Source organism: Emydura macquarii, unplaced genomic scaffold (assembly GCF_026122565.2).
Source record: "Emydura macquarii macquarii isolate MOO-44397 ecotype Brisbane River unplaced genomic scaffold, CSIRO-AGI_Emac_v2 contig_2924, whole genome shotgun sequence".
NCBI lineage: Eukaryota > Metazoa > Chordata > Testudines > Chelidae > Emydura > Emydura macquarii.
Genome location: NW_027133061.1, coordinates 5,364,002 through 5,424,949, shown reverse-complemented (window position 1 = coordinate 5,424,949; position 60,948 = coordinate 5,364,002). Strand labels below are relative to the sequence as shown.

Sequence of the window (60,948 nt, the reverse complement as noted above, 5' to 3'; positions counted from 1 at the left end):
TAAAAGAGTTAATGAAGCAGTTATAAGAGAAATCTGTCTTCCCAACACTGGATGACATCCTCCCCCAGTTGAAAGGAGCTACGGTATTCTCCAAGCTGGATGCCTCGAGCGGATTCTGGCAAATGTCTTTAGCCAAAGAGCGCTAAATGGACTACATTTATCACACCCTTTGGGAGATTTTCCTTTTGAAGATTATCTTTTGGGATTCCCAGTGCATCTGGAATTTTCCAAGGAAAGATGGCAAAATTGTTAACGGACACAAATGGAGTTGTAGTTTGCATGGACAATATCCTGATATATGGATCTTTGATGGAAGAACACAACAAAACCCACAGTTAAGTCCTAAGCCTAATCAGTCAGTCAGGACTCAAGCTAAACAAAGAAAAATACATTTTCCGCTTACCCCAAATCAAGTTTCTGGGACTGATAATAAACAAAGATGGAATCAGTCCTAGCCCTGAGAAAGTAAAAGGAATTTGAGAATTGAATGTACCAGAACTGAGATGTATACTAGGGATGGTAAATTATCTTGGTTGATACTTAAAAGACCTTTCTACAGTGACAAAACCACCGAATGAACCGTTACAGTCCAACGCAGCTTGACTATGGCGGCCAAATCAAGAAATGGCTTTACAAAAGGTCTAGAACCCGCTGATCGTGTTCACGTCACATTGGATGGAGAAATATGATGGCCAACTTCAGCTGTCATGAAGAAAAAGAATTCAGTGCCCGGATCACATGTGGTCGAGACCATCGACATCGACGCTTGGTTCCGCAGAAAGAACAATCAACAGAGCAAACTCTACAGAGAGCAGATGCGGAACGCGAAGACGACGTGTGGATTCCAAACCGACCACAGCCAGTGGCGGTAACGAACGGACAGCCAGAGGGCCGAGTCGTTACGTGGTTGGGTCGTGTAATTAGAAAACCAGCATGACACTCAACGGCCGGATCCGTACTGAACTTCGAAGGCAGCGTGACAGCGTAATTGCTGTAGATCTTAAAGGGGGAGATGTAATGGAGCGTTAAACTGTATTTTACAGTTCAGCCACTACGTAGCGCTGCGCATCCGACACTGAGCTAAAGGGGCCTCAGCTGTACCCGGCAGGGCAGTGAAAGAGCCGACTCTGAGCACAGCCGGGGCTGGGCAGCTCTGCGGCCAGGCCAGCTCCGGTACCGAGGAACACGACACGCTCGTGCAGCCCTCGAGGGCAGGGGCTGGGTGTGCTCCCTGTTAGCCCAGAGGCAGGAGCGATGGAGCCAGAGGCTAATCCCATGGTCTAGTCCCTGCTCCCCAAGGAGACTTGTGACTGGCGGGGTGCAAAGCTGAAGGAATGCCGAGGCAGGAAGGGGTTAAATTATTTTTATTGCACATCTTCGACATACCAGGAAGCTGCTTCTGAGGGCTCCCCCCCAGCAGTGACCAAACTCACTGCCCCCTCCCCCCCCCCCCGGGGAAGTGACCAGACCCCCCTGCCCCAGCAAACAACCCCTCAGCACCAGTGTCATGTGGGGGCTGGGGATCTGCTTGCAGCCGTGGGGAGCCCCTACATGCCAGGCCGGGGGGGGGGGCGCTTTTCACCCTCACACCAGGGGCCCTAGGCTGCCCCCCACATGCTCAGACTCCCTCTTTCTCTGGCCAGGGACTCACCAGAGCGGGGCCAAGCCAGACTCCTAGGCCCAGCCCAGCCCCACCCATTACGACGGAGCCCGCTTGGCTCCCCTTTCTCCCCCACAGGCCCTCCCAGGGTCTCTGTGTCTAAATTAAGCCATCCCCCTGCCCCCCTCCCATCATCCCCTCCCCACATGGAAATCAGCAGGGGCCCACGGGGTCAGGCCTGCTCCACCTACCTCCCCGCCTAAACAGCGGGTCCACGGGGCAGCTGGGGCAGGGATCCGGGGTCTCGTTCCCTCGTCCCAGCAGGGTTAGTGCCTACGCATTAGATCTACACAGGACAGCGTGTGTTGCTGATCTCCCCCCCCCCCAGCGTGTGTTGCTGATCTCCCCCCACCCCCCCATTTTGCTCTATGGTTTGTGGTGGTGCCGGGTGAGCAGCATTCCCCGCCCCCTTCCCGGGGCGACGTGGAGAGGGGATCTGCCCAGCCGGCCCAGGCCTGGGCTCAGTAATACGTCTCCTTCTCCACCCAGCCTGGGAAAAGAAGGGAAGAGAGGCTCATCAGTGCCTGGAAACTGGGGAGCCGCATGGCTCGGGGGTGCCGGCGCTGGGTTAGGGCAAGAGGTACAGCGGGTCAGACGTGGGCCTGGGCTGGGGGGAAGGGAGGGGACATGATGTCCATTCCCTCCTTAGCACGGACTCCCTCCAGAGCAGTGCCCGGGGGGAGCCGAGTGTCTCTGTCAGCTGGCAGCTCACGGGCCCCGATCCAAACCCAGGGCAGCAGGGCCCGTTGATTGACTTTCCCTCCCGGGCATCAGGTCAAACCCTGGCCCAGAGCGGCAGGGATTGGGGGAGCTGGGGAGCCCCGTGGCAGAGCGTGGCGGGGAGGGAGGGGGGGACCGTGGCACTGCATGGGCGGGAGCTCACCGCCAGGATAGCGCCGCAGAATCAGCTTGCGCACTTCATCGTACACGAAGATCAGGAGGCTGTAGGGGAAGGCGCAGAACCACCAGGTGACCCTGCGCGGGGGGAGAGAAGCGTTAGGACTTTGCAGGGGGCGGAGGACCACGAAGTGAATGTTAGAGACCACGCCACCAGCGGGACCCTGGGCAGGGGGGCCGGATCTCGATTGCACCACTCGGTGACTGGGCTGGGGAAGGGGAGCCAGGCCCAGGCCCATCGCCACGCGAGGGGGGCAGCAGCTCCCTGCCGTTTGTGCCCTCGGGGGCCCCTGCACGTGACTCACTTGAGCGGGTACATCCGCAGCGCCACCCCCATGCCGGGGCAGTAGGACAGGAAGGCAGCCAAGGCCGTCTCTTCGAGGAGACCGAAAATCAGAATTTTGTTCCTGGAGGGGAGATGAACACGACACAGGAAATTGGGGGTGGATGGACAGCGACCTGATCCCACCCCCCTGCACCCCCCAACCCAGTGCCCACCGCAGCCCACGGAGCCCGGGGAGGTGCCAGGAGTCCCAGGGACACAGGGCTTCGGGTGGGGCAAATCAGGGGGGGCTGGGCAAAGCCAGCTGGGACCCAGACTTCGCCCACCCAGGAGGCGGGAGCAGAACTGCAGGCGTAACATGTGAGCGATGGACCAGCCAGCAGCGCAGCGCCCCCTAGTGCCTCGCTGGGGCCAGCAGCGCCTTAGAGCAGAGAGCCCCCAACTCCACACCTGCAACGCAGCGCCCCCTAGCACCGCACCGGGGCAGTGTCATCAGCACCGGCTTAGAGGGGGCAATCCCCGCTGCAGCCCAGCTCCCTCTGGGGCACTGCTCCCAGTGCTGGCTCAGAGGGGAGAGCGCCCCCTACTGAGCCCCCCACCCTGCTGGCTTCAGCGGCATGGCCAAGGCCTTCCCTCCCTCCCGCCCCCCAACATCACCTGGGGACAGAAGTCCTGCAGGTCCTGCGTGAGCAGGAAGGGGCAGGGACAAGGGGTTGGCAACTCACTTCATGCCCTGCTGGAAGACGGAGTTCCTCCGGGTCTTGCAGATGATGAGGTCGGCCCACTGCACCACCACGATGCTGGCGAAGAAGGCCGTGTGGCACGTGAACTCCACCACCTTGCGCTGCTCGTAGGTCTGCAGGGACAGGGACGGGACGCTGGGCACGAGGGAGGGCAAGACCCTCCATGCCACGTGGGCGGCCCCTCAGTCGGTAGCCTGCTTTCCCGAGGGGGGTGAGTGCCCCCCACCCCAGCTGGGAGAGGTGCTCCTGGGAGCTCTGCAAATGCCAGAGAATGGGGTCCTGCCAGTCTCTCCCATGCCCCCAGTTTCCCGGGGCCGCACTCACCCACTCCTGCCCGTAGCTGTCCTCCAGGTCGTTTTTGGAGCGGTCGTCCCAGTCCAGGCGGATGCCCAGCAGGGTGGACGGCAGGAACCCGTTCTCCGCCAAGATCACAAAGTAGGTGAAAAACCCGCCCAGGGCCTGGATCATGCCTGGGGGAGGGATGGTGGGCGAGCAGGGGCAGTGGGGCAGAGGGGAGAGGGAGAGAAGCAAAGACCCGTAAATGCTCCTTCCCTCCTGGTTGCTCAGTACCAGCCTGGAACCGCGAAGGAGTCAGTCACTCCCCATGGACCCGCCCAGCACCCCAGCCGCTCGGCACGGCCGCGGGAGCCCCCTGAGCTGCAGTTACCCCAGGGGGGAGTGGGGCACCTCCAGCAACACAGCGCCCCCTACAGCCACGCTGGGGTACTGGTCTGTACCAACCCCCTCTCCCCCTGCAGCACAGTGCCTCCTGTAGCCACACTGGGGTACTGGTCCATACCAACCCCCACTGCCTCCTGCAGCACAGCGCCCCCTACAGCCACACTGGGGTACTGGTCCGTACCAACCCCCACTGCCCCCTGCAGCACAGCGCCCCCTGCAGCCACGCTGGGGTACTGGGCTCAGCACACACTCAGGGGAGTGTACCCCCCATTGAACCACTAGCATGGCTTCCTGCAGCCCCTGGGCTGGGGCTTTCAGTTGAGGGGCGCAGCCCGGGCTGAGCAGACAGTGCCCACGGCCCCACTCACCGATCTGCCCATAGGCCATGCTGATGAGCCGCTCATTCACCAGCTTGTCCGTCTTGGGGTTCCGCGGCTGCCTCTTCATGATGTCGCTTTCTGCGGCTTCGTAGGCCAGGGAGATAGCGGGGACCTGGTGGGGCAGGAGGGGTCGCGAGTGAATGGGGCTGGGCTGCAGGGACGCCTGCTCAACGGAGCTAGCAAACCCCTTCCTCCCTGTGGCATCTGGAGGGAGGGACCCAAGGTGCAGGTCTCAGATCCAGGCCTGAACTCCTTGCAGGGCTCCGCGGTCCGGCTCTCTGGGGATGGAGAACCTTCAGTAGGCCCATCCCCCGGGGCAGGACTGGTTTTAGTGGTACAGCGAGGGTGATCTCCGGCCCCGTTTGAACTGTCCAACAACGATGCTGCCAGGGGGGAAATGAGGCCACGGCCCTCCGTCTTCCTAGGCTTCCTTGTCCTCTTGGCACCTGCCCCCCTCCACTCTACCAGCTCGGGGTCAGCAGCCCTTCTCCGACAGCGGCAGACCATGATCTAGAGATCATCCCTCCCTCCATCTATGCACTGACCCGCTGACACCGAGCACAAACTACAGTGCAGCCAGTCTGGGATGGGTGTGACCAGCTCAAACCACCCCGTACCGCCATGGTGCCGTGGGCTGGGACGCAGGGAGCATGGCTGAACCGGCCAGGTCACTGCCCGGAGTCCAAGGAGGGCAGAAAGGAAGCCAGGCTTCAATCCTCGCTGCTTCCGTCCCCGTGCAAGGAGGAGAAGGAGCCGTGGGTGTCACTGCCTGCAGGGCCCAATCCCCGGACCCAGCCGGGGTGGGGTGAGGTAGGCGGGTCCCCCTGCGGACCTGGCAGCTTGTTGCACCCACCTTGCCATGGGCAGGTAAAGGGGCGCCCTCGGGGCTCAGCGGCGGCTCCACACGCTGCCACACGACCAAGGCTAAGGGCAACTCCTGTTAGTACCACCCTCTGTCCCAGAGCTCTGCCTCCCCCCCCGTTCTCATTCACCTCCTGCCCCATTTCTGATTTCATCCCCCTCCCTCCCCCGCCCCACCACATCCCTGCTCCCTCCCCTGCCAGGCAGGGCCCCCCACGCACCATGTCGGTGCCCAGGTCGATGCAGAGGATGGTGACGGTGCCCAGGGGCAGCGGGATGTTGATGATGATGAAGAGCAGGAAGGGGGTGATCTCGGGGATGTTACTGGTCAGCGTGTAGGCGATGGATTTCTTGAGGTTATCGAAGATCAGGCGGCCTGGCAGGAGTGAGCACAGGGAGGGCGAGAGTCCCGGGGCCGAGGGTTGTGGGGAGCGGGGGGCTGGGCCGGGAGGAGCAAAGGACCAAGACGGCGCCGTGTGTGGGTGAGAGGGGATCAGAGGGGGCAGGGGAGGCCATGTTGCTGCCTCTGGCTAAGCCTGGCACTGTCAGGGCAGTGCCAACATCAGCTTCCTCCACACTCAGCCTGCCTGGTTCCAGCCTGACCCAGGGGCAGCGACACCAGGCCAGGCTCCGATCCCACCATGGCCAGCCCACTCCGGCACGGCTTAAGGCACATTCTTGCTCCAGAACATCAGCGGGAGCAGGAGCCAGCCCAGAGAGCTTTGGGCATCGATCGGGGTTCTCTCATTGGAGAACAGGGCAGGCCGTGGCCAACGCTCCCCACGGCCAGGCAGCAGGGGGCTGATCTGGGCTGGGCGACCCATTCACAGGCCCATGTTCTCAGGTGCCATGGACCCTGGTGCCCGCCTGCTGCTTGGCTGACATCCGGGTCACAAACCGGCTGGGTTTGAGGTAGGGCTGGATTAATGCAGGGGCTTTAGGGGCTGCAGCCCAGGGCCTCGGGCTAAGGGGGGCCCCACAAAAATAAATCCGGCCCCAGAGCACCTCCGGCCCGAATGCCCTGGGTCCACAGGGGAGTTAATCCAGCCCTGGTTTGAGGGAGCAGGGAGAGGGATGTGGGGGAGAAGGGCGGGGGTGCTGCCCACCTCCCCTCCCCCGCACCAGCCCGGGCACCCACCTTCCTCCACCCCCGTCACGATGGAGGCGAAGTTGTCGTCCAGCAGGATCATGTCGGCCGCCTGCTTGGAGACGTCAGAGCCGGCGATGCCCATGGCGATGCCGATGTCCGCCTTCTTCAGGGCGGGCGAGTCGTTCACACCGTCCCCGGTCACGGCCACGATGGCCCCCTACGGAGGGAGAGGCAGGATTAGCACCGGGAGGGGGCCGGGCAGCGTGGGAGACCCCCCAGGGGCGGGCGCGGGTGGGTGACTGAGCAGCACCCCCATGCTGTAGAGGGCACGGTGGAGCTGGAGGGGACGTACGCGCCCAATCCTGACCAGGGTCCCTCGTGCCCGGATGGCACTGGCGGTTGGGCCAAACCTGGGCCAGGTCATTGCGTTTGCCCTGGGACTGTCACCCCGCTACACACCGCAGGGCTCGGGGCTGGGCAGGAAGGGCTCCCGCCTTCTCCCACCCGCCCAGAGATGGGGATGGTGCGTGAGTCCTTGAACCACAGGGGTGAAAGACGGGCCAGAGGGAACAGGACTCCTGGGTTCTAAAGGGGATCGGCAGGTACCGGTCACAGCGGAGAGGCCTAGGTGTCAGGACTCCTGGGTTTCATTTCTCACTCCGGATGGGGAGTGCGGTCTAGCGGTTACAGCAGTGGGGGCTGAGAGCCAGGGCTCCTGGGTCCTAGTGCTGGCAGCGACGAGGAGTGCAGTCCAGTGGTTAGAGCAGCGTGGTTGGGCGTCAGGACTCCTGGGTTCAATTCACACTCTGGGAAGGGGCTGGGGTCTAGTGGTTACAGCAATTATTCCCCTCCTGTGCCCTTGGGGTCCTGCGCTAGGGGGAGGGGGTGGGAGTGACCCCAGTGGGTCTGGCTCTAAGCTCGCAGGCCAGGAATGTGGCCGTGAGCTGGAACGCACAGTGGCTGCCTGCAGGAGAGCAGAGCCGCCTGGCGCTCCATGGCACCAAGCCTTTGCGCTAGCCGGGCTCGGCCCGACCCGTGGACACATGAGTGCTGTTGTATCTGTGGCGACTCCCCCGTGGGTGCCTGTCCCACAGTGCCCAGCTGTGCCAGAAGCAGGGCATGGTGACAGGGTTCGGAAGGGCAAGACCTCTGCCCACCAGGCTGCCTCCATGCTGGCTGGCCAGCTGTTCAGAGTGATGCAGGCTGAGAGCTGTCCCCCTGGGGGGTGGTATGTGGGTCAGGCTGGCCAGTAGGGGGCAGGCTGGGTGCTCAGGGATTCCCCCACCTGCCTCTGGCAGCCCTCCACGATGATGAGTTTCTGCTGGGGGGACGTGCGGGCGAAGACGATCTCCGTGTGGTTCTTGAGGATCTCGTCCAGCTGCTCCGCCGTCATGTCCTTGAGGTCAGAGCCGTGCACCACGCAGGCCTTGGCTTCCCTGCGGGGCAAGAGCAGCATCAGGGCTGGCCAGCTCCCCACAGACTAGCCGGGGGCCCTGGGAGCGAGGGCCAGCCTACCTGGGGTTGACCTGGCTGACGGGGATGTTGAGCCGGGCCGCGATGTCCTCCACCGTCTCGTTGCCCTCGGAGATGATGCCCACACCCTTGGCAATGGCCTTGGCAGTGATGGGGTGGTCGCCAGTCACCATGATCACCTAGGGGTGGAGCACACAGCGGTCAGGGTATGGACACTGGTGGGCAGGGCCCAGTGCTGTTGGAATGGAGCTGGGTGCCAGGACTCCCAGGTTCTGTTCCCAGCTCCGCAAGGAGCAGGGTCTAGTGGTTAGAGCAGGGCAGCTGGGCATCAGGACTCCTGGGTTCTATCCCTCCCCCCAGAGCACGGGCTGGGCTGGGCTGGCCTGGCCTGGTGGTGAGATCTCAGCCTTGGGGTCTTACCTTAATCCCTGCGCTCCGGCACTTGCCCACCGCATCAGGCACAGCCGCCCGGGGCGGGTCGATCATGGACATGAGCCCCACAAAGCACAGGTTGGTGGTGGGGAAGTTGATCTCGTCCACATCAAACTTAAACCCGCGGGGAAACTTCTCTTGGGGCAGGTAGAGGTGGCAGAAGCCTGGGAGAGCCAAGAACGCCAGCGTGAGCCAGAGCCAGACACAACCCCCCTCCCACGCACCATCATCCCTGCCTGTCACTCACGACTCCCCCCTGCACGCACAGGCACGCACGGCGTTCACAACCCCTCCCTCCCGCCAGGGCCCGGGCCCCCTCACCCAGCACTCGCTCCCCCAGCCCGCCCAGCTCCAGGTAGGCGTTCTGGAAGGCGTCTCTCATCTCCTCGTCCAGGGGCAGCTCCTGGCCCTGCGCCAGGATGGTGGAGCAGCGGTCGAGGATGCGCTCCGGCGCGCCCTTCATCACCAGCACGTAGCCCTGGGGGTCGTCCTCGCACTCATGGATGGAGAGCTGGAAGGGAAAGGGGAGCTGGCTAGGGGGAGCCACCCTGGGAGGACGGGGCTCGACGCCCGGGTGCGCTGCACCCCGCCAAGGGCCGAGTCGCCTGCCGCTCCCCCTGCAGGGCCAGCCGGGGCATTAACGCCAGTGGGTGAGGTCTGTGCGGTCGGTGCCCAGGGGCTGGGGGTGAACTCTGGGCTTCCCCCGGGGCCTCTTCCGCTGTCTCTCCAGCCCCTCCCATCCTATCGCCCCCCAACCACCTGCTCTCCTCCCCGTCCCATTCCAGGGCCTCTCCTGATCTCTCGCTCCCCACCCTCTGCCCGCTCTCCCGGCACACAGCCTGAGCCCACCTTGGGCTCCCTGGCTCCCTCCAGCTCCTCCTGGCCCCCCGGCTGGGGGTCCAGCAAGCTGCGGGTGGGAGCCGGTCGCCGGCAGGAGTGCAACCTCCCAGCTATGGCCATCGATGACGGACGGGGATTGAATCTGCTGAATGAATGTTGGCAAGCTGGGGGAAGGGGATGCTGTGGGGCTGGGAGCCGAATGGCCAGCGCCCATCCACCCATAGGGCACGACTTTCCCTTAGCCCCATGGCATGTCCCCACGCTTATCCCTGGTGCCATCTCCAAGCCACGGCCGGGTTCTCTCCTTGCCGCAGCCTGACCGCCCAGCTCCACCTCTGTTCCTGATCTGTGGCCACGTCCACCCAGTTCGTGCCCATCCTGAGCCCTGCCCCCCCGGCCCAGGCCCAGGCTCCTGCCCCTGCCCCACCTGGTACTTGTTGGTGGAATTGAAGGGAATCTCTGTCACTTTGGGGTTCTTGTCTCGCATCTTCTTGACGGAGCCGCAGGACAGCTGGATGCACTTGAGCAGGGCCGACTCGGAGGCGTCGCCTGCCGTGTCCCGCTGGCGAGGGGAGAGGGGCCGTCAGTGCAGGACGGGGGCAGCCCGGAAGGGGCACTGCTGGGCAGCCTGGGGGGGAAGAGGAGGTGCCGCTGGGGGGTGGGGGAAAAGCGTGGTGGGAATAGGGGGGCCCTGGCCAATGGGATTGGAGGTGTGGCTGAGTGATGGCCAATAGGAAGAGGGGTGCGGCTGGGGCCATGGTCACCGGAGACACTGGTCTAGATGAGCTCTGAAGCTGGGCGGCAGAGCCAGGGACATGGGCACACACGGGCACGGCTGGCGGATGGGCTATGGGGCTCGCTGGCCATTGCTCTGAGTCTGACAATCTTGCTGAGGCAGGGAGCAAGCCAGCTCCGGGATCCGGCCCTAGGAGATCATGCTCCCGTGGGCTGCTCGCTCCCCAGGCTGGCCCCGCAGCCGAGGGGAGCTGCATGGGTCTGTGTGCTCTGGGGCCAGCTCCCCGGCGGGGAATGTGGGCAGGACAGAGCTCTGGCAGCATCACAGAGGCCGTGGGCCATCCAGGCGCTCTGGGCCATCTCAGTGCAGCTCCTCACGGCCCCGGGCGGGGATCAGAGCAGCGTGAATGAGGCAGGGGACAGGGGGCCCCTGCAGAGCCCGTATTCCCTGGGCAGTCTGCTGCGCTCAGCACTGGGGCTGATCTCCCTCCAGAGCCTGCGGGGGCCGTGCAGGGAGCCCGGGAACGAGGGATGGGGCCCGGGAACCCAGCCTGCCTTGGAGATGGAGACGTTCTCTTGGCCTGGCTTGAAGACGGCGCGATTGCACAGGCCGGCGATGCGGGCCAGGGCCGCCCAGGTGGGCGAGCGCTTATCGAAGGTCGCACCTGAAAGGAGACACGCCCGTCAGACGTGACCCTGCCCTGACCCCCAACCATGGGGCTGGAGCAGCGAGCAGGGCGTCGACAGCGCCCCCTGATGGGAGAGGCTGGGACTGAAGTAGCTGGGAGCTCCCCCCATAGCCAGGGCTTCTGCCCCCTACAACGTCCCTTTGCTGGGAGAGGTCAGGATGGAGTAGCCAGGATTTCTCCTCCAACCTCTGAGCCAGCAGCGCTCCAGCCACAGCTTGCTCTTGGGAGGTGCCCAGGTCTCCGAGCCAGAGCCTCCCAGGGTCGGGGTTTCCCATCAACAGGAGCCCAGCGCATCCCATGGGATAAAACTCAGACAGAGGCAAACCAGGGCAAGGAATTCAGGAGAGGAGCATGGAAGGCGGGTGCTGAGTGCAAGAGCTTGCCACATCCATCCACCCTGCAGGGCGCTGCCACACTACCCTCTGCCCAGTTCACACTCTGGGGCGCAGCTCAGCTGGCCACAAGTGCCTCCCTGCAGCCCCACCTCAGCCCTGCCCTGAAGCAGCACCGAGGGGTTAGGCAGAGGCGGGTGGGGGGAAGATGGCTGGAGTGGGGGTGGATGCACAAGATGCTGAGTTAGGGGTGACTGGGTGGTGCGGGTAGCCGGGGTGGAGGCAGCGGCAGGGGGCATGGACAGGGGTGGCGGGAGGCACGAAGGAATGAGTGGCAGTGATGTCGGGCACAGGCAGCCACAGCACATGGCTGAGGATGACAGGGGGCGAGGGCGCAGGTGAAGGGGACAGTGATGGGGGGTGAGGTCATGGGTGGAGATGGAGGGGTGCAGCCAGTGGTTGGGAGTGGGGGAGACATGGACGGAGATGGGGGGAAGGGCATACAGTGGGGTGGCGGGGTGCGAGAGCATGGGTGGCATTGGCATGGGGCCTGGGTGGGGAGGGCGCAGTGGGGGAGTGTGATGAAGTGGGACTATTTTGTAACATTTGTATGAGGCCTGTTTGTGCCTCAGTTTCCCCTATATGCTGCTTTGTTACCCACCAGTGTGTGGAGGCGACTTTGCTCTCAGGGAGGGCACCCAGAAGTCCTGATTTTATAGGGACAGTCCCAATATTTGGAGCTTTTTCTTATATAGGCACCTATTACCCCTCACCCCCCTCCCGATTTTTCACACTTGCTATCTGGTCGCCCTACTTCCAGGGCAGGCTAAAAGGCAGAGATTTGGGTGTCGCCCAGTGGTCTGGAGTGGCAGGGGGTGCGGGCGGCGGTGGTATGGGAGCTGGTGTTGATAGTGACAGGGTTGTGAGTGGTGGCGTGAGAAGCATGGGGGGTGGTGGTGGTGGTAGGAGGGGGCAGGCGCCAATGGTGTGGGGGCCTAGGCGGGGACACCGGGGTGGTGATGGCACAGGCAGAGGGGAAGAGGCCGAGGGGTGGCGATGGCACAGATGGCAGGGGGCACAGGTGGCACGGCCAGTGGTGGGCGGGGAGCGGGCGGCAGGGCGTGGCGACAGCCCCTCACCGGACTGGTCCTCGGTGGTGTCAGCCTCGTGGATCTGGTTGTCGAACCACATGTGGGCGACTGTCATGCGGTTCTGGGTCAGGGTGCCCGTCTTGTCGGAGCAGATGGTGGAGGTGGAGCCCAGCGTCTCCACTGCCTCCAGGTTCTTCACCAGGCAGTTCTTGCGCGCCATGCGCTTGGCGGTCAGGGTCAGGCACACCTGCGGGCCGGAGAGGGAGGGGCTCAGAGCGGGCGAGATTCGCACCCAGATCGCCGGGCCCAGATCGCGGCTCGGGGCCGGCGGTGGGGGGGCTGGCTGCGCACCCAGCCCCGCCGCTGGGCAGAGCAGAAGCCCTGGGCTGAGCGAGACCCCGTTACCGTGACCGTGGCCAGGAGCCCCTCCGGGACATTGGCGACGATGATGCCGATGAGGAAGATGACGGCCTCCAGCCAGGTGTAGCCGAGGATGAGGGAGAGGATGAAGAAGGAGAGGCCCAGGAAGACGGCCACCCCGGTGATGAGCTGGATGAAGTGCTCGATCTCCATGGCGATGGGGGTGCGGCCCACCTCCAGCCCGGAAGCCAGGGAGGCGATGCGGCCCATCACCGTGCGGTCCCCGGTCGAGATCACGATGCCCCGGGCGGTGCCTAGTGCAGGGGTGGGGAAGGGGAGACAGGGATTTGGAGTACTCCTGCGCAGGCGACTGGAACTGGTGGGGTGGGACTGGGAGGGGGCTCAGGAGCAGCTCCCGTAAAGGACGGATTGAGGGACCCCCAGCAATCTAGCAGCTCCCCCATGTACAGTCTGTCTGGGCCCTGGGCATCCTCTCAGCCCTGGACTGGAAGCCTCTGTCCATGGGAGCCAGCGCAGGCTGCTAGTCACTGCCAGGTGGCCATGACGTGCAATGAGTTCGGGGGGATCTCAGCCTATCCCGCCAGGCGGCCCCTTCTTGGCAGCATCAGGAGTGGAGCAGGCCCCTCACGGCTAGCAGGCAAGCGCGTGCCACCCATTGGGCGGGCGATGGGCCTGCCGGGGGTTGATCAATCAGGCCTGGCTCGGCTCTGGGGTTGGGCCCATCTCTGAGCAATGGGGACCCCCAGCCTCCAGGGCTCTCCGTCCAGCACCGCATTGCCTGGGGCCCGTCTCTCAGCACAGCACTCAGTGTGCCACGGCCAGGCCTTCCTGGCATCACGGCCCAGTTGCCTGCCCGGGCACCCTCACTGCAGTGGGCATGCTGGCATCGCCCCTGCAATTCTGGGGTCAGGCTGCTTTTGGGGTAACAACCCTTCTCATTGGCCCCCAGCCCTGCCATTTCAATTCCCCTTTGCTCAGGTCCCTCCTCTCTTCCCCCCCCTTCACCTTCCACGCAGTTGGTGGAGAAGAAGCAGATGTTGCGGGTCTCCAGGGGGTTCTCGTGGGTGAACTCGGGGGAGCGGGTCTGTGGCTCTGACTCGCCCGTCAGCGAGGAGTTATCCACCTGCCGAGGCAAAGGGAGGCCGGTCAGGGGCCTCGGAGACAGCGGGACGGGCCCAGGAGAGACAGATGAGAGGAATAGATAGACAGACAGATAGACAGAGCGCAGGTGTTGTCTGCCTCAGTTATCGTCCATCCCTTGCCCCTGTCATTGACGTCAGTCCATAAGCCCCGACGCTGTCCCAATAGACAGACAGGCAGATGGACAGACCCTCCGGCTTTCAGGCTCCCATGTCCCACCCTTCAAGTACCCCCCACCCCAGCACTAGTTCACATGGGGCCCTGTGCACAGAGCATGGGGCTCCTGGCAGGCCCCCTTATCCTACGCAGTTCATCACCAGCGCCTGGCAGCTGCCCCGTCAGACTGGGGAGCAGGGGGGCACGGCAGGGTGTGGACACCCGGGCTTGGGGATGGATGGAGGGGTTGGATCCAGGGTGTTTATCAGGGGAGGGGTTAGTGCCCGTATCAGGGAGGACTGGGGGGTTTCTGTGGGGTGCCAGGGGTTGGGCTGGCAGTGCCACCCCCACAAGGGTCTGGTCAGGCTGCAGCTGGGCACACGGGGACAGCGCAGCCTTTTCACTCCCTCCCTGCAGGGGAACCCTGGGTTCACAGAGGACATGGACCCTGCAACCTCCCCCCAGGCTGTCCTGACGCAGCCCATTGCCCATGGGGATCGGACAGGAGGCATGACCCACCTCACTGGGGAAATAAACTATGGGGGTCCCTACAGAGCCCGAGGGGTGTGCCTCAACGGCCCCGCCCACAAGGCAGACACTGGTATCACCCTCTATGGCCCTGTGGGTAGATCTCACAGAGCCACGGCACCAGACCAGCAAGGCCTCAGGAGGCCTTTTCTTGTATGATGGACAAAGCAGAGCTCCCATCGCCCCCAGGAGCCAGCTGGCCAGTCCGTACGTCCACACGGAGCAGCGCTCGCCACCCTCTAGCCGGGCGTGCCTCCCTCTCCTCCAGCCTATGCCAGCCTGCGTCACGGCCCCGCCAGCCTCACCTTGCAGCCGTGGGAAGAGATGATGCGCAGGTCGGCCGGGACCCGGTCTCCCCCTTTCACCTCCACCAGGTCTCCCACCACCACGTTCTCTGCGTTGATCTGGATCTTCTCGCCCTCCCGGATCACCAGGGCTTGCTGATCAAAGCAACCAGAAGGAGGGGGAAAGGCACAAGCACTGCACCCAGCTCCCCCACCCTTGGAGCCCCCAGTAACACCCCCCCTCCCCGACCTGACGGGTCCCAGCCCCTCGTGGGGAAGCCCTGCCAGTGACAAGAGCAGGAAGCTGTGAGCAAAGCCGCACGTGCGTATGATTTGCCTTGTGCCAGCGTGTCCTGAGCCCACCCCACCCCTCCCCAGAGGTTGGCCAGCTGCTGGGCTTGAGTGAAACCCCCCCTGAGTTCTGCCTGAGCAAGGACTCACGGGGGGGGGGGGGGGTGGAGGGGTCACAGCTGCACCCCCCTTCCAGCTGGCAGAGGGAAGCACTGCCCACCCACCACTGCCGCTGCTCCTCTGTCCCCGCCACCCTTGGCACTCAGCACTCAAGTCAGATGCTGCATTGCTGCATCTCTCTCGGGGCTGGGAACGGCTGCCCCATGGGCTCTCCTGCTGCCGGCCAGGCTGGGCGTGCCACGGGCCTGCTTCTGATCTCATTCACACCCGAGCCCTTTCAACTTCAGCAGGGTGTCTCCTGATTTCTACCAGCATGAGCGGGGAGATCCCAGCCCCTCAATGCAGCATGGCAGAGACTGGCTGGAAGGAGGAAACACGGAGGCCGCAGAGGCTGGGATAAAATCAAGTCTCCCAACTCAGAAATGGCCCCGTGTCTGGGCTGCCGGCTCGGGGCGGAGAGGAATTCACCCGGGGGGATCAGGAACCCCTGGTGCGCCCCAGCTCTGTATCCTCTTCTCCCATCGCTCAGCGACGGTCAGGGATATTTCGGAAACAGCCCTCGCAATGCCATGCCCCTGGGCTGGTTGTTGGCAGCAGGGACTGAATCTGGGCACTCTGGATCTAAAGACACCAGCCACTATAGAGCGAAGACGGCCTTTCCCTGTGCCTGTCGCAGACTTGTCAACGTCTATTTGTGGCCCGGTCACCGCTAGAGGGAGCCAGGGAACCACACTGGCTGGGTCGCCCGGTGCAAGGGGCTGGCTGAAATCTTAACACCCTGCAAGCGGACTTGGACTCACATTTCCCAAATGGGCCAAAACCCCAGAGCAGACCCTGCCCCGAGCCTTTACAAGGGTCCTGCAATCCAGATCCCACTTGTGCTGCTTGGGTCTGTCTCTCCTGTCAAGGAGGTTTAGGATCAACAGGGAGGCTTAGCGGGGAAAATTCTTCCCTCTGTTGGACGGAATTAGAACTGCTTGGCTGTGTGTCATAGGCCCTGTAGTGCTAGCAGTCAGTGAGGATCCTCCCCTAGCTCAGGAGGCTGGGCCTTCGGACTAGGAAGACCCAAGATCTATCCCCCATGAAGTGGGCAGTCCTGGGTAACTGTGGGTTTGCTGCAATCAATGTTTTGTAGCTTGGCCGTGACTCTTCAAACCTGAGCTGCCTTTATTCAGGTGGCCAATCTCTTCCCTTTGTTGGGGCTCCCTTCCCGTGCCACTGGGGCCCACAGGGGGCGGAGGATGGGAGAGGGGTGCTCCTACCTGCGGCACCATGTTTTTGAAGGAGTCCATAATCTTGGAGCTCTTGGCCTCCTGGTAGTAGGAGAAGCAGCCGGTGACAATGACCACAGCAGCTAACACCACGCCCAGGTACAGCTGCGGAGAAAAGGGGGCTTTTCAGAGGTAGGGTATTCCTTCTCCCACTGCTGCAATGCAGCCACCTCTGGGGTGGGACGCGGCAGCTGTTTCACAGCAGTTTAGGACAGGACGTGACAAATATCTGACCCTGGGAGGAGAAATAGGCAATTCCTGGAGGCTGGAGTTGGGCCAGGACCCTGGGGCTAACATCCCGACTCAGATGAAAGGTTGGTTCTTTAATGGTCATGAGGTCTTTAATGATCGCTGGGACCTGGGCAGGTGTCTCATCCCAAAGGCGAGGCCTGGGGCAGCACCGAACCGCTAGTCACTGTGCTCAGTTCTGGCTCTCCTGGGCCACCCTCATCAGTCCCTGGGGCACAGAGCCCCCTAGCACCGCGCTGGAACCGGGGGGCCACCAGCCAGCACTGAGAACGAAGGACGAGTGCCCCCGACTGAGCCCCCTCCCCGCTCACTGCAGCACTTGCAGGTCTCCCGTGGGAGACCAGCCCCGGGGTGGGCGGCTGCCGAGGCAGAGCTGCCCAGCTCACGTTACCGGAGCTTTTCTTTAGAAAACGGGGCTGAGTTATTTTGGAGCCTGCCTTCAGCGCAGGGGGGCAGGGGTCCGGGTGAGAGCCGTTCAGCCCGGCGCTGCCTGCCTCGGCCAGGAGACGCATGCTGCTCACTTGCTCTGGGTTGAGTTTGGTGACGCAAACTCCAGAGCTAAGTGAAATGCCGGGGAGGAGGCCCATGGAGCCTGCCCCCAAGCCAGGACCTCAGAGATCTCTGGGAGGCGGGGATGAGATTCTGGGGCCCTGCCATGCAAAACAGGGTCACCCCTAAGATTCAAGCCCCCCCTCAAGTTCAGCCCAGACAGAGGGTCTCCCTTGAATTTCTCTCTTCCCTGGGCTGGACAGAAGACAGAAGGCCCTGGGAAGGACAGAAGAAGGGGGGTTTCATTGAGGTTCAGTTTAGAGGTGTGGGGTGGAGAAACTCCAGGTGTGGGGTGGAGAATCCAGCTGAACCCAACGCGGAGACGGTTTGTTTCCAGCCCTGGGACGCAGGCCAGAACGCCTCGGTTCCCTCCGCCTGCCGTCGGATCAGCCCCCATCCCTCCGGCCACGCGACTCACGTTGTCGTTAGCCGGCTCGTCCTCCATCACGGCCTGGATGCTGTAGGCCAGGAAGCAGAGGATGGCGCCGATCCACAGCAGGATGGAGAAACCCCCGAAGAGCTGGCGGCAGAACTTGACCCACTCGGGGGTGGTCGGGGGAGGCGTGAGGGCGTTGGGGCCGTCCTGCACCAGGATCTCGGCTGCGCGGGTGTTGGTCAGACCCTGCCCGGACAGAGGGGGGTCGGAGGGATGGCAGGGGAGCGAAGGAGCGAAACAGAGCCCAGAGGATGGAGAAAATGGGAAGGAATGAGAAAGGGACAGAAGGAAAGAGCCAGTGACATGCTGCCACGGTTCAAAGCCGGAGGAGCACCCCCCATCCCTGGCCTTTCATCTTGTTGGCCCCTCCGCCACCGGACCCAGCGCACGCAGCAGCTGGCGAAGGGAACGGAGCTGGGGTGCTGGGCTCCCCAAGCACCTGCTGCCCACGGCTCATCCCCCCACATCGCAGAGCCCTGGGGGGCCGGTTCTCCCGAATCCCCCACTGCCCTGTGGAGCCAGGCTTGCAGAAGGGTTCCCGGGGGGATGCCCTTGCCCCTCCTCCACCCCACCCTGCCAAACCAGCCACACTGCAGGGGAAGGGGCTTCATCTGCCACAGGGAACTGGGGCTTTTGGGCAGTGAATCCCCCCGACCCCGCGGGGTTTCTGGGAGGACCCCTTCCCTGCATTTCCGAGCACCAGGTGAACGGAGCAGCCTGGAGGCTGGGGCCTGCTCGGAACCTGCACCCCAGGAGTTTGGGAATCAGGGGACCAGCCCATCCTCCACAGCGACCCCACCCTAAGGGAGAGCTGAGGGCAAATTCTCCCAAGATCTGCCAGGAGGCTGAGGGCGGATGGTGGGGTACCTGGGACGGCTGATGGTGCGGCAGTTGCCGTCAGGCAGTGGGGTATGGGGAGTTTGGGGGGGAAAGGCAGCCCTGGCTGGGAACTGGAAGGCAGGGCGCAAGGGATGAGAGGGGAGGAGAAGAGAGAGGTGGGGGGAGACGTGGGGAGGGGGCAACGGGCAGTAGTGGCCCCCGTACAAAGACACTGACTTACCCGGGACAGATCCACCTGGTATTTCCTGCCCAGTTCATCCAGGGACAGCTTGTGATCATCCTGCCAGGGGAAGGTCACAGTCAGCGTGGCAAGAGAGCTGAATGTCCTGGGAACGGAACCAGCTCCAAAGGGACTGGCCGGCAGAGCGCTGGCCTCTGGCCCATCCGGATCTGCTGTCCATGCCTTTCGAGGGCAAGGCTGTCACCCGGAACCACCGGGAAGGGGGAGCCCAGCTACCCACAGGACATAGGGAAGGCAGATTTGGAGGGTAGGAGATACTCTCTGTTCACCTATGCTACCCGCCCTTCATCCAGCCACCCACCTGCACCATCCAGCCGTCCTCCCACCTGCCTTGGCGTCTGACACTAGGCGCTGACCTGAAATCCACAGGCTGACCCCTTCCATCAGTGACCTGCTGTGACCCCCCTGAAACGACCCTGGCTGCACAGGGCGCATGGGAGGTGTGTGGCGGGGGGGGGGAGGAGGGGTCTTGCCTTTCCAGCTGCAGTGTTTAGAAGCGTCTCTGAGCAGAGGCTGCCGATCAGCGCGGATTCACCACGACTCCGGCAGGTCAGCGCGACCAAGGACAGAAAGGGCTTTGTGGACATGAAGAGGCACTGAGCCTGGGTGTGTGCCGTAGCAGCCAGCAGGGGGCGCTCAGGAGCACCGTTCTTATTTATCTAGGCCCTACACATACGCTGGTCAGCAACAGAACCAGCTCTCCCTGTCCTGGCTCAGTGGAGGGGGGTGGCAGGTGCAGCTGGCGCAGTGGGTGATCAGTGAGATCTAGGAAGGATCATGGGGGGGGAAGCGACCTCAGAGCCACCTAAGCGTGGGGGGTGACCTGCCTTGGGGTGGCCACAGGTCACGAGCCATCCTGCACCAGACATTGACTGCCCAGCCCCCCAGCAGTGCTGGGGGGATGGAACAACGGATCCTTACCAGGTTCACCTCCTTCTTCAGCTCATCCAGCTCCTTCTCCTTCTGCTTTTTCTTGCCACCGCCATTCTCCGAGGTAGTTGCCGCCGGCGAATACTCCCGCCCGGCCTGCCGGGGGGGTGGTGAGAAAAAGGGGGGCGGCGTTACCTCAGTGGGCAGGGGACCCCTGGAACCACACAGACCCACAGGGAGGAGAGAGACTAGGGACAAGGGACATCCCAGGCAGCCACAGGACAGACAGAGTCCCCCCCTCCAGCCCAGTCCCTAGCCAAGACTTCGGAGCAACCGGCTCAGAAGAGTACCCAACTCTGTGGCCACCTGACAGCTCGGGACAGCCTCCACGCCCTGTCCCCAGAGGTGCTGGGCCGCAGAAGAAACCTGGGCTGGTCTCCAGGGAGCGGCGGGGCTGGGAGATTTCTGGTTTCTCTTCCCCATGCTTGTCGTGGGCTATGGCAGGTCAGGCTGGCGGCAGACAAGACCTAGGAGTGGATGAGGGAGAGTCGTGTTTCCCCCCCACTCCTGTCTGGCTGTGGGAGATCAGAAAAGGAGAAGCACACCCGGGAACAGGGGAATGGATGCTTCCCTGGGCTGCCCCGTCCGTGGGTCTCTCTGCACCAATTGCCTCTCATCTTATACTTAGATTGGAAGCTGTTTGGGGCAGGCTCTTCTTCTTCCAGATTTCCCAGGAGCGCCCCACCCCAGTTAGTGAGCCCAGCGGCCTGGACAGCTCGGGGAGGCAGCTGGTGTGTTTGGGAACCGAACCCAAGGTTCACCCTTCACTAACTAAACAACACACGGGGGGGGGGCGGGTTGGCACCGCTGCCCTGACCTAGGAGTCACTTCTGCCAGTGACTTCATCCTCCCCAGGGACACGCTGCCAACGCAGGGGCACTGAATTCCCCTGGCTCCTGCTGCCTGGGCCTGCGTCTGCTCCTGACCAGGCTCTGAGATTCGTTATTGCGGGTCCCTGGAAGGAGAGCCTGGGGCTGCGTGAAAGGAGACAGGCATGTCCTGGGATAACTCCCTCCCCCCCCCCCCCCCCCCCGGCGCTGGCAGGGCATCAGGGCGCTCAGCGGGGCAGGGGCTTGTGGATGGGGGCTCGAGCGAGCAGATTGCGGGAGCAGGGCCAGGCAGCTGGGACGGCAGCGTTTATTCAAAGGCAGCAAATAAAGAGGACCCGGCTCTGCGCTGTCATGGAAAAGTCCCCCCAGTGCCAAGAACAACTGCTGTGAGCAAAGGGTCACGTTACGGCGGGGGGGGGGAGAGGAGGGGCATAGGGAGGGAGGCATTGAAATTGTCAGGAACCAACTACAACCCTCCAGCTCTCCTTAGGGTGCATCTCCAGAGCATGGCTCCCTGCCACAGGGTGACCAGATATCCCCATTTCATAGGGACAGTCCCAATATTCGGGGCTTTTTCTTATATAGGCACCCATTACCCCCCACCCATTATTCCGATTTTTCTCACTTGCTATTTGTCACGTGGCAGGGTGCTCATGGAACAGCCTCCAGCCAGGATCTGGGGAGGGGGTCCCCCCCTGCACGGGCCCATCTGCTTTCTGCAGCAGGCTCCGGGTCTCTCCCTGTCCCCAGTATAAACAGAAGAGGGACCCTTTGTCCCGGGGCTGGGGGCGCTGGCTCTGATTCCAGCATGCCAGTCTCCCTCTCCTCCCCTCCTGGGAACAGCCTGTAACAGTGAGAGTGAGGGGGACAGCTGCAGGACCGACTGCTTCAAACACAGCCACAGCCCATCCCCACCATCGAGGGCATCTCCCACCGTGAGCCTGGGTCCGCAGGCTCCTTAAGGAGACAGGATGGGAGGCTGGAGTGCACCCTCTTAAAGGAGTCTCGGACTTGCCACTCCAGATCGAAACCCCTGGCCCATCTAACCCAGTATCCTCCTGTCCCTGATCCGGCCCATCAAAGCGAGCAGCCCCCTGATCCAGATCAGGAGCCTGGCTCCTCTGTCCAGTCGCCCATCTTCCTCCACATCTGAACAGGCCTTTGGTTCATATGTTCAGTACCCTGGCTTCGCAGCTGCCAATGCATGGCTTTCCTCCCCTCTGCCCCCTGCACCTGGCCACGTAGGCAATGCGGGATCCTTCCTGACCCCTGCAGCTCCCAGCCCTGCAGCATGGGGATCGACCACCCCGAGCTTGGGCCCCCTTCGCATTTTACAAAAATATCTCCAGCTCTTTTAGGCTCTGCCCATGCCGGGGGAGAGGGGCAGGGGGGCCAGTAGCCCAGTTATGGCACTGTTTGGTGCCGTTGGTCCAGGCAGGATCACAAGCTCATGGGTCACAGACAGTCTCCAGGGCAACTCAGTCAGCTTTACAACACAGACAGGGACTGCATTTCACTCGGTCCTATTTGATTTCTTGAGGCCGATTCAATCAAACAATCCCCTGGGGTTTATGATCAGGGGACAGCAAAGAACTGACACCCTCCCCCCGGCCCCTCTCGGGCAATGCCAGCGAGCCCTGGTCTGGAAGGGAAGTTGTGCTTGTAGCCAGAGACTGGATGGGAGTCTGAGCCAAAAGCCCCCTGCAGGAAGAAAGAGCAGGAGGAAGAAAGAGTCTCTCAGGCAGTGAATGGGGAAGGGAGAATAACAGCCTCCTTTCTGCTCCGTATAAAGGGCTGAATAGTCCTGGCCCGTCCCAGCCGGGTTCATGAGTCCAGCATCCTGCCTGCGGTTTCCATGGCTCTTCGGGATCCTTTGCCGTGCGGCGAGGAGAGGGGCTCTGCCAGCTAAGGAGCTCTCTGTTTGCTAACCCCTCCCTCCCAGAAAAGCTCCCAAAGCACCTTCCAGGAGCCGCTGCCCCAGCTGCCGAAACACAGCCTGCTCTGGGGTGGGATGCAGCAGCCAAGTGGAACAGAACCCCACAGCCGGCGGCAGGGGGTGGATGGGCAAGGCTGCCAGGGTGAACACTCTGGCTCCTGCCGTAAGCTGCCTCGGGTATTTCATGCCCCTGGTTAGGCTAACAGTGCCGAAAGAGGGCACTTGCAACCCGCCATGCCTGCCATCGCCAGCACCACCCCTGAGAAGCCAGCCTGGATCCTGCCCTGCTCCAGATTGGGGGGCAACGGGGTACAGCAGGAGCCCCCATCTATCAATCAGAGAGGCTGGATTACCAGGACATCTCTGGCCTATCCCCGCCACCAGATGGTCTCCCCCACCCCCTGCAGCTCTCTGCCCCATCCCTCCCAGCCTCTAAGTTCCAAGCGATGCCCTAAAGCGGGGCTGTCAGGCAGCCGGAGACCTGTAGTCAGTGGCATGGGTGAGTTAGCTGCTCTGGGCCCGATCCTGAATTCCTTGTGTCCCCGTCTCGCCCTCAGTCTCCCAATGGGAGTTTTGGGTGCACGAGCCACAGGATCGGGGCCATTACAGGCACGTTGCCCCTTCAGCCAGCCATGCCCATGGGGATGCAGTTCTGATCCCTGACACTGGAGAGGACACAGGGCTCCAGGCTGGGTTTTACCTGGCCCGGAAGAACATTATAGATCCTGGACCCCCACGCCCCCACATTGTCCCAGCTGTGCCCTGCCTCTTCCAGATGACTGGCTGGGGCAGAGACCTACCAAGGGACTCGCTGGGGGGAGGGGGAGGGGAGAGATGAGAAGCTGTAAAGCCCCAACTTGGCAAAGCTCCTCCCAGCTACCACCCACATAGTTTGAGGGGCCATTGCCCCTCCCCGCAAACTGCAAGCCTCAGGCAGGCACGGAATTTGCCCCCCAGGCAAATGACACCTATGCCAGCTACCCTGGGGAGGTAGAAGAATCAGGCTAGGTTACATGCACCTGCACCACCCCCATGGGACCGAGGAGGGGACTGGGCACCAGAACTCCTGGGTTCTGTTCCCAGCTCTCAGAGGTGAGCAAGCTCCCGCGGCTGCAGTGGGATACAGGATTTCTGGGTTCTTGTAGTGAGAGCTTAAACAAGTCCCTTCACGTCTCTGTGCCTCTGTTTCCCCAGCTGGAGGCTGGGGTAATACCACTGACCACACAGTGCCCGGGATGCTGAGACCCTCAAAGGGAGGGGGCTGGAGAAAGTCCAAGTGTATTCATTAGCATTTCCTTTTGCTCACCCCCGGAGCCCGACCTATGGGGGAGTTTGGAACCAAATCCCCATCTGAGGCCTGCAGTTCCATCCCTGTCCACTCTGCCTTTCCATAGGTCTCTCCTGGGTCAATGCCTCCCAGGGAGGGGGGGGGGAGGGTCCAGACGTGACCCTGTGGCTCACTTCCCCCATCCGCCCTCCTGCATCTCTTTCTAGCAGGCATCTCTTGGCAGGCAAGGGCCATGCCTGGGTGGCTGCACTGGAAGTTGTGAGTGAGATAAAAGGCTCTGAGCTTTAGGGGGGGGCCACATCTGCCCAGCAAGGGGCACCGCTGCAGAACGGTCTAAACTCCCCAAATCCTCTCCCAGCATGCACTGGGCTCAGCATGAACTTGGTGTGAGTCTCTGAATGTGGGGCTGGGTCATGTTTCTTCTTTGGTCACTCGACAGCCCCGGTCAGGAGTCTGTGGAGGAGCCCCCCCCTCCCCGCCGAGGACACAGCAATAGCCTCATGTAAATATTTCTTTTGCTGCGGCCTCTGGCCCTCTGTCATTTTCAACAGTGCAATGAACTGGCTAATGCATCTGTGCACAACTACTTTCTACTGGCTGGGATCCTAACTAATTAGCTGTGTGTCATAGGCCTCATACTTCTCCCAGGTAATAGTGATTTTCTTTTAGCTCCGGGGTTATTTTGGAGCAGGTGGATCAGAATTCTAGCCCTGCTGTGCATGTGAAGTTTTCTGTGGTGCCACGGGACACAAGAACCTGACAACTGTGACAGGTCTCACAGAGAAATAACGTCAGTGAAAAACGGCACCCTGCCTTGTTTATGTTTCCTCTGACCCCACAAGCGTCACCAAATCAACGGCTGTGAAGTCTCTTTATGAAAGATGCTCAAGCAATGCAAAGTGTTGTTATTAGTCATTTATGGAGCTGCTCCAAAAATGGGGGTTATTTTCCTGGAAAATTTTGATGAAAACAGGACAAAAATTCCTTTTCATCTAAATTTTCCATGGAAAAATTAGACTTTTCCACCAGAAATTCAAATACCAAAACATTTCCTCGGAAAACTGACCTAGGGCTTTCTTGACCAAAATATTTCTCTGTTCTGGTGTCCCATTTTTTCAACAAATGTTTGCACGGAAAGCCGACCCTTTGTGCAAAAGGTTTTGCTGAGCCGAAAACTGATTTTCCGCTGAGAAACAATTTCAACAGAAAATTTTCAGCCAGCCCTCGTTATTACAGCTAGAACGAGTCACGTGGCAAAGCTCGCCAAAGGGCTCTGGGTAATAAAAGAACAACAAACGCGATTGCAGGCTCTGATCCGGGGCTGAGCTCCACGCGGGTCCTACACACAGCCCAGGTTCGATATGCTAGGCAGCGCTCACTGGCTTGGTGCCATTCTTCGCCTTGCCATGTTTCCAAAACACATTTCTTTGTTGGCACCCAGTTCAAGCCCCAACTCGGAGTGCTTGCTGGGGGCGCAAGAAATTGTTTTCCCCCCATTGAAACTGGTTAAAGAGAAGGGCTGTTTTCAGGAAATGTGGCTTTCATTGTCCCTCCTGTATAAGATTATTGCTTGACTGTAAAAATAATATTAAAAGGATCCTACTGAGAACAGCTCTTGGCCCCTCCCGGGTGCCTCCCACTTGGGAACTTCAAAGGTGAATGAGAATTGTAACAAACCTGTGATCATTTGGGAACTTCAGCCATGACTGTGCTGCACATGGGGCTTCACAGGCACAGCAGAGATGGAATCCACAGCCTCCCGCCATCTGAGCTAGAGGAGAATCTCCACAAGCACTATAGGGTCTAGGATACACAACTGATCAATTCTGGCTCCACCCAGCAGAGGGAGACATACACATTAGCCAGTTTGTGACACTGAAGTGGCTTACCCTAGATCATGCCACAAGTCAGTGGCAGGATTGGGAACAGAACCCAGGAGTCGTGACAGCCATTAGACTCCACTTTCTCCTATAGCTGGAGACAGAACCCAGGAGTCCTGTCATCCAGACCCATGTTCTGATCACTACACCCCATTCATTTCCCAGTACTGGGACTAAAATCCAGGAGTCCTGACAGCCAGTTCCCTATTCTACACACGTCACTTCATCAATCCCTTTTCTAAACACCATTTATTGTATAGAATTTTCCCCGTGTTTGCTTTCAGTTTCCCATGAGCGTGGTGCTAGGAGCAGTGTATAAATCTAGTTAATAAATTCACGTTCCATCACTGGCTCCCCCACGCTTCCCAGGGTCTGGCATTTCCTTCGGATCTGGCCATTCTACATCAATCAGTCAATGAATCCACTGTGCACTTCAGCTTCTGTGGAACTCATTAGCAAAGCAAAACGGGGAGTTTCACATGGGCAGCTTAGAGGAGTTCTGCACTGCATGTGAAGGGGTTTGGAGCACATGGCCCCCTCTCCTCAAACTACCCCATAATGTGGTGCAACAGGGGATTCGATGACTGGGAGGTTGCTCCTTCCGAAATGTCACTGAAGCGTTCGGGAGGCAAAGAAGGTTTAAGGCGCAGTGGGGCAGAGTCGGTCGGGGTATTTTGTAACGCCAGCAGCCAAAAGTTCCAGAAGAGCCTGTGTCAAGCTGAAAACACCAGGGGGGAACCCCACTGGATTCAAACAGACTTCCTAGCTAATCCTGCTCTCTGATCCCGGCTGTGGCACGCAGAGGGGCGGCTGGGATTATTTTGCTTTTGGAATGCATCATATGTCTCCAAATAATCCCCTGGGCCAATCCCCCGGCCAACTCCTTCACCCCCCACCTGGAGTCTGACCCTGCCCTGGCGAGAGGGCAGTTTACCCAGCCGTCACATTGTTTGGGAAGCGGCCCCCTCCGCCGGATTGCTTGCCTGGTTGCAAAACTGTTTCCCTGCAGCGAGGGGGGCGTGGAATGGAAATGGCAATTATGGAAGTAGAGAGCGGGCCCGGCGCAGCGGGGGGGACCCTGCCTGCCCTCCAAGCTGTGCAAACAGACCCCAGAAGGAGACAGCCCTGTGTTCCTCCTTGTTGGCGGCTGCTTCGCTCCCGTCTCAAGCTGTGACGCTCTCCAGCCCCGCGCTCCCCAATCGCTGCCTTCCAGTCGCATGGTCGAGGGCAAACTCGGGTAAACTGAGCTCGCCCACTTCTCCTTTGGGAAACGGGGAGTTTCCTTTACCCCCTTCTTTTTCTGCCACCACCCCACTGTTGTCTTCAGACCCATTCAAGCCATTTCCAACAGGATTACCTTAGAATACATGCAAAGCGTCCTACTCACCCCTTTTCCCATCTTCGTCAGGCCGGGGCACCGAGGGATGGATGGAAGGAAGGAAAGCAGGAGGAGAAAAGGAAAAATCAGTCAATAAAGGAAGCTTTCCGGCTCTTCTCCGAAGGCACCGTTATTGATGGGGATTGCGTTATTCTTTCTTTAAATAGCTCCCTGGTTCGCCCCTCTCCTTCTCTGGACAGGATCACTTGTTGAAAGAGGATCTAGGGCTGAGAAAAACTCCACCCTCCACCCACCCCTTTCTCTCACTGCCCCGGCCCCACCTCCCCGCCCCGTAGCCATGGGTCTCTGTTCTGAAACTGAGGAGGACCCGGGGCCAGCAGTGCGCTGTGCAGTGTTGTGGTATACACCCACCAAAGCAGCCCACCCCCCACCCCCTGCGCCTGTCTGTTGGCTTGAAGGCAGAGCTCTGCCTGGGAAGTCCAAGCGCTTGCATAAAGTTCCCTTCAGCGCTGGCTGACTGTGATAAATGAATCTCTCCAGAGGGACCCAGCCTTCACGTTCAGGGGATTAGTCAGGGCTTTTTATGCACGTCCTGAGCGAAACAGACTTCTGCTTGTTTGCAAGGTTGGGGTTGTACATTTCTGGGAGTGGGGGAAAGCTTGAAATAGACACACAGACTCAACCTTCTCTAGGCCTGCTCTTCCACCAGCATCTGTCTCTCTGTCTGTCTATCCCCTACACACCCCCCTCTCAGCTATGCTCCCCCTCTAGCTATCTCCCAGCTGTGTTTTGCAGGGATGGTTATAGGTAAGTACACGGGCAGAGCTCATCTCGCTTCTCTGTCTCAGGCCTGTCCCCATGGCCTGGCGCAGCCTGTGGGACTGGGAACGGCTCAGGGACTCGGCCCAGGCTCTGGTGCCATCATCTCTATGTTGTCCCTTCCCTGCCGTCCTAGGCTGGCAGCGACTGGCAGCTGTAGGGCGGACCCAGCCCCGTCTCCACAGGTGTCTGCAGCATAGAAGGGGCTGCGCGTGCTGCCAAGGCGGCCCATAATGGGGATCCTTTGAGGTCAGGGCTGGGCAGCGTGACTGGCTACGGGGAGCTGCTCGGCTGCTGTCCGGGCTGGTTGTCCCTGCTGTGTGGACGCCATATGAAAGACCCTGTTCTGCCAGCGTCCATGCCAGGACAGTCTGCTGGAGGGGAAACAAGACTTCTGGGCTCTACTCATGGCTCAGCTTCTGCTTTGGGCAGTCCCCTGCCTGCTCCGTGCCTCAGTTTCCCCACCTCCCCCCAGTTGCAGTGAGTGGGAGAGTTCGTCTGTTCTCGCGTATGACATGCCCTCTGCTGGCAGCTGCTAGTGAAGGGCTGAGGGCTGTTATCTCCCCCCATCCCCACCGCCGAGGCCCCTTCCCTGCAGGAGTCTCTTATCCCAGGTGGAGCAGCTGCTCTGGAGCACAGGCTGGCTGAGGATACCAAGCGCCCTCGTTGCCCGGTTGACCAGTCACAAACCATCAGCCCCCGAGTGGAGTGGTGCAGGGTACCATGCTGGCCTGGCAAGCTATCCCTTTAAGAGTGTGGAAGGTGGGGGTAGGGTGTCCCTGGCCCTGCTTGCAGGTTCGGGGGCTTTGTGGGGAAGCTTGAAAATGGCAATGGGCAGTTGGTCTGGGAAGAGGTAGCCTGGAGCACGGCGGGGTGAGCGGTTCCTCTCTGGCTCAGGGAGCAGCCTGCTTCGTCTCTCCTGCACTCAAACTTTAAGGCCAGAAGGGACCATCGTGGTTGTCTTGGCCGGTGATACTCAGACCTCAGTGGTTCAACTGGCAAATTAGCCACCACCGTTACCCACCAGAGCCAGAGGGGTGCGAGTTCATTGTTTCCTTTACGACAGCGCTGTTCTGCTTTAAACGGCACGACGGGGCAATATTCCGTTTGCAGGCATCTATCCATCCTTCTCACAGCAAAGAAGTGAATAACTTCATGCCAGGTGACAGCCGCAATCGGTGACTAACATAGGAAGAGCATCCGGATGGGTTAATAACTTAGACTGGCTAATAATTAAATCACACCGTGTTTTAGTATCACGCGTTGCAAAGAGACGCATTAAAGAGCCACTTGCACCTTGCCAGGGAACTCCCCGCTCCTCCACGAGACCCAGAACCTGTGGCTGAGTTACTGAAGACCTTGACTTAAAAACCTCACATTACAGAGACGCCACCATTTACTCCGGTGCAAACCAGCCAGTGACTATGCCCCACGCTGCAGAGGAAGGTGAGAAACCCCCAGGGTCTCTGCCAATCTGACCTGGGGGAAAATTTCTTCCCCACCCAAATATGGTGACCAGTTGAACCTGCCCACAGGCTTCAGGCTGCTGTGCTCCCGTTCTGGGTTAGGAGAATGAAAGCGGGGTGACATCACAACCTGCCTAGAGGTATTTTTACCTCTGTCTCTGGGTGAGTGCCATAGACATAACAAAGGGGTGATGGGCTCAGTGGTGTGCTTCATGGGGGAGCAGCACGGGTCTCATCCCGGCTAGTAGAGACGATGGGGCAGTGGGGGGCAGATGTGTGGGTGAAAGCCACACTTGGCAGCAATTCGCCTGAGTATGTCAAGGCTCTGCATGAACTAGGCCTCACAGCCCTGCAGAGTGGGTAGTCAGTGTGTTTACCCTGTATTTCAAATGGGGAAACTGAGGCTCAGAAAGTGACTTGCTGAAGTGAGGCATTGACAGAGCTGGGTATAGAACCCAGGAGTCCTGGCTCCCAAACTCGTGCTCTAACCACTAGCCTTGCTGCCTCTCCAGCAAAGAAAGCTGGGTGGGGTTTCTGTGCCAAGGGCAGCAGCCCTGTGTTAGCCTGCGCACCGTGTGAATGTTCCCATCAAAGCAGAAACGGGCTGGCTGGGTCACTGCTGGTGTCTGAAGCTGAGGAGAACCCAGCTGGCCGTCCCCTTGTCCGTGTCAGACACAGCCGAGAAGTCCCGCTGGGGCAGGAAGGGGGCAGAGAGCAGGGGCCAGGTCTGCAGCCTTAAAAGAATCTCTTATTAAGCCAGCTCTTTCTTTATTGCCTTTGGGTGCCATGTCCTTCCCAAAGCAACTCAGCCTGTGGTGACAACAGACAAGGAATCCCGCTCAGGGAAATGGAAAACACAGCCCCCGAGCCCTGAGAAAATGGCACCGATGTATTGCAATCGGTTTAGAAACTGATGCATTAAATCAGTGCAAATCCCTCCTTGACGCCCGTTTCGATTTAAGAACACCGCTCTGTAACGATAAGCCACATCGCCGCCAGGAACCCTTGCCCTGAAACCATAGCATGTATAGATGGGGAGGTGGGAGGTGGGAAGGCATTGTAACTGCGCTATAGCAGATTGAAACAGAATCGGGGACAGTTTTCTCATGTAGACAAGGCTGGAGTGGTGTCATTGAGCCTGAAGTAAGGAAACCAGGGCTTTATCTCCTGCAGGGTGAAACGCTGATCTGATGTGCTGCTCTCATAGGTGCCTTCCTCCTCTCAGATGTTTTCAGAGATCAGAAGGAAGCCGCAGAAAGCAAGCAAGCACATTTCCACTGCTTTAATTACAGCCCGGCTCCCCTGCTGTCCCGGGGGAGATTAGCCCCAGGAGCCATGGAACTCAGTGTTTTCTTCCCAAATCTGTTTTTAATTTGTTTGCTTTTTAAAAATAAATCCCCTCTAAGAATGACCCCCTCCAAGCGCCGGGTTGGGATTTTCCATCCCTCATCCGCACCACTTCTCTAAAGAACTAACAAGAGCCCAGCCAGGGCTGCGTGGTGGAGCTGATGAGTTCGCGGAGCACCTCTGGGGTGCTGCATTGCTGGGGAACCGGGTGGGAGAGCTAGGAGGTGATGATGCCCCTTAAGAAACCATGGTCAGCCTCGGGGCTGGGGTTCCCCTCTCTTGGGGTAGGGCCCAGAACCTCAAAGGCGTTTGGGCTCCTAATGTCCCTTGAAATCGATGTATCTGGGCCTCGGCACCTGCAAAGTTCTAACTCCATTTCAGGGGACATCCTCCCCTTAGCCACGCTACGCAGGGAAAGCTCCGAGACTGGCATGGGTGGGACTTACCCTCAGTGGTTCCTTTCTCATCCAGGTGCGCTCGGTTCAGGGAGATAGACTGGGACAGGGGCTAGCGCAGGTCACGTGGCAGCCTGGACTCCTGGGTTTTATTCTCAGCTCTCCTGCTGTGTGACCTCGGGCAAGTCACGCCTGCTCTCTGTGCCTCAGTTTCTCTGTCTCTTAAATGGGGCTGGTCACACTGACTTATCTCACAGGAAGCTGCATGTTGAGGAAGTGCCTTGAGATCTGCAAGTGGAAGGTGCCAAGGAGGGAAATTCATAGCTCCCGGGGGTGGGGGTCATGGGCAACCGAGGGACAAGTGGTAACACACCACACCAGTCAGAGCGCCCTGCCCACGGGGCACTGGCAGTGATGCTCCCCGGTGTCTGAGGGAGTTAGCTGGCAGGAGCAGGGTGTGTCCTACCCAGTCATTGATTTGTAACTGACTAGGGCATCAGGGCCCCAAGGGCCTTCCCATCGCCTCCTGCTTCCAGGCTTCCTTTTCTTTCGCTGGAAGGGCAACGTGTGGGCTGCGCCCGGGATCCTGGGCAGAGGAGAAGCACGGGCAGCGGAAGTGCTGGCGACCGGAGCCCGGGCAGCTGGTGCCAAGACAGGGGAGCGTGGGCAGTGCGAACAGAGAGCCGGGGCATCGGGGGATCCGAAGGGGCGGGTGGCTTGTGCTTGTAGCTGGGCTCAGTGTTTAAAACTCCAAAGATGTTCCCGGGTGCAGAGGGGACACCCCAGCCTGGGGATGGGCCCTTTTGGGTGTTTATGGGGGAATTAACCCTGCGTGGGAGGGTCCTTTCCTATGGCCTCACGGGACCCCAATGGCAGCTACTGTTGCTGCATCCCCAGCCCGGTCGTTTCTTTCCTTTCCCTTTATTTCTCCTCTCTCCCTCTCACGCCTTTGCTTTTGCCCTTCTTGCTCTCCCTCGACTTTTACCGTCTCTCCCCCTCCCCCATCTTTCCCCGCCTGGCATCTCTGCTCCCCAGCAGGATTCTGAGGGCTTTGGCACGAATCCCTTTTCCATCCTGCCCCTCGCTGGGCTCGGTTCAGCTTAGCGCTTAGCGCATGCTGGGCTCTAAGGTTCGCTGCGTGCCAGGGAAGGCAGGGGACTGGTCCTGGCACCAAGGGGGCTGCAGGGGCCTCGCGCGAGTCACGCTCGCTGCCAGCTGGCTCTGATGTGAGCAGGACCCACCAGGCCACACCCCGCGCCCGCCTCCCCACATGCTGCGGTGAACCCGGCAAGGAAGAGGCCCCTTTCCCCATGCCCCGAGGGGATGGGATGTCTCCCTGCGCTGCCCTGGCTCCCCCTCAGGGGCCTTTCCAGGACAGAAGCGGCACCTTTGGGCATGACTCAGGGAGCCACCTGCAAGGACGTCTCATGGCACAACCTGGGTCTGACTCGTCCAATACAGAGGAGCCAGCTGCCAGGAGGTTCCCAGGGCCACCTGGGGAGATGGACACAGCTTCTTTGAGGCACCAGGAGGGGGTCAGGAAGAGACAGCCCCCACCTCACAGCAGTCACAAGCCAGTGCGGGGAAGCAGATGGCTCCCATCTAGGCATTTACCTGGCCTCCCATCCCATTGTTAACTTCAAGGCATTTATCCTCACACACCCCTATGTGGCGGAGCAGGCCTACTGTCCCAGCTGTTCATGGGGAGGAACCTAGGCACAGAGAGGCTAACGGACTGGCAGAGCAGGGATTGGAACCCGGGTCCCCGCAGCCCCAGGTGAGTGCTCTAACCACTGGCCCATCCTTCCTCAGCCTCTGATTGACAGCATTAAACTCCTCAGCGCTCATCGCCCCGTGTGTGCTGGTCTGGTGAGAGGTGCCAGCCCGGGCACCCGCTGTTATCAGCAATGCAAGCAGAGCAGGACAAGATCACCCACTCTCTCGGGCCCCTGCCCGCATGGCTTAGCCCTGGCCCAAAGGACGACTCAGCATCAATGGCCCGCTGAGTCCCGTGGCTTGTCTGCAGAGAGACTGTGGTGGAAGGGCTGGTCTGTATCCATTGTCCCAGTCACTGGGCTGAGACCCACCAACCTCATGTCATGGACTGTGCCTTGACCAAAGAGGTTCAGCTGAGCATTGGATTGCTCCGGCCCTGGCCCCTCTCCACCACCTGGCGTCCCACCAGAGTCGATGAAATGCAGAGGGACTCAGGAAGGGGTTAAACTCAACCCCCGGTCAGCCTGGCACCAGGCCGGGTCTGTCATGAAAAGCAGTGGGTGAGCGGGAGGCTGGAGAGCAGCCAGAGGGGATCCAACACTCCCAAAGGGAAACCAGAAAACGAACAGTTCATGCAAAGGCACAAAGCAGCCCTGTCTGCGGCCTGGGCCTCAGCCACTCACTCCTGCTTCACACCATGCCAGGTTCACACCACGGGAACTCCCCGCTGACTCTGGTGGGTTACTCCTGATCTACACCAGCCTGGGCCGGAGCATCAAGCTCTCGTCCGCAGCGTTTCCAGTGAGGTCTCCAACCCAGACCAGAGAGACCCATTCGAGTGGGTGCAGGACCAGGCTTCCCAGCCCCACGGTGCGATCCAGCCCAGAGCGTAGGGTGGGGGGGTCTCATGGCAGAGTCCTTTCCACCAACGGAGCCAGTTCCTCGGGGTTGGTGCAGCAGAGGGATTTTGGAGCCAGACCCTCAGCTGGTGCAAACAGGCACTGACTTCAATGGAGCTACACCAATTTACACCACTAAGGATCGAGGCCTGATGGTGAGATGCACGGGGTGGATATGTTCACTCCCAAAGTCTATAAGGAGATTGTCTGGGCTAGTGGTTAGAACACCTGCCCAGGGTCTCTTCCCAGCAGTGTGTTGTCTGTGTGGAGGGTGATGGATGTGGGGGGGGTGTCTAGGATGCATGGGGGCACATGTGTGTGTGGTGAGCATGGAAGGGGTGTCAGGTGTGTATTGGGTGCATGTGGGTGTTGTGATATATCGAGGGCAGCAAAAGAATACATGAAAGAAGGTACATCAGTGCCAGAATGATCAGGGCTTTATTCCCTGCAGCCTAACCAGGGGCAGCTGGGGCCAATCAAGGATCAGCCAGGTGCTCCATAAAAGGGCTCCACCCCACCCCCCCACACCCATACAGGGGGCACAAGCTGGAGGAAGCAGAGGTGCTGTGAGGAGCAAAGAGAAGCAGACCAGAGTCACAAGGTGGGGAAGAGCAGAGGAGCCCCAAAGGAGGTACAGAGCCCAGCAAGGGGCAACACAGACCCAGGGCCTGAGAGGCCAGCAGGACTGAGGGGGGAAAGTAGCCCAGGGGAAGAGGCTGCAGCTCCAAAAATACAGAGCCAGCAGTCTGCAGCTGCTCTTCACAGGGCCCCTGGGCTGGGACCCGGAGGAGCAGGTGGGCCTGGGTCCCTACCCCCTTCCCCCAGGGAAGATGGGGTGATGGGCACTTTCCTGGTCCCCAACAAGAGCAGAGCATGAGATCCACGAGAGGGAAGCCGGCCATCGACCACAGTGTGTATACAGTGCATGGAGGGGTGCAAGTGTGTGTGTGTCACCTGTAGGTCTTGGTCAGACTGGGGTGGGGGGTGAAGGTGTATGTGAGGGGGTGACACAGGTGACCTGGGGCTGGGCCTGCTCTCTGTGCTGCGTCTCCCCCGAGAGGCTTTCCCCACCCTGCTCTGTCACCCAAATCCAGGCCTTGCCCTCATCTGGGCTCCATCGATGTTGGGTCCGCCCTATCCAAACCCTCCAGCTTTGGCATCTCATCTTGGTGCCCTCCTGGTGGAGCAGAAGCAGGACCACTTTGCACATGGGGGCTTCAGGGCCTGGGGGCGGGGCGCTAGGCGAGGCAGGCTGTGAGGGGTGACCAGAGGGCAACAGTGATAGCCCCACGGTCCTCTGTTCCACCCTTCCCCAGCTCCTGTCTCACTAGGGTTTTCCCAACTCATTGATGCCTTCTGGCCCTGGTGGGCTGGGGGCCTCAGGAGATCGCCCGGCCCTTGGGGGTGGCAGGTACTTAGGGGACTGCCTTTATCACTGGACTGACTGACAGACACCCCTCTCCCCCCCCCCAGGAGGGGTCTCGGAGTCTCAGCACCCCGGCATGAGAGTTGTTGGTGCCATGGACTGTCCTAGGGCGGGGGCAGGGGACATTTTGCAGCCAGACTCTGTGTGCCTTGCTAAAGAGCAAATCTAAATGCGGCAGGGTCTATAATTAGCACTGGAGGCTCCCTGGAGCCGGGAGAGTCTGTTTACCCAGCCCTTCGCGGAGGCCTGCAGTCCTGTCGCAGCAGCGAGAGGATGGGACGTGCCCCCAGCCCCGGGGACTGTCAGAAAGGCCACGGTTCCTCTGCAAAGCCAGGCGTAGCACAGACAGGTGCTGGACAGGCTCTGCACACACAGCTCTGCTGGTGCCCCTCAATTCAGACCCACAGCCCCTGCTATCCCAGCCCTGGGCTCCCCTGCACCCTGACCCGAAGCCCGCTGCTTTGCCGTAGGCATTGTCACCGACAGCTATGGGAAGATGGCAGCTTTCTGTCCGGTGATTCCCACAGCCATGAGCCACGGCAAGACGTGCATTAGCGGGGGAGCAGCATGCAGCCCACGAAATCCCGCACGGCATGGCCGATGGCCTCTTCCGGCCCAGATCCCACCCGCACGTAGTCAGGTTAAAAACCCAGCCCTTGGTGGGCGCTTGGCTGAGCTTCTCGAACGTCTCCTTCCATGATGAAAAATAGTCCCCGCGCAGGAGTCAGGGCAGGGAAGGCACAACCCCGGACACCTGGCTGAGACGCTCCAGGGGTCGTGAGTCCGGACTGAGGTGCCCTGCAGTGAGAGAAATGCTAGAAAGGCTGTTTCCTGTGTTCTTTAGCTAGTTCTGCTTCAACATTTTCTACCTCCCCCCTTAATTCTTTCTTTTAAGGAGTATTCAATCCCCTCCACCCACTCCCAGAGCCCGCAAGCTCCTTCTAGAGCAGCGTGGGTAACAGTTTCAAATGCTCCTAAGTGATTTAGGAGCCTACATCTCTTTGAAAGCCAAAGAGATTTAGGCTCACTTTTAAAAACCGAATTTGTCACCCATAGAAAACAACCCTTTGTGGCTCAACTGCCCTCTTCATCTCACCTCCTTCTAGAAAACACCAGGTTTTCACAAGTGTGCAGTGTATCAGGTGCAGGGTGGGTGCTGAGATGCCCCAGATTTGGGTGCTGTTCTTGCTGGCAGAGTCCCCCACTGGAGACAGGAAAGCTGAGAGCGGGTGAGAATTTGAACCGGCGAAAAATTGTTGATGAGCAATTTTTTTTTCCCCTTAAAGTGCAGCTTCCTCCAAATTGAAATGTTTCCTGAAATGTTCAGTTTCGACAAAGGTTCGTTTTGAGTCACAATTTTTGTTTCCTTTTTCAGACGCACACAATAAAAAAGTTATTAAAAAATAAAAAGAAGGAAAAAGTGGGCGAATCCCACTGCCCCAAAAATCTGTTTCCCCACACTTTTTGTGCCTTTTCTATTCCCCCCTGACTAGAAAAAAGAAGCAAAAGTTTTAAAGAAGGGAGGAAAGAGGGGGAAATAAACCTGTAAAAACGGATTTTTATTTATTTATTTTGGAGGGGGTGTTCAGAAACCAAGACAAAGATCATGATTTGTTCCAGCTAAAGTTTTTCAACAGAAAAAATACCAACATTTTTTCATTAAAACAAAAAATTCAAATGAAAAATATTTCATTCAAATTCTCTTGGGGGTGAAAGAGTGTTTTTTTTTTTTTTTTTTTTGGACCAGCCCTAATGAAAAGAAACTGGAACAAACAGGTGAGTCTGACCACCTGTGCGATGTCACTCTCTAGTGGCTGGGGCTGGTACTACTGCCCCCAAGCGCTCCTTTAGCTCACGTGGCAGAGCCCTGGGCCGTGGGAAGGGGAGGCAGAGGTCTGTCATTGCAGTTTCCGGGGATGTTGTTTCTCGTTGCGTTTGTTCTCTGCAGCGTCCGGCTTAGTTGCAATGCAGACGCTGGGGGTGGACCTGGAAATTAGGACTGGGAGGTAGCTTTATCCTCTCCCGTTTTCCTCTCCAGTCCTTGCTCTCTGTCCTGGACTGAGGCTGTTAGATGCAGACAACAGAAGGGCCTGTCACTGCCTGGCGGTGGGGGAGCTGATGCGTTCCCCTGGGCTGGCATCACAGCTGCTGCTCCGTGTGGGTCCCATTAGAGATGAGGAAGGAGACCAGGCAGTGGAAGGTGATGCTGAGCAAAGCCAGAGGCACCGGCAGGCAGATGGCACAAACTCCAGCAAGGCCCCAGCCAGCAGGGCTGGCAATGATCCTGGGGGAGCAGCAGGGATGGAGCGGCTCCATGGCAGGCTCTGCCTGGGCCTGAGTCTCCTTTTTACTGAGCCCCTTGAAGCCCTGCCAAAATGGGGTTGTGAGGTTCGCCAGGTACCTGAGGCTGTGCCAAGGGGCGGCCATCCGTGGGGTGAGAGGGAAGGGTCTCAGGAGCCGAAGAGTTGGGGAGGGGAAGGATGGAGGGGGCTGCTCCCTCCCACCCCCGAGCGCCCAGATCCTCATTCGCATCAGGTTCACTGAGCTTCAATAGGAAAAAGAAAAAAAATCCCTCCTGGGAGAAGCCTCGTTTCTGTGGCCGTGAGAACAGGCCCCGGCTGCCAGGAAAGGCCACTTCTCCCCAGAGCCCCCGCGGGGTGGGGTGGACCAACGCCAGAGACTTAGATGCCTTCGAAAAGGGCCAGCCCCCTCCCTGGGCTAATGCCAGCTTCCTGGCTCTGTGCCAGCATCCGCACAGGCCCCCTGCTCACTCCCACGCAGGGCAGGGCAGAGACTGGCCTGAGGGCACCCAGAAAGTCAGCATCAGAACTGGGCTTAGGAGTGAAATCACCTGCTCTAACCACTGGGCCCCATTTCCCACCCGGGCTTAGGAATGGAACCCAGGCATCCTGGCTCTGTGCCCCCAACTCTAATTCACTAGACCCCCACACCCCATCCCAAAGCTAGGAAGAGAACCAGGGGTCCTGGCTCCCAGTCTCCTTCACTCTAACCATTAGACCCCCCTCCCCTCTCCTCCCAGAGTTGGGACAGAACCCAGGAGGCCTGACTGCCAGTCCACACTGCAGTATGATAGCACCTTGTTGTGGGGCTGACGGGGTCAAATGACACCCCCCCCCCCCCCCCCGATGGTGGCTGGGATGAGGTTTCCCTCCTGCTCCCTGAATCTCATCAGGGCTGTTGCCTTCCTTTATTTCCTGGCTGCCCTGGCTCCCATGTGGAGTTCAGCTGGTTTAGTCTCCATGGAAACCAGCCCCAGAGCCCTGGAGCTCAAGGGCATCTCAAGGTTGCAGGGCCCAGAAGGGATGGGGGTGTGTGGGGGGGGGGCACAGGCAGACCACAGGAAGAGATGGGGAGATACAGGGAGGCGGAGGGACTGAGGTGCTGGAGTGACGGGGGTTAGAGGAGGAGATGGGGTGAATGGATGGAAAGAGAGAGAAGAGGGGGTGTACGGGGACAGATAGATAAGCACCCACTGAAGGATCCTATGGGATTTAACCCCTTATTTCCTGAGCTAATGGCCCCCCCACTACTCTCAGACTGTGGTGGGCCAAAAGTCCTGCTGCGACCGGGTCCCAGGCGTGCCTTCACCCTCGGGGAGCGCGGCCTCCTGCCTCCCACCCCCGGCAGCACTCCTCCTCCCCGAGGAAATGCCGCTGGTTTCCTGTCCCACTGCGACTGACCACTCAGAGGCGGGGGGATGCTGGGGCCTTGGTGGGAAGGCCCAGGGATCCTGCATATTTGGCTCGCGTGGGCCTGTCCCCTCTCCCACCCCAAAGGAGGGGGGCATGTGTCAGCCTCCCATAATGCCCCAGCCCAAGATGGGCACAGCCAGGGTACAAAGCGCTGGGGCTCTGCAGAGACGCAGGGAAGTGGCCCAGTGTTTCCTGCATGGACACACCTCCGCGAAGCGCTCAAGCCCCAATACTGCAGAGGAGCCAGTGAGATTCTCCCCTCCTTCCCTCCCTCTCCCCCCTGGGTGTCGGAGGCGGCCTGGCCCTTCCGCCCAAGCAGCAGGACTTTTGGCCCACCACAGTCTGTGAGTAGTGGGGGGGGCCATTAGCTCAGGAAATAAGGGGTTAAATGATGAGATTCAGGGAGCGGGAGGGAAACCTCATCCATCTTGGGTCTGCGGGGACGACTGTGGGATTGGGGCCCCCCCCCCCCGCGCGCCTGGCCTGGCTGCATACGCAGCACTGGGTGAGCAGGACTTTAAACGCAGAATGCCAAGAGAGCTCGCTAGCCGTTCCAAGGGATGCTGTCCAATTCCTGGCCACTACAGGGGGGTTCTGGCCACTCCCGGGAGATGGGATCATGGTGCAGGGACCGGGCATTGTGGATTGGGTTTTCCAAAGTACTCAGCGCTCAGATTTCCAGGGGCTCATCAGCCTCAGTCAGGTCTGCATTTCCCCTCAGTGGCCATTAAGGCACCCATAAAAGCCAAGGTGGTGATTCTCAGCTGGGGTGGATCAGTGTGGCCCTGTTGGGGAGGATCTGCTCCAGGTTTTCCCAAGGACTCAGCTCCCAGTCCCAGCAGCGACTTCCACTGTGTGATTCAGAACAGCCGGATGCCCCTCCCCGCCATGCAACTGAAGCTCCTGGGGAAACCGGGCCTCAAGGGGAATTGAGCCCTTGGGAAAAGTTGGATTCTAGAGAGAAAAGGGCCCACAATGGCCCCGGGGCGGGATCTCTGGGCAATTCCTTTCTATGCTTGTTTTTTCAACCTGCCAGCTGGGGAGGAGGCTCTGGGTCTGTCTCTTTAAATGGCAGAAGCCTGTCTGCAGGGGTGCTGGACGGTGGGAGGAACTGGCTCCCTTGCTGAGACTTTACCTATGTTCTTTCTTTCTTGTTTTCCTGACTCTGAAATAACAGGTCACCCCAGCTGAGAGCCCCTGCTGCCCTTTGCATGACGGAAACAGGACACTCTGTGCTTCCCCAACGGTTTGACCTGAACATCTGGAGAGCAAAAGATCCCAGCCAGGCTGTGGCTGAGGGGGAGAGACGGCAGGGAACAAGATGAAAGACTCCCCCGGATTGATCATACGCTGCCCCTGCAACCCCTGCCACCTGCAGATCTCAAACAACTTGGCACACGTGGTGTCATGTTCTATTGTACCAGAGCTGGCCTGGCTACCGCTGGGTCCTTTAATCCTCTGCCCTGTATGGCTGTGGCTAGTTTAAATATGCTATCATATGCACAGCGCTAAATAGGGGCTGAACTCTATAATACAGTTTAACATTCCATTACATCGCCCCCTTTAAGTTCTGCATTGCTACCATTTACAGTATTTACACTGTCACGCTGCCTTTGAAGTTCAGCGCAGATCAGGCTGTTGAGTGTCTCTGAATCGTGCTGGTTTTCTAATTACACAATCTGAACATGTAACAACTTTGGTCATCTGGCTGTCCCTTAGTTACGACTGGCTGTGATTAGTTTGGAATCCTAAAGCTGCCTTCTTCTTCCACATCTGCTGTCTACAGAGTTTGCTCTGTTGATTGTTCTTCCTGAGGACCAAATTGTAGATGCTGATGGTTTCTGTTGAACTCTTTACTGTTGGTCTTGATCACATATGATCTGGGCGCTGAATTCTCTCTCTTTATGGCAGCTGCAGTTGTCCATCTTTTTTCTCCATCCAATTTAACATGAACATGATCACCAGGGTCTAGACCCAGCAGTTCTCTAACTGAGGGACGTCAGCTGTAAAAATGTTCATAAGCTCTTTTAGCCTTTTTATCCAATTTGGTTACTCTCTTCCTGTCTGGCCACTTTGGAGATAGATTCTTTTCCAAAGTTGGAGCAGTAGTTTTGAATTGTCTTCCCATCAGGAGTCGTGCTGGACTATATCCAGTAGCTGCTATTGGTGTTGGTAACTCAGAAGAGTAAGAAATGAATTTTCCTGCTGTAGGGTTTTCTTGGGTGTCTGTACAGCTCTCAGCCTCTCCATTTGCTTGTGGGTAATGTGGGCTGCTAGTAATAGGATCCAAATCATATTTTGTTTGGAAAGAGTTAAATTCTGCTAAAGTGAATTGTGGTCCATTGTCCATCACTAGTTGTTCTGGAATACCAAAGTGAGCAAAAGTGCTCTTCAATTTCTCGATAACACTGTGACATGTTATGGTCTTTCAAGTAAATTATTTCTATATACCTGGAAAAATAGTAGTCCTTGATGACCAGGTAATGATGTCCTCTGAATTTCCATAAATCTGCAGCTAGTGACTTCCAAGGTCTCTCTGGTAGAGGTATTTGAACACTGTATGTCTCAGCATCATATCAAGTTGATTTGTACTGGATCTCCTTTCAAAAGTCCAATATCATCAAATCCTCCATCAAATTCTTCCACCTTTCCAACTAGGCCCATCATGGCTGCCACACAGAGGCGGAGAAGGTTGTTTGTCTTTGATCACATACACTCTGAATGCAAAGCTTTTGTCTTTGTAAGGTATTTCTACGGTGAGCTGGCCCCTGCAGTTCAGAATCCCTCCAGGGCCAGTCAGAGCAGTGTCAGGTGACTTCAGCTCTGGGAGGTGTTGAAGGTGATTATAAGTTCCTTCTGAGATGACTGTGATGTCAGCTCCTCAGTCAATTTTAAAATCAACAAGGTTGCCAGGAATGTTCAGTTTCACTCTCCCGGCAGGCTTTGTGTCGTCACAAGTCATAGATCCCAGAAACAATGGCTTTTGGTGGTCTGTAACATGAGTCGATTCCCTGACTGCTTTGCTGTGACAAACAGCTATAAAATGTCTATATTTTGTACATTTATTACACCACACACCTCTGGCTGGACATGCATCATCTCTTGGGATGTGACGTTTTCTTCACCTTGTTCATGTAGGCTGGAATTTGTCCCTCTTAGCCTGGGAGTTCTCTCTCCTTGCCTCAGGGGTCTTATGGGCATAACTTAGCACTCATGCTGTGTCTGTTAACAGGTTCTAAGCTGGTTTCTTGTTTTTCAAAGTTTGGTGAATTGCTCTGGGTTTTGCTGTCTCACCAGCTCAGACTGCTTTGCTATTGGAATAGCTGCAGCTGGGGTTAGATCTTCAGCTGTCGCTGCTGTGAAAGGTTTTTATCTTTTAACCCCATAACCAGCCTGTCTCTGATATTTTCATGTTTTGCACTCCCAAAATCACTGCCACTCTCTGCAGCGCTCTTATAAAACATTCAACATTCTCCCCTGGCCCTTGAATTCTCTGCTGAAAACATGCCCTTTTGTAAACCACATTACTCTGAGGTGTAAGGTATGCATCACACATAGTCCAGAAACCTTTCATCGTCATCTTGGTGACTGTCTGCAGTAACGTCAAAGGATTTAAAGACAAGCTCTTTAAACCCCCACTGGGTCTCAGAGCCCAGGCTCCAACCCGAGCCCAATCATCTATCCTGCAATTTTTAGCCCCACAGCCTGAGCCCCATGAGCCCGAATCAGCTGACCTGGACCAGCCATGGCCATGCTGCAGGTCTGTGTAGACATCCCCTAAAGCATGAGCCTCTGCTGCCTGAACTAATGGGCCAGCTGGAGCAGGTTGAAGTCAGTACCAAACGGATAAACCTCTCGATGCAGGTGAGCCACTCGAGGGAACAGATCTCCCCCCACTCTGTAGCGTGATGCCGTGCAGCCAGATGCCGTGCAGCTGGGGAAGTGAAGCAGAGAGTGTGTTTTGCTCACGGCCATGCAGCCAGTCTGTTGCAGAACTGGGGATAGAACCCAGGCGTCCTCACTCCCAGTAGTTTGCTTTAACCACTAGATGGTGCTTCGTCCATGTGGTGTTAGCCGAGAAACTGTCTCTCGGCTATGCCATAGTAGAACATGGTGTCTTTCTGTCCACAGGGCTGTGCTCGGGCCACCGTAAAATCAGAGGGAGCTGCTGGGCCCTCTGCCCTTCTGAAAATCAGCCCTAACTTTGGACAGAAGAGCCTAATGTTGGCGGCACAGTCACTGGGGGAGGTAGTGGTGGTTCTGTCCATGTGAGCTGTACAATTTAGGCTGTGATTGTTATAAATGTCCCATGGCATTTTTTCTCGAGAGTTCACTCCATTGTTCTGGCTGCATCCAGCACAACGGCAAATATTCTGCTTCCACTACCTACGGTTACCCAGGCAATTCCATGCGTGTTGCTGTGCAGCTGCTGGGTCCTTTCCCAGAGGTGGCTGCATTTCTGCACTGGGTGAGCGATCCCTGTGCAGTGTGGCTTTGTGACTGTTACACAGTAGCCATGTGTCTCCCCCTCCCCTCCCAGAGGTGGCTGCATTTCAGTGCTGGGTGAGCAGCTCTTGTATAATGTTGCTGTATGGATGGTGAACAGGTGTTGTGTCCCACCCCAGAGGGGGCTGCATTTCAGGAATGGCCCACATAATTCATGGCTGGGGGAAATCACTCCCTCCAGCTCCATTCCAGTCAATCCCACGGAAGGCAGGGCAGCACGCAGCCGGTGTAGCGCACTCTCCAGTCTGTTATCGAGGTTGAAGCTCCTATTTGGAAGGAGCTGGATGTTTCCCACCTGGAGAAAATTACATACGGATAGGTTGGATATGAAACCAGGTTCACTGTCGAGCCCATCAATCTTGATAGCAGGCTGGACTCAAATCCTGGGGAGAGCAGGAAAAATTGGGAGTCACCCACTGACTGCAGTGGGGTCAGGGCCGGATTCTGATCTCACTTGTGGCTATTTGCACAGGAATTTACTTTATAGGAGTCTTTCTTGAAACCTGCCCCGTCGTCTTTAAACAGGCAGGGAAGGGACATTGCCACAGAGTCGCTGAACTCCTGCCATTTTATTGCACCTCTTGCAGTATTTCGTGTTTTTCTTATCGCTCCAGCTCCTGGAGCCAGGGGAATACAGGTGACACTCAGCTTCCAATTCAAAAGCAAAGGGTGTTTGCAGCCCTCCCGGACATGGCCAAAAGCCCAAAAACATGACCCTGAAAGAATCCCGAAGGCAAAGAAAAAACCCAGCCTTTATTGATTACTTTAAATCTGGTGATTTTTAAGCTGCTCTCCTGATTTTGGGGGCCTGATCTGTGATTTTTCAAGCTTTTGGGTTTGGGGTATTTGTCCGCAGCTCTCTGGCCCCAGCTTTAGGGCCCAGTTTAAGTTAGGGAGGGTGAAAAATCAGTGTCGTTGTGGCTGGAGTTACGGTGACACCTGGGGCTCCCTGTGGAGCAGCACCTAGCCAGAAGAATTGCTTTGGGCTTTGTACAGGGACCTGGCCACGTTCTGAGGATCTGCCTCTGTGGCGAGTTAGATGGGTCCATTGTTCTGATTGGCTGTGGCAGGGAGCACAGAGCAGCCGCCACCACTCTCCAGCCTGGCCTGCTCTGCAGACCAGAGCCGGGGAGATGGCAGATCCACAGTGCCACCCCTCCATGCTCCTTTGGGATGCCTTGTGCTCTCCCTGCCACGCCCCTTCATCCACAACCACACCCATCTCTCCATGTACCATCCATACTCCTCCATCCATCCACCTCTCTACACCCATCTAACAATCCACCCATCCATTTCCATGCACACACATTTATCTACCTATCCATCCATCCAACGGCATGCCTAGCCCTCCATCTACCTACCACCATCCACAGCTCTCCATCAGTCTGTCCTGCTATCTGCAAAATGTCACATCCTACCCCTCTATCCCTCTGCAGCCAATGGACTCTCTCTCAGCCCTGGGGTATATGAGGGTTTGTGACACCTCCTCATACCACCTCCCTGCCTCATCAGATGTTCTCTCTGTGGCAGGCCCTTGGGTACCAAATCCCCCTGCGGCCTCAGCCAAGAAGGCCCTCAGCCTACATTCACTGTTAGCTTCAACTCAGCGCAGTCCGGTCCCCTTGGCTCCCTGCCCGCTGGCTGGTCTGACTCTGCACTGCTTGGGGCTGAGACCTGTTGCTCTGGGGCTCAGAAAACCCATTAGCAGGCGGCCGCTTTGACAGCTCGCCTGCAATTTCCCCTGGGGAAATTAATCTGCATTGACCAGAGCGGGATCGATAGCATCCAACAAGCTGTGCAGGAAATATTGACCAGAATGGGCCAGGCTGCAGATAATTGCTTCTGCAGACAACCCACAGCATCACAGCCGCTGGTGGGAGCAGCAGGAGGCCTGGGGGTGGGTGGAGTGGATCTGGAACTATTTCTCTGGAGGGAGTGGGTTGGATCCTTCATTTAAGTTCATGATCCTTTTATCCTGTCATTTAAACCCCTGGGGGCCAGTTTTTGTCTCCTGCTGCTTGTGCAATCCCAGTGGAAAGGGGCATGCAATGCATCCAGGAGGGGTTCACACCTGCTCTGCACTGATGTGAATCACATACAAGGGGCAGGGGACAGGAAATCAGGCTCCTTGAGACAGCCAAGTGGGCTGGATGCGGGTGCGATCCTCAGCTGATGCCTGGTTAGAAGGGGCATGGTGGCTCTCTGTCTCCTTGGTCCCAGGTTCTGAACTGACTCTGGGGTAACTTAGAGCAGAGTTAAGGCTGCTGTAATTTACACTGCCTTGTAATTTAAATAGCACCTTCCTCCCGATGCTGAGGTGAGGGTGGCAGGAAGGCCGTGGTGGGGCCAGGTGGGGTATCCTCAATGCCCCTTTCAGGGCAGCGTCCCAGCTGTTCTGCACGGACGACCAAAGGGCCTAGCACAGAGCTCTGGGGATTCAGGCAGGTTCTTACTGGATCCCAGGGAGAAGGAATTCCCAGGAACCCAAGTTCCTGGAAGACACTACGGGGATGGTAAAGAGCCAGCATCAAACCCCTTGAAAGTAGGGCCTGGGCCCAATCTACCAAGCCTCAAGCTGGTCCTGAATGTCTCCATCTTTGGGGTATGGATCCAGGGCTTAGTTCATGCCCAAGGGTGAGCGTGTGTGTCGGTGGGGAGGGGGTATTCTTGGCTTCTGGGGAAGTTTCCCAGCAGTACAGCTGAGCTGAGTTTGAAAGGCAGCTCGATGGGTCTTGTGGGCAGGAGACCATGGCATGATAGGAGGGGCAGCGGGGTTAATGTTGTCATTCCTCTCCCACACAGTAGCAGACTGTGGGGCCTAGTGGGGGAGAAACCTGTGAGCTGGAGCTCATGTGTATTCTTAGTGTCACTTGTTTATTTACATTATATTCACCAGTCCTGGAGCAGAGGTGTCCCAGACAGCAGGCAGGCAACCCCCCCCTCATGTGTCTCAGCCCACACCCCCATGCCCGGTTCCCAGGGGACAGCTCTACCCCAAGAACTGAGTCTCCTTCCAGAGCTTCCAGCAGGGAGCAAACTGCCCCACTGCTTGCAACAGCTCCCCCAGCCCAACACCGCCCCCGCCCCAGAAGTGACAACAACCCTGTGCTTCAGACCTTGTACTACTGGGTGTGACTGCGCCACCTGGTGACTCCTCTCCTAGCAGTAACGGTCTTTCACCTGAAAAGTCTCGCCCCGAGGCATGGATTTTAATGATTTAAGCCTGCCAGCAATTCCCCCGCCCCCAGCCACCTCCAGTCCTGCAAGGTAGGTCAGGGTCACATGCCTTATACATTGGGGAAACTGAGGCATGGAGAAAGGAGAGTAGTCACACAAGGTCACACAGCATGTGGTGACAGCTGGGAATAGGACTCAGGAGTTCTGATCCTCATGCAGGATTTCGAGCTATTCATTAGGCCCCAGTGAGCTAGGGATAGATCCCAGGAGTCCTGTCTCCCTAGACCCCTCCCTCTCAGCATTTAAGGCATCTTATTTCATGAGCGGCTGGGGAAATGTCCAGATTGCCTCTCCTCCCAGAGAGGCTCCATCCTGCTGAGGGCAGCTGCCAGCAGCGGCTGTGCATAGGGCCCAGGACTGCACAGCGCCAGCGCTCAAAGGCAGCCGCCTCTGGGGTGGAACAAGGCAGCTGTTTAACAGCCACGCCGCAATGCTGCACGGGAGGGGGGAGGCGGGGTCCCCCCCTCAGCACTGACGTGCAGCCACCTCTGGGGTGGGGACGCACAGAACAGCTGCACACACACACACACACACACACAGCAGCGACGCTCAGCGCGGAACGCAACAACAGCCCGGCCCCGCTCCCTTCCTCCCGCGGGGAGGCCGCCTCGGCCAGGCAGGACATTGAGAGGGTCTCGGGGGCCATTCCCGCCCCCACCCCGCCCGGGCTATCGCGCGGAGCCAGGGGGAGGGACGCGCTGGTTGCGGCGGGGGCCGGGCCGGGGGATCGATCCGGGCCGCCCAGCGGCTGCTCCCAGCTCGGCGAGCGCTGCGCGCTGCGATCCGGCTGAGCCGGGCCGGGGCAGGGCGAACGGAACCGGGCCGGCTGCGGCTCGCCCCTCCCCGGAGCTCCGCGTCCTCGGCGAAGGCTCCCAGCCCTCCCGCCACCGGCCGGGGCCAGCCACCATGGGGGCCGCCAGCGAGCCGCTGCCCCGGGACACGCTGCTGCTGGGCTCCGTCTTGCTGCTGATGGGTGAGTCGCGGGCTGGGGGGGTCCCGGGGCTCTTGGCGTGGTGGGGGTACGGGGGGGGAGCCCCGGCTGCTTGGCGTGTATGGGGAGGGGGGATCTCTGGATTGTGTGCTGCTGGAGATGGGGCAGCCCTGCCCCCTTGGCGGAGGGGGGGGGTGCGTGTGGCTGGGGAGAGCCCTGCCCCCTTGGCGCCGGGGGGGGGGCGGCTGGGGGGGAGCCCTGCCCCCTGGCAGCATGGTGCTGGGCCCTGGGGAGGAAGGTTCACAGCCCTTGATTCCCCCACCAAGCTAAGGGGAGCAGGGCCCTACGTGACCCCCCCTTCCCCACAGCCTCCTGCCTTGAGAGTGGAGCAGGGGCCTCGCCTCCTAGCTCCCCCAGACACCCCAGCCCTGCGTCTGCATGGGGCTTACCTCTCCCACACGCATCTCCAGGGCTGCCTCTGCCACCCAGGGCTCCCCCCCCCCCCCGCAGCGCCAGGCAGGCCAAGGCAGGGGGGCCTGCCCCCCATTTATAGCACCACCCGCCTGCTAGCACAGTCCCAGCCCTCCGAGGGCAGCAGCGATTGGGGGGAGGAAGGGGAAAGGATTCCATCTTTCTCCCTTTATTGAGCCTGCTCCTTATTTTGTTATTGCTTCCTTCCCTCGGGTCTGTTGGGCTTTGATCCTTGGCTGGCTCCGGGGTTTGGGGTAGGGTCTGGTTTTTGATGAACCTCCCGCACTTTAGGCACCGGGCAGGGAGGGGCTTGAAACCACCATGGCACTCCTTGTATTCCAGGCCCTGGCCTGACCCTGGTGTAAATTAGAACAGCCTCAGGGTTTCTCTACCTCACGCCCACCTTCCCCCAGGGGAGCAGGAAATAACTGCAGCATAAGGCGCTCTGGCCACACCACTAAACCACAGCCCGGCCTGCTCCATCCCAGCTCCCAGACCCAGCTCTGCCCTGCAGCACCCACCCTCAGCTCAGGTCGGTGAATAAGAAGAGTAACTGAACCTAGGGGGAAGGGAGCTCCGGGGACAGCGGAGCACCCTGCTTTCCTCCTGCAACACCCCAAGGAATTAGCACAGCGTGCCGGCGCTGTGTGAGTCATATTCCCCTCCAGGTTGCTAGAAGATAACAGCCTAGTACTGCTACCACCGGATCCCTTCACCTCCAAAGATGGGGCTGGGTGGTGCTGGAATTCCCAGTTTGCACCTTGTTGATGTCAAAGGGGAGGAATTATTATGCTAGGCATGATGAAGGAGCTCTTCACCCCACCCCCACCCTCCGCCTCACACAGCTGCATTTCAGCCCCCTGCCTTAGAGAGGCTGTATGGCTGTGTCAGGGGATTGGGGTCCGAGGCATCTGGATTCAAGCCAGTGGCTGTGAGCTGAAGCTAGACACACTGAGGCTGGAATTAAGGCATAGATTTTTTTAAACAGCGAGGAGAACGATTTACCCAGAGCTGGGGTGGATTCTCCATCGCTGACCATGTTTAAATCAAGATTTAAACCTGCCTTTCCTTAAACCCTTTGTCTGTTCAGGCTGCGAGCACTTCCGGACAGGGACTAAGTATATCTCACTCTGTCTGTGCAGCACCTGGCACAATGTGTCCTGATCTCAGCTGGGGCAGGGACGCTCTGTCTGTATCCCTGCAGTGCCTGTTACAGCGGGGCTCTGTTCTCCTATTCTCGGCAGAGGATTCTAGGCACTTCTGTAATACAAATAAACAGGAATCATCCCAATTCTAGTGATGTCAAACAGCCCTGCCCTCAAAAAATCCTCGCTCAAACTGACTTCTGCTTTTAAACCACAATTTTTTTTTTTTTTTTTTGGAAAGCCCAGCACTTGCCAAGCAGCAGAAAAGCAGATGCACTGATAAATATTAGAGTGAGAGCAAATTCCCGGCTTTGCATTCTCCCTGCATCTCTCAGCCCTTGCCCCCCAGTTGACACAGGCACCCCCAACCTCAACTGTCATATCCCCTTTGCTCCCAGCTGTCTGATCAGAGCACACCTGGTGAGTTTCATGGGGGGTGGGGAGGGGGGAAGAGAACCCAGAAATTTCAGAGGCGCTCACAAAGATTGAAATGTTTCAGACCTTCCAGTCTGAGTTTCCAAAAGGGTGGGCAGGGAGGGGGAAATCTGCTTCTGATTTTTTTTTTTCCGTACTGAATTTAAATCCTCCCAACCAGGAAACTCTACTTAGAAACCAAAGCCAGGGTGAGTCACTTTCCTCACCTCAAAATATTCACTCCCCCAGCCAAAAAACCTTGAATGTGTCAAACTGCAGCCTTCAAATCTTTTCCAGTGCAGCTCCGAGCTGCTGGATGAGAGGCTGTGGCAAGAAAAAGGGGGCCTTGGAGACGGAGGCATCGTGGTATGCTCAGAGCGGGGGGGGTAGCTAGGGACGGTCAGAAAGGCAGCTCTAAGGAAGGGCCTTAGATCTGAGAAGCCAGCCCCATTTGCTCCTAGAGAGGGTTTAAGATCAAGGGAAGGGGTGTGCGCCATTGACCCAGCATCTGCCACAGCTCTGTCTCCAGAGCTGGCACCTTTCATGCAGGGCCTTGGGCACAGCCAGTTTCAGGCAAAGGTTGGTAGGGTGGCCAGTGGCTAGAGAAGCAGCAGCCTCATGGTTACCTGACCACGCCCTGTGCTGGGTGCACTTTGCCATGATGCAGCAGCCAGGGCTCGAATTGGCTGCAAAGAGACAATCCCAGGGCTGGTTCTCCGTCGTGCCTCCGGGCTCCTGTAAGTTACTCAAGCAATGGAAAAGGGTCCCTGAGAATCCCCCACCATGCGGGCGCCTCCCCAGCTGGCATAAGAGCTTTGAACCAGGGTGGATTGAGTTAAATCAAGGCGATTGAAATCACTGATGATTTAAATCACCAAGAAAATCATTGATTTAAATCAAGTTTCCCACTGATACTTCTTCACATGTTTCTTAAACAGTGGTGCAGATCTGATCACGAAAACGTGTTAGTTTACAACATCTGGGAGGGTACACGTTGTGTAATTTTTTAGATAACTTGATTTTTATTGATTTAGGAAATAGCACATAATACTCATTACCCGTGTCAAGCTGCGGATGCAGCAGCAGTACATTAGGAATGGTAAGAACTAAATCACACACACAAACACGATAGCACTTGTATTTTATTAAACTAAATCTTAAATGTTTCACGTTTGCAATTGCAGCCGTCTCCTGAGTTGCCGGCTGTCCTTCAACTTTTCTTTTTTTTTAATTTTCAAATTTTATTAAGTGTAACAGACAAGTCATCACCACACTAAAGGTACGCTGTCCTTAAAACTTCTACAACCAGCTCTCATCTTCCCCACTCCCGCTGTCATTTTTATTCATAGACTGAAACAGAAATACGAGTTTTCCCGCTTTTTCAACTCCCAGTCGATTTCTTAGCTTTGAGTGACTAATACCAAAGGATGAAAATATTCTCTCTGTGCCTGCAGAGGAAGCTACTGCTGTGAAAAGTTGGCTTAGCACCTGAAGGAACTCTGTTTCAAGGTGGCTGGCTAATGATTTCCACTAATTCAGGGGAGTGACTTTGTTCAAAACATCATCAGTGAACATGTACTGTTTAAATGGTTCCGCTCCAGCCTTGAAATGAATTATGACTGGCATAACTGAGGATTGGTTTTGAGATGCCCATGCCATGGCAGCATCATCTTCTTCAGAAGTTAGGCAGCTACCTTTATATCTGGGGTTGAGAATGTTCGTAAGAAAATGAGGTGGAGTTAGTGCTTGATCCGTTCATTTCTTTATTGCCTGCAGTTTAACTTTCTGGGGAGGTATTTCTTTCTTCGATGTCTCTTGAAGTACCTTCCAAATTTTGACAGCATCAGCAATGCAGCAACAATTTCTCTGAAGTTTAAGGCTATGGCTATAGGCTTCAATATACTGAGCATATCCTCTACATTCCTCTTTAATCCAGTGTTAGATAGTTTGGATGAGATACTTCCATCTATTTTATCACCTTTTTCTTCACAACGTTTTCTGAGAATAGGCCGGTTCTTAATACATTGTTCAAAACAATCAACCACAGAATTCCATCGAACATCTTGAGGGATAATTAGTTTGGATCCTGCTCTCTTCAGTGGAAACTGAAGCCAAAATGGTTGTTAACGGAAGTATTTTGCGACTTCAACAACATTTTCTTTTATTCCTGGAGAAGACGTACTTCAGTTTTTGGCTAAAAGATGCATTAAATGGGCCCTGCAGACCTATGTTATTAAGGAGCATCCTTCCACTTCTTCTAAGTCTCTTCTCATCTTTGCCACATTCACAGCATTGAGTGAATAATACCAAACAATGAAAATATTCTCTCTGTGCCTTTAAGACAGTGTCTTAACTACCTCGTCTGCCTTGCTTGGCCCAGCTCCACCACCACAGAAGCGCAGAACAACAGCGATCCTATCCAGCCTGTGTCTTTCTTTGCACATGTGACTTCAGTCTGCTGAGAAACAGAAACTGAAAGCCCAGAACACGCAAGAAGCAAGAGCTGGCAGTTAGGCTGGACAGACTAGAGCCATTAATTCATTTTTATGAGACTGTAAGTGTAGGGTTAGCGTGTTTGTGCTGAGGTTTAACTGTAACTGTTGTCTTTTAAACGAGAGAGAAATTTAGTATTTTATTGATGATTTTTTTTAAAAAATCCAAAAAATAGATTTAAATAAAAAAATCCGATTTAAACCCGCCCTGCTACTAGCCAGTTCGGGGTATGGCCAGAGCATGCTGCCGTGACTATTCCCCGCCCTCCCCCCCAGGGTCCATAGGGAGCCCTGGAGCACCTCAAAGCACAACCAGGGTCTGGCGGTGAGCACCTGTGCTCAGCAGGTGTTCTTTGTCTCTTCGCCATGGCACAGGTGGGGGTAGGCAGGTGTGTTTGGCTTTGGATTTTCAGGCTGAGCTCTGGGCTGCCTGGGAGCTACCAGGAAGTGAGGTGTCTAGTAGTTAGAGCAGGAGCTTGAGAATCAGGACTCCTGGGTTCTATCCTCATCTCTGCCACAGATGTGGTGCGTGGCCTTGGGCAAGTCACTTTGCTTGCTCTGTGCCTCTATTTCCCCTTTTGTACTTGGACAATAGGACCGAGGCCGGGTGCTTTGAGAGTGGCAGCGGTGCCTGACTGCTGATATCGTGGCTGTGCTGCATGGGAGCTAAGGGCTGGCATGATTGTGTTGGCTGCCCAGCACGCTTCTGGCCCATCTGCATCTCCGTTGCAGTACCAGTGTCCCCACGGGCGCCCTAGGAGCAGGGACACAACGTCTTGGGGTTCCCATGGGTAATCCTGTGCCTAAATGTGGTTACAAAGCTAGTGATTCCACTAAGGCATGTTCTGGTGCCAATTGGAACCTCCAGCCATGCTCCTTGGCACGGCCGCCGTCAGTGCACCTCCTTCCCCCTCCCCCCCCCAATGTCACTCCCTATACGTGGAACCCTCCCTGTTTGCTGAGCCGCCAGCCTCTGCACCATGGCCTCTCACTTCTCCCGTGGTGCTCCTACGTGACCCAACAGCAAACTCTCCCCATTTATCTCTCCACCCCTGACTCTCTGCCTTCTCTGTCAGCTCTTCAGGGCAGGGCCTGGTTTCATTTATTTTGGCTTGTGAGTTTCAGCAGCACCAGCTCTAAGGCCCCTCGCCTGGCGGCACCGGCCGTCTGTGTAAACGGGCCATAGTGCAAACGTGAATCGGGGCCCTGCCGTCGGTGGTAAACAAACAGGAGTCCATCTGTCCCTGAGGGTTGATTAGCTCTTGGGTCTAGCAGGCAAAGGCAGAATGAGATCAGGCTGCTGGGAGAGGCAGCTGGGCAAACGCAGGCTAGAAATGAGGTGCATGTTTTAACAGGGTGGGGAATTACCTAGGAGAACGGCTGCCCTGGCGATGTGGCGAATTCCTTTTAAATCAGGACAGGGCGCCTTTCTGTAAGAGCTGCTCCAGATCGTGCAGACCTGACCGGGCTGGATGCAGGAATCTGGCTGATAATCTGTGGCCTGGATCACGCAGGAGTTCAGACTAGAGGATTGCGGTGGTCCCTTGACGTCTGTGGTCCAACACCGAGGCCTGTCTTCTGCGGGCCAGGTTTAGAAGAGAGCGTCCATTCAGGCACCTTGTCAACGCAGAGAAATAGCTTCGGTTTAACTCGCTCACATCCACTGAGTGGCTCGCTCGGTTTAGCTGGCGCCTGTCAATTCACCGACACCAGCAAAACTGCTGGGAGCTGGGCTGAAATCGAATGACGAGCATCTCTGCAGGGGTTAATGAAATCGGTGCTGAGCGCTCTGGGAGATCTGCCCCTTAACGTGCATTGAGAAATGTGACCTGTTTGAGACCCGGTCCCTGATGTGTTTTGCGTGAGCAGCCTGGATCTCAGCTGGGTGGTGTCACCCAGATATGCTCTTATTAGCATGCATGGCCAAGATGTGCAGTGTGTGCGTCTGGCTTGCTTGCCTTGCACAGTGTCAATGGGGGAGAAGGAGTCTTTTGTGTGTCTTGCATGTTCCAGTCACTGCCCCTCCCCCTCCCCATTGTCCCCTCGGCATCCTAGAGCCATCGCCCGTTGAGTCTGATTGTCCCTGTCGAGGCGCAGATGGTGGGTGTCAGGCACGGCTGGAGGATGAGGCAATGGTCCCGGGGCTGCTCTGTGAAAAAGGGTTGCCCGTCAGGCTGGTGCTAGGTGTCCTCCTGCCCTGGGCGGGAACCAGCAGGGGTGGAAATGCTGGGAGACGGGAGCAAAGGTCCTTGGGCTGGGCCGCAGCTGCAGACCAGAGCTGGTAGGAGCTAGTTCGTGTCACTCCCCAGCCTGTCTGGTCAGGGAATCGGCTGGGGGTTAGACCCCTTTTCGGGTGGGTGATTTGTTCTGGGCTAAGAGGCTTTTCTTAGCCCTTCCTAAGGCATTGCTAAATAGCCCGGGCTGTAGCAGTGCGGGCTGTGGCCGGAGCGCTGCATTGGGACTTGGAGACCTGGGGTCTGTTCCTACCTCTGTCACTGGCCTCGGGCAAGTCACTTCCCCTCTTGGTGCCTCGGTTTCCTGTGAGTTCTCCAGGCCAGGGACTGTCTCCCTGTGTCTCTGTGAGGCGCCTGGCAGTAGGAAGGCCTCCGATCTCCCTGTGCAGCGGCAGCTGGGGGGCTTAGCTCCTAGGGGTTGGGGCTGTGACGCAGTCTAGGATCTGGGGCTGGAAAGACCAAGGGATTCGATGGATGGTGTCTGTCATCAAGTCCCGTCTGTGGTCCCTGTCCTGGGGTCACCTCCCCTTAAAACAGTCCAGTTCCCTTCCCACCCCCGTCAGCTGGCCCGGTCTCTGTGCTGGGAGCTGAGGCACCCAGGGCCAGGCTGGAAGGAGCCGTTTCTCAGTGGGTGTGTACTCTAGAGGAAGTACATGGCAGGGTGTGGCATGGGTCCCCCAGGGGATGCATGGGGGCCTGAGAAGGGGGGGTGTGAGCTATGGGGAGGCAAGGGTGATGGAGCCCTGGGGGGCAGGGGGATGGGCGTGGGGCTCTGGGGGTGTGCTTGACAGGGGTTGGGGCCCCTAGAGGGAGCCCCAGGAGGTGTATTGGGGGTTCCTGGGCAGGCGGGTGCACTGGGGGGCACAGAGCCCCGGGGGGGGCTGAGGGATGAGATGGGGCTGGGAAGGGCTGTGCGCTGTTATTCACTCGATCACTAGCCCCTCCTCTGTTCTCTGCAGGGCTGTGTGGGGCGCGGGAGGTGCACCTGCCCCCAGGGCCCCTGTTCCGTGTGGAGGGCACGGCCGTCTCCATCCCGTGCAGCGTCTCGGAGTACGAGGGCCCCACGCTGCAGCACTTCGAGTGGTTCGCGTACCGCCCGGCGGCGCCCGAGATCTCCATCGGCGTGGTCAGCACTCGAGACCCCTCCTTCCCCTACGCCGTCTTCAGCCCCCGCGTGCAGAGTGGGGACGTCTCGGTGCATCGGCTGCGCGGTGACGCCGTCGAGCTGCGCATCGTCCGGCTGCGGGCCGAGGACGCCGGCGTCTACGAGTGCTACACGCCCACCACCGACTCCAAGTACCACGGCAACTATAGCAGCAAGGTGTTGCTGAAAGGTACCTGGGGACTGTGCCACTCGGGGGACCATGCCTGGGGGGAACTCCAGGACCGGGGGCTGCCCCATGCACACCGCCTGGCTCCCAGTTACCCCATTCTGGCACTGGGGACAGGACAGGGAAGGCGGCTCTAAGCCCCCCTTGTTCCTGCCCCCAAGCAAAGATGAATCACGAACATAAAAAGACCCCGATTCTCCTCTGCCACCCAGAGCCGTGTGCGTCACTTTCCCCAGTGGCGAAGGCTGGCCTGCCGGCCGGGCCGTGTCTTGCATCGAATTCGTGCTGGTGCAGATGAGGCACAAGGCTGAGGGTGGTAATGCAAAATCGGGCTGTTTATTTGTGTGACTGATTCCGTAATTGTTCTCCGTGCCGTGGTAGCGTCTCCAGGCTAGGTCAGGGCCCCATTGCTCTAGGCATTTCTCCTTGCCCCGAATCTATTGCTTCGGGGAGGATTCTGTTTTGAACAGGCCTCCAATTACACCGCCAGGGGCGTTGGGGGCTGACCTGGTGCTGAAGCCTCTGGTAGGGTAAAGCAGCCCTCCTTAGGAATCCCCTGTGCAGAGGCCTCCCCGACCTGTGTGGAGCTTCTGTAAGCGCTCTGAACCCACCCTGTTACCAGCCCCAGCACAGGGGGCAAGTCAGGGGGCTGGCCAGGGCACATGGGGGGTCCTGGGGAGCAGCGTGTAAGTTAGAGCAACCTCAAGGCTGCTGTAATTTACACCGTGGGCAAGGCTTGGTATCATCCAGAATATGGAGAGAGCAAAGGCGGCTCAAAGCCTGATTTGCAGCCCCCTTAGCTGTCTCAGTCACTGCCCCCAACAGCTCTGCTGATGCCCCTCAGTCCTGACCCACAGGCCTCTGCTGTCCCAGCCCTAGGGCACCTGCTGAGTCGAGGGTCTCCCCGATGCACATTCTACAAGGAGCACAAAAAGGGCCCAGTGACGAGCGTGAGCTTGACTGTCCCGGGGCCGGCCATGGTGGGACCCAGCTGTGGAGCCAGAGGAGAGGTCCCGCTGGAACCTGTCCGTGCTAGGACCCTTCGCGGCTCTGAGGAGGCGAAAAGCAATTGCACTCGGACATGGGGTCTCACTCAAGCCCTCTGTCTCCCCGCTGTCCCCAAGGGGAATCTCAGGGCTATTTTCGTCCTGTCAGGGAGCAACATAACCCCTTCCGTGCTTGTTCTTCAGAAAGGGGAACCAGGATGGTGCATGGGAGACCCCGGAGTTCCTCAGACCCTGTAGCCTGTCCGGGATCCAGCTGGTCCTTGGGATGTTCCCACTTGGCCGGGCTCTTTGGATTAGCCCATTGGGGGTCTTCCCAGGGGACCAGCGAGCTGTGGGGGGGTGGGAGCCACAGCGGGGCCTTCATAGAGCAGAACAAGCCCCAGCTGGGGTATTGTTTTTGTGGGGTGAGAGGGGTGTTGGTTGGGAAGTCTCCGGGGCACAGGAGATCCAGGCACATCCAGCTGACCGGCCCCAGCCCCCACCTATACCCCCCATTCTCCCTGCCTAGCGTGGGTGGGGGGCACCCTGTGAGCAGGAGGCTGCTGTGTCCTCTCCCTCAGGGCCAGGCCGGAGGGAGGGCCAGCGCTGGCTAGGGAAGCTGGGCTAGCAGAGGCTGATGTTCCACCATCCAGAGCCTCTGTTGCTTCGGGGTGTCCCGAGATCTGCGGGATTTTCTCTCCCATCAGGCATCTATGGCCACGGGGCAGCATCCAAGGGGATTAAATCCTTGGGGTGGGTGCGGGAGATATCTGACATCGAAAGGAAAGAGCAGTTAGAATGTGGGAGGATTGCTGGGAGCCAGGACTCCTGGGTTCTGTCCCCGGCTTTGGGAAGGGAGTAGGGCTAGTGGTTAGAGCAGGGGGGCTGGGAGCCAGGACTCCTGGGTTCTCTTCCTGATTCTGCCTCAAACTCATTCTGGAGCTTCGGACCAAGTGGGTCCAGCTCTGAGGCGCTGACTCTGGGGTGGAGCAGAGGGGCCGTCTTTGGTATCGATTCCCTAGCTCTGGCCCCGATGGCTCCAGTGACTGGCAGGGCAAGGCCTGGCCTGACCTTGCTCACATATCTCTCTCTCCTCTCTTTCCCGCCCCCACCCCACAGTGATCCCTGACACGCTCTGGGTCTCGGCCCCCACCCCCACTCCCGGACCCCCTCTCCGTGGCCGCGTGGCCGGCGCCTCCCAGCTGCAGCTCAGCCTGTCGGAGGGCCAGGAGCTGCAGCTGAACTGCACGGCCCGGAGCCAGAGGCAGCAGCACACCCATCTCTCCGTCTCCTTCGGGGTGTCGGCCCCGAAGGCCCCTGTGGAGCGCCAGACGCTGCGGGAGGTGATCGGGCTGCGCCGTGACTTCGCCGTGGAGGTCAGCGGGCACTTTGCTGAGCGGTACCGGGCTGGGGGGCTCTCCCTGGCCAAGGCAGGCAGCGAGCAATACAAGCTGGTGATCGGGCGGGTGCGGCCGGGGGATGCAGGCATCTATCACTGCACAGTGGGCGAATGGATCCAGGACCCCGACGGCAGCTGGCAGCTGATCGCCGAGAAGCTCACCGCGCTGGCCCGGGTGACCATCCAGTCCGTCGGTGAGTCCTGGCCAGCTCCTGTGTCGCGCTGGTTGGGCTGGGCTCCCATGGGGAGAGGGGCGGTATGGGGCACCGGGGCATTTGCTGATGCTGTCAGGCCAGGGGAGATCGGGCACCGGCCCCGTGGGAGCTGCCAGCGCTGGGCCTGCCAGGATCCTGCCTCTTGGTCCGTCCCCGCCGGCAGGGACGTCGTTCCCCGTTGTCCCCCGTCTCGGGCTGTCGTCTGCCCCAGTGCAAAGTGAGCGCAAATCAGAGCGGTTGTGTGTCGCACGGTCATTGTGCAAGTGACCCTGTGGGGCCAGGTGGCAGGGAATTGAACCCTCGGCCTCCAGGGAGCTGGCTTCTGTGGTTCTGCTGGCTGGCTTCACAGGTTGAGGTTTGTGTGAGGGGTTCAGCAGCTGGGCGGCAAAATATCCCTCGGCCCCGCCCCCAGAGGCAGCTGCAAGTGAATGCAGAATTCTCCTCCCCCCCCCCCCACCCTAAATTGCTGTGCAGCATTGCTGTTGTGTTAAACAGCAGCCACGCCCCACCCCAGAGGTGGCTGCATTTCAGCACTGGGTGAAGTGATCTCTGTGCCTGGGGCCTTTTGGGGCAGGGGCCTGCGTTCATGCTCTCACTCCCTCACTCTCTCTTTGGTTCCCTTTCAGCCAACCAGCTGGCGGTGTCGGCCAGCCCGCCCGAGGTCCGGCTCAGTGCTGGAGATGCCCTGGAACTTCTTTGCAACCTGTCAGGCCCCTTGCCCCCTGTTCCCCACGTGGCGTATGCCGTGGGCTGGGAGATGGGCGAGGGGGATGGGGACGGGCTGCTGCTGGCGCAGATGGACACGGACGGGGTGGCCATCCTGGGGGAGAGCTATGCCAGCCTCCAGGTGGGCAGGCGCCACGTCTCGCTGCAGAAACTGACGCCCTCCCCGGGCTCGTACCGGCTACGGATCGAGTCGGCCCAGCCAGGGGACGTGGGCACCTACCGCTGCGTGGCCCGGGCCTACGTGCGCTCGCCCGACGAACAGCTGCAGGAGGTGGCCAGCGGCAGGTCGCAGGGGCTGAAGGTGCACATGAAATCGGAAGGTATGAGGCTTGGGCGGGGGGAGGCTGGTGGGGGGCGGGGGGGGCCCCCCTTTGCACTCCCACCCTTGCTGTCTGCTGGGTGCCCCTGGCGGTGGTGATTCCTACTGCTCCAACGGGGTGTGAGCACCCCACAGCCAGGGCTCCAGCCCCATTCCCTGCAGCGCCCCCCGCTGGGAGAGGCCAGGACTGGATCATCTGGGATCAGCCATTGTTCCTGCCCCGTCCCTACAGCGCCGCCTGGTGGGCAAGGCCTTAAGGGCAATTTGTGGTCAGGTTTCTAGATGTTCTCTCCCCCCCTCGGCATTTCCATGTGTGGTCCCAGGCCCTTGGCCTCCGACAGCGTCAGTGTTCAGCCGGTGGGAGGAGGTTCAGACCCAGCCTGGTAGTTCAGCGTCCAGGCCCTGGGCCATAGTCCCAGCGCACTGACTCCTGCTGTCCGTGTCTCTCCCCCGCAGCCGTGGTGCTGGAGGTCTACGTGTGGCTGCCCGTCCCCGCCATCTACCGCGGGGACACGGCCGAGCTGCTGTGCAACATCTCGGTGGAGTCGACCCAGGCCGTCCACCTGGCCGTCAGCTGGTGGGTGGAGCTGACGGTCGGGGAGGAGGAGCCCCAGGGCCGGATGGTGGCGTCCGTGAGCCGCGAGGGCGTGGCCGAGCTGAGCAGGCGGGCGTCGGGCGGAGACATGAGTGTGGACAAGGTGGGGCCGCAGTGCCACCGGCTGCGGCTGCATGGGGTGCAGCCGTCCGACGAGGGGAGGTACCACTGTGCCGTCACCGCCTGGGTGCGCTACCCCGACCACAGCTGGTACAACGCCGGGGCCGTCAAGTCCAACTCCATCACCGTGTATCCCTACCCCCTGGGTGAGTGCGGCTGTGCCTCCTTCCCCCCCACGTATCCCTACGCCCTGGGCGAGTGCCGCTGCGCGCTCCCCGCGTATCCCTACGCCCTGGGCGAGTGCCGCTGCGCGCTCCCCGCGTATCCCTACGCCCTGGGCGAGTGCCGCTGCACCTCCTTCCCCCATGTATCCCTACGCCCTGGGCGAGTGCCGCTGCGTGCTCCCCATCTCTCCCTGTGCCTTGAGTGCATGTTGGTGCACGTCCCCTCCCCTGGTATCCCTGCCCGAGTGCTGCCCCCCAGTGCGCCATGGGTCTGTCCGGCCTGCACTCAGCTCTGTGACAGAGAAGCAGCTGTGGGGCCGGGAGGTGGCTCTGGGCCGGATGGGGCTGGCTCCGTGCCCCCTGCCGGATGATGGCCTAGCTAACCCCCCTCCCTCTTGAGGCCTTTCCCCCTCCGGTTTGTCTGCCAGCTGTCCAGCTGCTGGTCCCTGGGCCCAGCTGTTTACTGCCCCCCTCCAGCCCTGGGTCTGACAGGCCTCTCTGCTCTCCCCTCCAGCCATGGACACCCTGTTCCTTCCCCTCATCGTGGGCGTCGCCAGCGCCCTCTTCATGTGCATCACCATCCTCGCCACCATTACCTGCTGCTTCATGAGGCGGCTCCGCAAGAGGTGAAGCGCGCGGGAATTTGGCCCCGGGACGCTGCAGGTGAGGCGGCCTCTGGGCAAGAGGCAGGGGGTGAGTGGGGGAGGGAATTGCTTGATGGGCCTTCACCTGCCCTCTCCTGTGGGGTGGGGAGATGCCCTTGGGCAACGCCAGGCTCTCCCCTCCCGGGGGCTTTGCTCTGTGCCTAGTTTGTTCTTGGGCAGCGGGTTACTGCTCCCCGGACCGGGCTGGGAGAACTGGCACTGCCAGTATGGTTTAGACTCTCTGCCCCCTCTGAAGGGACGGGGGTCGAGGGGGTCTGATGAGAAACGCTGCGTCCGTGACTCTTCTTGGGGCAGTTCTTTTTCATATGGATGGGGGCTCTTGGGTCCCTGATACACAGCAG

At 58.7% G+C, this 60,948-nt stretch overlaps 2 protein-coding genes and 1 long non-coding RNA gene across 5 annotated transcripts in view; 2 read left to right on the top strand and 1 right to left on the bottom strand.

Moving 5' to 3' along the window:
* Window positions 1-1,355: 1,355 nt before the first annotated feature.
* Window positions 1,356-27,182, bottom strand: LOC137167470 (sodium/potassium-transporting ATPase subunit alpha-2). Its single transcript, XM_067569653.1, has 23 exons — window positions 26,925-27,182; window positions 19,595-19,699; window positions 18,653-18,712; window positions 17,575-17,778; window positions 16,350-16,463; window positions 14,698-14,832; window positions 13,574-13,691; window positions 12,593-12,861; window positions 12,236-12,434; window positions 10,631-10,740; window positions 9,768-9,902; window positions 8,822-9,011; window positions 8,489-8,664; window positions 8,111-8,247; window positions 7,881-8,031; window positions 6,644-6,812; window positions 5,727-5,881; window positions 4,633-4,756; window positions 3,908-4,053; window positions 3,566-3,696; window positions 2,863-2,964; window positions 2,544-2,635; window positions 1,356-2,150 (listed from the first exon to the last, which is right to left on the bottom strand). Exons 1-23 carry the CDS (start codon window positions 26,934-26,936, stop codon window positions 2,122-2,124), a joined length of 3,063 nt encoding a protein of 1,020 aa, XP_067425754.1. The 5' UTR covers window positions 26,937-27,182; the 3' UTR covers window positions 1,356-2,121.
* Window positions 27,183-36,686: 9,504 nt separating this feature from the next.
* On the top strand, window positions 36,687-37,720 carry LOC137167480 (uncharacterized). Its single transcript, XR_010924117.1, has 2 exons — window positions 36,687-36,720; window positions 36,983-37,720. It is a non-coding gene; the product is annotated as an uncharacterized lncRNA (long non-coding RNA).
* Window positions 37,721-47,043: 9,323 nt separating this feature from the next.
* The window catches only part of IGSF8 (immunoglobulin superfamily member 8), a 19,935-nt gene continuing 6,030 nt past the window's right edge, over window positions 47,044-60,948 (top strand). For all 3 annotated transcript variants that reach the window (XM_067569665.1, XM_067569664.1, XM_067569663.1), the window contains exons 1-6: window positions 47,044-47,373; window positions 55,047-55,421; window positions 57,524-57,997; window positions 58,645-59,064; window positions 59,520-59,924; window positions 60,457-60,605. In XM_067569665.1, coding sequence (XP_067425766.1) covers window positions 47,307-47,373; window positions 55,047-55,421; window positions 57,524-57,997; window positions 58,645-59,064; window positions 59,520-59,924; window positions 60,457-60,572 — 1,857 coding nt within the window. In that variant the 5' untranslated portion in view covers window positions 47,044-47,306 and the 3' untranslated portion in view covers window positions 60,573-60,605. The remainder of the gene's footprint in view (window positions 47,374-55,046; window positions 55,422-57,523; window positions 57,998-58,644; window positions 59,065-59,519; window positions 59,925-60,456; window positions 60,606-60,948) is intronic.

Excerpts from the sequence above, each read along its gene's own strand:
- LOC137167470 (XM_067569653.1), bottom strand. Across the intron at positions 16,464-17,574 it reads ACGAGCCGGCTAACGACAAC|CTGTACCTGGGCGTGGTGTT; the intron begins GTGAGTCGCGTG and ends TTTTCTCCGCAG. Across the intron at positions 14,833-16,349 it reads TCAAAAACATGGTGCCGCAG|CAAGCCCTGGTGATCCGGGA; the intron begins GTAGGAGCACCC and ends TGCTTTGATCAG.